General features: G+C 50.0%; 3 protein-coding genes and 1 non-coding gene across 14 annotated transcripts; 2 read left to right on the top strand and 2 right to left on the bottom strand.

Moving 5' to 3' along the window:
• Positions 1–9373: 9373 nt before the first annotated feature.
• PHOSPHO1 (phosphoethanolamine/phosphocholine phosphatase 1) lies at positions 9374–16452 on the top strand. 9 transcript variants are annotated; one of them, XM_044939080.2, is made up of 5 exons: positions 9374–9687; positions 11070–11168; positions 12927–13037; positions 13841–13962; positions 14687–16452. In XM_044939080.2, exons 3-5 carry the CDS (start codon positions 12993–12995, stop codon positions 15564–15566), a joined length of 1047 nt encoding a protein of 348 aa, XP_044795015.1. In that variant the 5' UTR covers positions 9374–9687; positions 11070–11168; positions 12927–12992; the 3' UTR covers positions 15567–16452. The 9 variants fall into 9 exon arrangements, with proteins under 9 accessions (XP_044795015.1, XP_044795013.1, XP_044795014.1 ...); XM_044939078.2 differs by lacking the exon at positions 9374–9687 and adding an exon at positions 9696–9849; XM_044939079.2 differs by lacking the exon at positions 9374–9687 and adding an exon at positions 9696–9961.
• Positions 16453–16791: 339 nt separating this feature from the next.
• On the bottom strand, positions 16792–26313 carry ABI3 (ABI family member 3). Its single transcript, XM_025280306.3, has 8 exons — positions 25883–26313; positions 21656–21823; positions 20397–20573; positions 18848–18933; positions 18556–18651; positions 18239–18372; positions 17564–17701; positions 16792–17257 (listed from the first exon to the last, which is right to left on the bottom strand). Exons 1-8 carry the CDS (start codon positions 25997–25999, stop codon positions 17094–17096), a joined length of 1080 nt encoding a protein of 359 aa, XP_025136091.1. The 5' UTR covers positions 26000–26313; the 3' UTR covers positions 16792–17093.
• A 150-nt stretch (positions 26314–26463) lies between these two features.
• GNGT2 (G protein subunit gamma transducin 2) lies at positions 26464–31117 on the top strand. 3 transcript variants are annotated; one of them, XM_006061950.4, is made up of 3 exons: positions 26464–26840; positions 28813–28918; positions 29378–31117. In XM_006061950.4, exons 2-3 carry the CDS (start codon positions 28835–28837, stop codon positions 29501–29503), a joined length of 210 nt encoding a protein of 69 aa, XP_006062012.1. In that variant the 5' UTR covers positions 26464–26840; positions 28813–28834; the 3' UTR covers positions 29504–31117. The 3 variants fall into 3 exon arrangements, with proteins under 3 accessions (XP_006062012.1, XP_006062013.1, XP_044795016.1); XM_006061951.4 differs by lacking the exon at positions 26464–26840 and adding an exon at positions 27645–27668; XM_044939081.2 differs by lacking the exon at positions 26464–26840 and adding an exon at positions 27963–28106.
• An 11501-nt stretch (positions 31118–42618) lies between these two features.
• On the bottom strand, positions 42619–42690 carry TRNAQ-UUG. The gene has a single exon. It is a non-coding gene; the product is annotated as a tRNA-Gln (tRNA).
• Between the last annotated feature and the right edge of the window lie 9251 nt (positions 42691–51941).

Raw genomic sequence — 51941 nt, 5'->3', positions numbered from 1 at the left:
GACTTTCCTGGCAGTACAACGGTTAAGATTCCACTCTTCCACTACAGGGGGCACAGGTTCGACCCCTGGTACCTCTGGCCGGGGAAGTTTCACATGCCACACAATGGGGCAAAAAAAATAAAATAAAAATTTAAAAAATGAACCTCCCTCACTCCCACCCCATTTCCCTGCTTTATTTTTCTCCATAGCACTGTGCTGCGTTGCGCTTAGTCGCTCAGTTGTGTCTGACTCTTTGCAAGCCCATGGACTGTAGCCCGCCAGGATCCGCTATCCGTGGGATTCTCCAGGCAAGGATACTGGATTGGGCTGTCATTTCCTTCTCCACTCCATAGCACTGCTGCTTATCTAACATACAGCTTCCTGTTCTCCCTCCCTCCCTCCCTCCTTTTCTTCCTTCCACTGTCTGTCTCCTTTCTACAGAATGTAAGAAACACACATACAGATACATCTCTATCTATTTAGTTCTCTATGGCCATGTAACAGATGACCCTAAATTTTTAGCAGCTTAAAACTAGTGTTTATTATCTCCCACAGTTTCTGGGAACCAGGAATCCTCACAAAATTGCAGTCACCTCAAGGCTTCCCAGGCGGCACCAGTGGTAAAGAACCTGCCTGCCAACGCCAATGCAGGAGGCCTACGAGACACAGGTTCTATCCCTGGGTTGGGAAGATCCCCTGGAGAAGGAAATGGCAACCCACTCCAGTATTCTTGCCTGGAAAATCCTGTGGACAGAGGAGCCTGGCAGGCCACAGTTCATAGAATCGAAAAGAGTTGAACACGACTGAAGTGACTTAGCACAAGGCCTGACCAAGGCGGAGGGTTTGCATCCAGACTTGTGTGATTGCTGACAGGCCTCAGGTGTGCACTGGCTGCTGGCCAGAGACTTGAGTTCCTGGCCCTGTGGGCCTCCCTATAGGACTGCCCGTGACTTGGCGCCTTGCTACCACGAGAGCAAGTGATACAAAAAGAGGAAGAGCAAGAGAGTGAGAGAGCTCCCAGGAGGGAAGCCACAGTCTTATAGCCTATATTGGAAGAGACGTCCCTTTGGTTCTGCCCAATGCCATAGGTCACTCAAGCCATCCCTGGGTGTGGCCACCAGGAAGCAAGCATCACTGAGGCCATCTTGGAAGCTGGCTACCAATCTCCAACACATCCTCAACACAGAGAAGATGCTCAAGAAGCAGTTGTAGAGTGAGAGAATGAAGGTAAGAATGATTTCAGCAGGTATCCGTTCTCATGAGGAGCTAAGAGCTGTGACCACTGCCCCATCGCTGAAGGGTCTGGACCACATTCAGCTTCCCTCAGCCCCCTACTCTGTCCCCATGATGCCCTCTTACAATTCAATTCCACCTCTTCCCAGCCACGTGACCCTGGGCAGGCTCCTAAACTCACAGGCCTATTGGGAAATGAAAAGAGAGGCGTGTTTAAGCATAGTAGCGTCTGACTCACACAGTCCTCAAGAAATGTAGCCATCAAGGGCAGCACTGTGTGCTACAAATACCAGCGGTGGGGTTGCAGGGGGAACCAAAGTATCTCCCTAAGGTCAGGAGCAGTTTAAGAACTGGGTGTGTATGTGTGTTTCTGTATGTTTACTCTTCCAGGAGAAGTGGCTGAACGGAGCTGTCCAGGGTCTCAGTGCCGAGGATGTCATGTGGTCCAGATAGCGGATTTATCTCTTGGGCCAGAAATGGTCACGTGATGGAGCCTTAGTCACCCAAAAAGCAGGACAGACTGCTGAGTACATGGGCTGCTGTCCATTTACACGAAGTGAAAGTTGCTCAGTCGTGTCCGACTCTTTGTGACCCCACAGACTACACAGTCCATGGAATGCTCCAGGCCAGAATACTGGAGGGGGTGGCTGTTCCCTTCTCCCAGGGATCTTCCCAACACGGGGATTGAACCCAGGTCTCCCGAATTGCCAAGGGATTCCTTAACACCTGAACCATGAGGGAAGCCCTTACACTAAGTAGCGTGTGTTAATACCAGACGTGTTAACCTCTTTGCAGGAAGGGGAGAGCAGGCCAGATGGTGTCAGGAAACTTTTGGGAAATTTACATTAAAAATGCACCGTGGTACATAAACACACAGAAAGTGTATGTAATAAACTCAGGCCAATCACCGATGGACCACAGATTCAAAATGCTAGCACTGGACTGTGGTCTTCTTGAAGGCAATGCAAACCTTGTGTCTCCTGATCAAAGGAATGAATGTATTAATGAACAACAAAAAAAATGTGTGAACTGCTCCAAGGTGGGAATCTTGGAATCTTTGCTGTTTAGCAGCACATCATCCTCCTTGGTATAATCACCTCAGGACAACTGGTTGGCTTCAAAAGATCTGGGTTCAAGTTTTGCCTTATCCACCCCACTGATTGTATGACCTTGGACTTGTCACCTAACCTCTTTCAGCCACATTTTCCTCATCAGGAAAATAATGTGAATTACAGAGAGTCATTTTTATTTTAAATTAAAAAAAATTATTTATATTTTGGTCACACTGTGTGGCTTGTGGGATCTTAGTTCCCCAACCAGGGATCAAACCCATGCCCCCTGCAGTGGAAACGCAAGTCATAATCACTGGACCACCAAGAAATTTCCCAGAGAGTGTTTTAAAGCTCCAAAAGCCACTGAAAATATGAGGAATTCTTATTTTGGGTGCACCTGGATTTAGGCAGTTCAGTTCAGTTCAGTTCAGTCGCTCAGTCATGTCCGACTCTGCGACCCTACGGATTTGCAGCACGCCAGGCTTCCCCGTCCATCAACAACTCCCGGAGCTTACTCAGACTCATGTCCATTAAGTCAGTGATGCCATCCAACCATCTTATCCTCTGTCGTTCCCTTCTCCTCCTGCCTTCAATCTTTCCCAGCATCAGGGTCTTTTCAAATGAGTCAGTTCTTCACATCAGGTGGCCAAAGTATTGCAGTTTCAGCTTCAGCATCAGTCCTCCAGTGAATATTCTGGACTGATTTCCTTTAGGATGGACTGGTTGGATCTCCTGGTTGGATTTAGGCAAAAGGAACCAAAAAAAAGTTCCTGTCAACCTGCCCTCAAGGCCTCTGACTCCCATCAGCACAGGCTTGCCTTGGGGACTGGGAGATTTCAGGGTGGGGCAGTCTGCTCAGAGGAAGGTGTAAAAACAGGCTGAGCTGCCAACCCTGTGCTTTGTTAGCAAATTCACAGTCAGCTGGCCAGGTTGCAACACAACTGAGGCAGCTTGCTTTGGTCTATTCCAGGCCTCAGGTCGCACAAGTAGATTAGAGGGAGACTCGGCAGCCCTTCAGGCAACAAGTATTTATTGTTCAGCTGCTGTAGATCTAGGCCTGTGCTAGTTCTGGGGATACTTGTGGGAGCAAACACACCCTGGCCCTATCCTTGTGGAGCTGACAGTCTGGTGGGAGACAGTTATTAATCACCCAGGACAAGCTCAGGGTACTGTAGAGATGTAGAATGGGAGGTCCTGACATCAAGGGACCGTGGGCATAACAAATTTTCTTTTAGAAGTGCCATATGAGCTGGGCTCTGAACTCACTGAAAGACCATGGCTGGGGTGGAAAGGGGCTCTGAACTAGGGCTCAGTGTGAGGAGGTGTGTCTGTTACTTGCTCAGTTGTGTCTGACTCTTTATGACCCCATGGACTGTGCAGTTCACCAGGCTCCTCTGTCCATGGAATTCTCCAGGCATGAATACTGGAGTGAGTTGCCATTTCCTTGTCCAGGGGATCTTCCCAACCCAGAGATTGATCCTGTGACTCCTGCATTGCAGGCAGAGTCTTTACCATCTGAGTCACCAGGGAAGCCCAGTGTGAGGAGGAGAGGGGTACAAGAACCAACCACGGACATGAGGCAGCAGACAGAGACTAAATCACTTTGTTCTCTTTAATGTGACATTTTGCAAAAACGAAGAGACGGGAGTGGCACATTTCAAGTTTCTGAAGCTGTTTCACAGGAGAGTCTGAGAAGTGAAATGAGAGGAAATACCCAGCAAGTGGGATCTGAGTCAGACAGCATGGACTTTCTGGCCCAGAGGAGGCCCTGCGGGATTACTTTGTCCCCACTACAGGGGGTCTGCCACATAGGAGAAAGAGTGTTTGCTCATTTTCTGCTCTGCCCTGTTGCCCCTGCCACCTTACTCCCCCTCCTTCCTGCTAAGTGAAAGAGGACAGCTCAGTCCGGGTGAGCCTGTTGTATGGAGAAGGGACTGGGGCTGGGGAAGGAAGTAGGGTAAATGTTACCTGAAAAGCTGATTTCGCCTCTTGGCTGGTGAGAAGCCAAAGACGTAACCAAGCCAAAGAGCAGGAGAAAGAAGGGTTAATTATTTGCAACCAGTAAGGAGAACACTAGGGACCTTTCCCAAAGCAGTGAATTTTTAAGCTAATGGTAAATGCATATTCTTGAAGGGGCTTGGGCAGTATACGCACATTCTGGAAGGGGCTTGAGCAGAGATTCAGCATAGAATTCAGCAAAGGTGGACAGAGTTCAAGCTTTAGTTGATAGAGGTCAGAAAAGATCAACACCATCATTCCTTTTGAACTAAGCATGTAGTTATCATTCTTCACCTGGGTGGGGGCCTTAGTTACTGCAGAACTCAAAGACATGGATCAGATTGTTATGTATATTCCTTAAGAAGGAATTGGATCTCTTTTATCTCTGAGCTATTACTTCTTGTTATCCTTGTTCCTTTGTTTCTGCCCTTAATCTCAATGACTGAGACCTGTTTAAGAGCATGCATTGTGACTAGGCTTAGATCGCAAAATGGTCTAAGGTCAAAAATGGCCTCTCTGATGTCAAGAAAGCCAGGTTTGATTCTCTTTCTCCAAGGACTCCCTACATATCTGCTCACAGAAAGAGAGGTGTTCTAGGGTATCTCCAGGCTGTTTAGGGAAGGCAGAAAAGAGAGGGAAGGGGACAGCCAGCAGTAGCCAAGAATAGGCATTGGGGTGGGCCAGGGAAGGAGAGTGGCCAGGATGGGGCATCTCTGGGGGATCGTAGCCCTGGATTATGAGTCTCTTCTTTTTCCTGGAGGCACCTCAGGTTCCAGTTGCCTTACCTGCTGAAGGACAAGACAGAATGGCTTGACAGTCACAAATAGAACAGATCTGCCGGTTGTTCTCTGACACTCTTTCTGACACTCCTTTTTTTCTTTATTTTTGGCCAGGCCACATAATATACGTGGCCTGCGGGATCTTGGTTCCCTGACCAGGAATGAAACCCATGCACCCTGCAGTGGAAGGACGGAGTCCTAACCACTGGACTGCCAGGGAATTCCCTCTGACACCCTTCTGGAAAGAACTATTTGCTTGTCTGGGTCTTCTCTGTAACTTATAACTCCTGGATGGCAGGGTCTCTGTCTTGTTCAATGTCATATCTCCCAGTACCGGATGCAGATATTTGTTGAATGAATGAAAGCACAAACACAGGAATCCTGTATTGTAGTGGTGATTTGGAGAGCATGAGTCAGCCAGCAGCTACTGACTTTACTGAAGATCTCAGCCTTGATCTATGTTATGACCAGATTCTTCCAAGGATGGGGGAAGAATCTATAAAAGGACAACTCAAAACCCAAGAGACTTTTAATGCAGGTCATGTAATGTTCTGATTAAGAATAGAGACCGGCAGCTGACTGCCTGGGTTCAAGTCCTGTTTCTGCCTCTTCCTAGCTCTACTGACATAGGATGAATTACATACCACTCTGTGCCTCATTTTTCTCATCTGTAAAAACTAATAGATCATAGGCTTGACGTGAGAATGAAGAAAGCTGAGGCTTTTGGAACACTTGCTTGGCACACAGTGCGCTCTATCAATGTCAGCAATTGTTCTCTAGGAAGGAAATGAGACACCTGGAAAGGAATCTATCCAGCCCTGATCCTTAAGCCCCAGCACAATGCCTTAGACACTGAGCACCTACAATGCCTGAATGGGGTCACTCCCAGTGGCTTCTTCCACTGAGCCCACTTGCATCAGTTGCCAGATCCCCAAGGGCCCTGTGCCTTTTGCAGACAGAGAAATGCTGACCTGAACATTGGGGTTGACCACGATTGGGGTTGCTACACAGTGTCCTTGGGCAAGGTGCTTTCTTAATGTGCTTCTGCTTTCTTATTTGTAAGATGGAAATGCTAAAACCCATCTGCCAGGATTGATGTGGGGATTATGTGCCTGGCACCAGTTGGTGCCTGCTGTCTGAAATGCAACTCTCCCGGCGGTGATCCGCTCCTCTCTCTGGTCTGTGGCCCTCCTGCCCACCAAGCTGACCAGAGAGTCAGAGGCCACATTCCTGGCCTTCTGACCACCCCAACTCACCACAGAAGCCTCCAGCAAGAATCACACCCTCTTTGTGAGGACGAGCTGGAAAGCTCCCTCCCTGGTTGCCTGAGTCAGAGTTCATCAGGGACTCCTGTCACTGTCACCTCAGATGACTCCTGTCCCCACAAATTCTCTGCCAGATGGACTAGCCTGAGTTCTAAGGTGAACCCCATAGTCGGGGAGGAAGTTCAGCAGCCCGAACGCTGGGCAGAGGCCTCAACCTGCTGGGAGCAGGGATAGGGTGGGGCAGCAAGTAGGAATTCCCATTCCTTCTGTCCCCTTCTTTAGACACATGACTGATCATCCAACTTGCTGACTCATTGGCACGATGAGACGAGAAAGTTTAAAGAGAAATAGATTTGTGTCCTGAAATTTTTAGTGTAGGGAGAACTAGCAATTTCCACATTTATTCCACAAAGGCACTTTGCAGGAAGCCCCCAAGAGCTTTGGTATTCCCAGCTACTCACTACAGAGAGTAGTGAGTTCTCTCTACTTTCTTGACAGAGTAAGTTCTCTGTCCATCCCTCCCCCAGCCCCAGGGGTGAATCTGGAAACAAGATTAAAAGGGCTAATTGCATTAAGAGCCTCCTGGGAGCATGTGACCCTGGACAAGTCATTTGATCTCAATTTCCTGTTGTAAAGTGGAAATAAATCTGAAAGGACACTGGTGTGAAGAGTTAAGGAAGGAACACAAATGGAGCACTAACATTGAGACAAGAACACAGCAGGGGATTTGTTTCATCCAATAACAAATATCCAAGGCCTACGGTGCCAGGGTCTATATTCTAGGGACTGCTAAGTCGCTTCAGTCGTGTCCGACTCTGTGCAACCCCATAGACAGCAGCCCACAAGGCTCCCCCGCCCCTGGGATTCTCCAGGCAAGAACACTGGAGTGGGTTGCCATTTCCTTCTCCAATGCATGAAAGTGAAAAGTGAAAGTGAACTCGCTCAGTCGTGTCTGACTCTTAGCGACCCCGTGGACTGCAGCCTACCAGGCTCCTCCGGAGGTCCACGGGATTTTCCAGGCAAGAGTACTGGAGTGGGGTGCCATTGCCTTCTCCGATATTCTAGAGACTAGGGGACATTAATAAATAAGCTGAACTTGGTCTCCTCATGTCTCCTGTAGGAGAAGTAGGGTGGCAGACACTAAATGAGAAGGGATAGTGTGGGGTGATGACTAAGGCAACTAGGTTGGAGGCCCAGCGCCACCATTCACCAGCTGGGTGGCCCTGGACCAGCTAACTCTTTGTGCCTTGACTTCCCAACAGTAAAGTAAGCCATGCGCCCACTTCATAGGGTGGTAAGGATTCCATTAATTGATACATGGAAAAATACTTACGTTACCTGAAAACTCTTGGTGGGTGTGGAGCCACTAGACACAACCAAGCCAAAGAGAGGAAGAAGGAAAGATTTATTACTTACAGCAAGCAAGGAGATCTTTCCCAAAGCAGTGTCTCTCTGATCAGCAAAACTGGAGAAGTTTTAAGCTAAGGGTACATGCGTTTTTGAAGGGGTTTGTCTGGTATATGAGTATTCATGAAGGGGCTTGAGCAGAGGAGATTCAGCAAAGAGTTGGGGCAAAGGTCAACAGAGTTCAAGCTTTACTTGACTGAAGTTGGAAGGATCAACACCATCATTCCATCCTCCGCCTGGGTTGGGGCCAGAGTTCCTGCAGAACTCAAAGATATGTATCAGATTGCTATGTATCCCTTGAGGGTGAACTTGGACTCTGTTTTATCACTGAACTATTTTTTCTTGACTGCTTTTCCTGTGTTCTTTCCTTAAGCTCGTTAATTACTGAGACCTATCAATAATAATCATTGTGGCCAGGCTAAGATCACAAAATGGCTTAGGAAAAAATAGCCTCTCAAAAAAAAAAAAAAAAAAAAAGGCCTCTCGGGTCAAGAAGGCCATGCCTGATCTCCTCTGGGGCCCTCCTACCCTGTGCGCTTGCACTTGGGCGTCTACTGTGTGCTCTGTTAGTGCATGTGGCAGGATAATAAAAGGGGCTGCAGGGTGCACAACAGGGCAAGAGATGATGTCCAGGCTGAGCTCCTTCAGCAAATGCGGTGGACCTGGTCTTGAGGGGCAGAGGGCCCCAACAGGAGAGCTAGAGAAAAAGGTGAGGTGTGAAGACAGGGCTGTGAGATGAAGTGAAGCAGCCAATCAGTTGAAGGAGCTGGGACACTGGGAGTTACTGGTAAGAGTATCAACGGTCAGGTTTGCAGCTTTAAAGCGTCTGTTTCCTTTTGTATATATGGAAGCATGGCACACATTTGTCCTGTTCATCGATGAACCCCTAACCCCTAGCACAGAGATTAGGGTACTCCCTGACAGACCCTGCTACCTTTGGTTTCCAGCCCTACCAGCTCCCAGATGACTCAGGCCCTTTGCATTTGCTCCTTCTCTTCTTCTAGGAATGGAGCCAGGGAGACTAGGGAGGACTGAAGTTAGAAGGGGTGACCACCTTCTTCCTAGCTAACACAGTCCCTTTGTGACCCCGTTTGAGTTAGCTGCGCGGGGGTTTGAACTCAATTTCTCCTGCCGTCAACATTCAAACGTTAAGTGCTGCGACCTAGTACTATACCAGGTTCATAGTGTGTTCTCAGTAAATGTCTTTCCTCTCTCAACACGATCTCTACTCCTCACCACCAGGGTGGGAGGGCATAAGGGTGGAGCGGGTGTGGCTGGGAAAGGACTCAGGAAGCGAGGAGAAAGTCGGGCTTTTTATTTACAACACTACTTGCAAAGGGGCAGAGAGTCTGGTCCCCAACTCAGTGTATACAGGATAGGAGAGCGGGAAAGTCCGCAGTCCTCTGTAACCTGTAACCGGGGCAAGGGTCCCAAGTAGCGGGGCGAAGTGACTGCGCCTGGAGGGCTGAGAGCACCCAGCCAGCCCAGCTTTGCGCACGTGGGAGAGGAACTGCTTTTCCCTGGGCGGGGTCAACCGAAGCCTGCCCTCGGGCTTAGGAGCGCAGAACAGAATGAGGGCTGGAGGTGGGAGTGCATTTTTGCAAGTCCCGGGGATCTGAGCTCTGGAGGCGGGGGTGGAGAAAGTCCATTGCCCTAGCACCTCCAGGTGTGTCGGTGGGACTTACGTAGAGCCCAGCAGCCGCTCTAATCAGGGTGCCCCCCACCCACGCTCCTCTGAAGGGATGCGCTACATCTTCACCCTCCTACCCTTCCCGGCGGCACCCAATCCCACCTTCGCTCGCGCTCCGGGAGCCTGTGGAGCAGCCGGGAGGCGTGGCCTACCGGCGGCCCGCCCCTTTGATGTGCTCTGACGCCGCTGTGATTGGACAACCGCTTGTGACGTGCGGAGACTGCGGTGGGCTCCGGTGCTGCGGCAGCCGCAGCGCCAGCCGCGGCTCCGGCTCCGGCTCCCCGGTATTTAAAGGGGACGCGGCGGCGGCCTGGGGGGATGGGGGGCAAGTGGAGGGGACGGCCCAGACGCATATCATCCACGGCCCCTCCAGACTGGAGGGACTCGTGAGAGCCGAAGCCCAGAAATCCGGGGGTGGATAAGACACCGCATCCCCTCCAATTCCCGTAAGCACCCCTTGCTCCATCCTGAGCCCAAATACCTCAGCTAGCCCGTGTCCCCCTACTCTTCACACTCCAAACTCAGCCGGGACAGACCTCTGCTGCCGCCGCTCCCCACGTGAGTCCTGGACTCGCCGAGGTAGGGGAAGGCTGGGATCCCAGCGTGGGGTGGGGGCTGCGCTGGGTCTAAGAGCGCTCCTTCACGCGCGTGTCCGTGGGGGAGTCGCTGGAGCAGAGGAATGAGTTCCTCTCCTACCCGAGGGACTAGGTGTCTGGCTATCGCTACATTCCCGACACAGACAAGGCGAAGGAATCCGTGCTTCCTTGCTCCCTGCCACCCACGAGTCCCCTGGGCTACCGAACTGTCCCCCCTCCACCACCCCCCGCCGCCCCGCACTGGAGCGAAGCACCGGCCAGCTGGGGGTGTGCCAGAGTGCCTGCTTTCCAGCCACCTCTAAAAATATCTCTCCCCAGACTCCACCGGCAGCTGCCACCTCCTTGTCCACTGAAGATCCCCTCCTAGCTTGTCTACCCAGGCAGGGAAACACAGAGGTGACTCCTGGTCCTATCTTTCTCACTGGCACCAGAGCTCCAGGACGTCAACCCAGCTGTCAGGACAACAAGCTTACAACCCAAGGGGAGTCTCCAGGGCAATAGAGGAAGTTCTGGCTGCAGTTTTCCCAAGAGGCAGCAGAGACCCTTGAATTCTAGTTCTAATCCTGATTCTGATGCTGTGTGACCCAGGATGTTAGCTTGACCTCTCTGGGCTTTTGTTTTTCTAATGCATTGCTAGTGGTGAAGGAAGGGACCAAGGAAGAAACCATGGTGAAGTTGGGAGTGCTGTCTGGGGGAGGTTGAGAATTCCAGCTTAGTGGTGGAAAGTGATTTCTAGTGATAGATACTAGGAGACCTAGTCTTGAGCAGAGGACTTGTTACTGTAGTATTTCTGGGATCCTTGCCCTTGCCACATCCTTATCCTGCAGTTTCTTGTGGAACACTGCCCTGTGGCCTCCAACCATCCATTCATGGGAATTTTCAAACTTTGTTTCCCCACCCCAAAGGTGTCCTCCCATCCTATTCCCATGGATATAATGTAACAGCACTTGCGTAAAAAGGTGCAGGGGTGCGAGGGGCCAGTGTGGAGGTGGGGGAAACACTGGTTTTAGGTACAACCAGAATATGGACTCCCTGCCAGCCCAATGAAACCCTTCTGTCCTCTGCTCTAGCCTGCTGGAAAAGCTCAGAGGTCCTGTCCCCCTTTCCTCTGAGGGACTCTATTTGGTGACCACAAGAGGATTCAATCACTCAGGAGAAAGTTTCCAGAGGTGAGTGACCTCTCTGAATGTCCCAAGAGCCAGATTTCAGCGGGGCCTGGGGTATCTCTGACTACTGTGGGGTAGGGGTGGGTGTTGCAGCATGGCCTTCTCAATTTCGACGGGAAGACCTCTAGGGACTAAAACAAGGGCAACTCACCAACAATAAACGTTTGTCTAATTTTCCTGAATACTAGTATTAGATGAAAAGAACCTAACTTTTGCTGAGAAGTTTTGAACATGATTAAAAACAAGTAGACTATTCCACCAAATTAAAAAAAAAAAGAATCAAGAGCAAAGAAATGAAATCTGGTCTCTGGGTGATTCCTGGAGACCCTTTTATCTTCATATCTGCCTGGCATGTGTCTGTCCATGTTTGCTTTTACAAGGGGTGTGGCATCCTTTGACCTTTCCTCTTTGGACTCACCTGTCCCCTGGGGGACATGTGATATCAGCCAGGATTCTGGAAGGCTGAAAGTCCATCTAGATGGGACCTGGGACAGCCCTCCCACCTCTAACCCCCCAAACATGCCCTTCCTTTACCTCACATGCCTCCCTCCTCTTCTCTCCCATATTTTTGACCTGTGTCTCCTCTCCCAATCCCTTCCCTCTTTTTGCCCACTGCCCCATTCAGCTTTGTCCACAACTAGATTCCTAGACTACAAATTCTTAGGGAAAAGGCTGAAATCCACATTGCATGTGTAGCCAGGGAGTGGGGACAGATGGGGTACCTCAAGATGGAGGGAGCCCTTCCTCTGACTGGTGCCCTGCTCCTGCGAAGTCCCCGTCTCTTTCTTGAGAAACGGTTGCTTCTCCTTGCTGTCCTGGGATGGTCTGGGGAGAGTCACCTTGACAAAGTCAGAGGGGTACCCAGTGTCACCCACTCTCACCACCAGAGGGCAGCAGCCAGCCAGCCCTTTGCTCCTTCCCCTGTCTAGTCTCCTGGCTCTCAGTAGCGGTCCAGATGTGTCCCAGCTGCATCTAGTCTCTCATTTAAACCCAGGGTGGAGGGGAGCAACTGGGACTTGTAGGTTTGAAGCAGCATTGGTGAAGCCCCCATGAAGCTAAATACTGTCCCCAAAGTCACATAGCAAAATCTGGCAGAAATTTCAACCTGACTCCTGGCGGACTGCCAGTCTCTAGAAGCACCAGGGAGTGAGACAGTCCTAGATCACCTGTGGTACCCAGGGGTCCTAGCCCTCCAGCTGCAGTGGATGCCCAGCCCTGGGCATCTGCCTCTTCCCTTTTGAGGACAGAGGGCAGGCAAGGGTGTGGCCAGGAGTGCACAAACCAGGCTTTGCCCCAAGGAAACATCGTAGCCTTGGACAAGTTATTTAATCTCTGAGTCCTCTTCATCTGCTGAATCCATGGAATTGTGATGAGCAAGGACAGAATGTGAGTGAAGCTGATTTGTAAACCATGATGTACCATACACAAGAAAGGGGCAATGAACATATAGAGAAAAAAACACTGGTCTCAGACTCTGAGATCTGGTTTTGAGATCTGTCTCTGCCATATATAGTGGGTGATGTTTGCACAAGTTGGTTACCCTTTCTAGGTCTTCAGTAATATCTGTAACCTCTCCAGCATCATGAAGGATTGTTAAGAGGATGCCTAGCAATGTCCCTGTGGTCCTTAGCTTATTTGATGGGCTGTTTTTACTGAGTGATTCCTGAGGCTCAGGAGAGGGGATAGGATCAGGTGGATGTTGGTGGTAGAAACACGACCACCTGACCGGGCACCCTCACACGGACCTTGTATGGTTGTCAGGAGCCCTGGACCGACGGCTGGAGGCCAACAATCCCTACAGGTGGTGCTCGGGGTGATGTACTGACAATGAGCGGGTGTTTTCCAGTTACTGGCCTCCGATGCCTGTCTAGGGTAAGTGGGTCCCTCCAGGGGTCTCTTAGGATGAAGCCTCAGCTCCATGTTCTCATCATGGGGTGGGAGGAGCCCTCTCCAGCCTCTTTTAAGCCTGCTGTCACCTCTATTAAGCCTCCACTAATCCCTGAAAGCTTCCATCCCAAGCGTGGGTCCCTGATGCTTTATATCCTCAACTCCAGGAATCCTGGGCCACTGAAACTCAGATGTTGGTGAGACCAGAGAGTGACTGTAGGCATGAAGTTGAAGGGACAATTCTGTTAGGGAGGCAGATAGCCAGGTTCAAATCCCAACTCAGAAGTTAGGAGCCTTGGACTTCCCTTTTACAGGATGTGCCAGGCCATGAACATCACAGGAATATTGGAAAGGGAGTTAGGAAGAAACCAGAAAGAGGAGTGGTTTTGTCTTAACTAATTGGGGTGGAAGGTTGAGAAGGAGAAAGACAGCACAGTGATACTCTGAAGCTGTGCAGTCTGCTTGCTGTCCCTCTGGGGCAGGGGCAAGCTGCAGAGGGCTTCTGCTCTCCACATGCTTGCCTTCATGCCCTCACCCTTGCCATGTTGCCCCGCATCCTCTCCCTTATCCCCCATTAACATGACCATCCCAAGGTCCTGACTTCCTGGAGCTCCCCACCCCCACTTTTCCTGTCCCTTCTGCCCTGTGCTCCCCTAGCATGACATCCTCCTCGCCCTCTTCTTCCCCACCCCTTCCTCATCCCCTCCACCCCAGCCATGCCCCACTACCTCGCCTTCTGCCTTCTCAGCCACTGCCGCTCTCTTTCCTCTTCCTTGCCCATCTCCCAGGTATGTCGTGGCCTGGTGCGGGAGGCTCCTACTTCCCCAAGTCCCACTGCTTCTCCTGCTGCCCGCTTGCTTCGGACTCTGGCAGAAACCCCATCCGCTGACAAGTTCCTCCCAGGGAATTGGCAAGTGATTAGTGATGAGCTGTCAGCACAGGGCCCTGAAACTCCCCAGAGAAGTTGTGTCCCATCCTTGGACCCCTGCCCAGTGCCGCCTGGCTAGAAGCAGCTCACAGAGCCTGCCTGGATTTTGGGTGGTCAGTCCACCTACCTGGTTCCTCCAAGAGCTAAAATCCAGTTCTCTGGCCAATGCAGAAGCCCAGGCACCTCACTCTCCAGGTCTGGCACTGATTGCCCACATGCCTTGGGTAGTGCCATCAAGTCTTCCCTGGCTTCTACTATCCATCACAGTCCTACAAGCCATCAGCTCTACATGGCTGAAAAGGGGAATGACAGATCTGCTCCAGTTGAATGAATGAATGAATGGTTTCCCTTGACTATGTTAGGGAAGAGGAGTGGAGAGTCCCTCCCACCTTCCCTGTGTCCACCACCAACAAGGGGTCATTGGAAGTCTCTAGAATGATCTAGTCCAGAAACCTTCCCAACGGAGTGACTCCTTGGAAGCTGCTCTTCCATTCTTCCACTCTCCTGAACTTTGGTTAAGCCTCCATGGCCCCAGATGAGAGTAGAAGAAAGGTGCCAAAGAAGCCCTTCAGGGTTCAGGAGGATGGTCCCCTGAGGATAAACCCCAGAGCAGTTAACACAGAAGTGCAAGAGGGTGGACAGGGAAGGCAGGGGTGGGGACGTCGGTGTTGCTTAACCAGCTTAACCAGCCTTGGGTCCTCCTCAGGTCTTCGATGTGCCAGCATCTCTGGCCGTGGCCCGCTAACCTGCCTCTCCTGGGCCGGCTCCTGCCGCGCCCCCTCTCGCTTGCTCCCTCCTCCTCCTGCTCCTCTCTCCCCTGCTCCCAGGACGGCGGGATGGCTGCGCAGGGCTCGCCTCGCTTCCTCCTGACCTTCGACTTTGATGAGACTATCGTGGACGAAAACAGCGACGACTCCATCGTGCGCACAGCGCCGGGCCAGCGGCTCCCGGAAAGCCTGCGTGCCACCTACCGCGAGGGCTTCTACAACGAGTACATGCAGAGCGTCTTCCAGTACCTGGGCGACCAGGGCGTGCGGCCGCGAGACCTGCGTGCCGTCTACGAGTCCATCCCGCTGTCGCCCGGCATGGGCGAACTGCTGCAGTTTGTGGCCAAACAGGGTTCCTGTTTTGAGGTTATTCTCATTTCAGACGCCAACACCTTTGGCGTGGAGAGCGCGCTGCGCGCCGCCGGCCACCAAGGCCTGTTCCGCCGCATCTTCAGCAACCCTTCCGGGCCCGACGCTCGGGGGCTGCTGGCGCTGCGGCCCTTCCACTCACACAGCTGCGCGCGCTGCCCCGCCAACATGTGCAAGCACAAGGTGCTCAGCGACTACCTGCGCGAGCGGGCCCACGACGGCGTACACTTCGAGCGCCTTTTCTACGTGGGCGACGGCGCCAACGACTTCTGTCCCATGGGGCTGCTGGCCGCTGGCGATGTGGCCTTCCCTCGCCGCGGCTACCCCATGCACCGCCTTATCCAGGAGGCACAGAAGGCTGAGCCCAGCTCCTTCCGCGCCAGCGTGGTACCCTGGGAAAATGCCACCGAAGTGCGCCTCCATCTGCAACAGGTGCTGAAGACGTGCTGAGGACGCGGCCTGCAGGGGGCGCCCGGCGGGAAGGGGGCCAGGGGGCTGGGGACAGGGAAAGACAAACCTAGTTTTATTATTCCCTTTCCCTTTCGTTTTGGTGGGTCCCTCTGGGAATTTCCGGAATCCGGAGCTTGTCCATTTGGGGGCTGGAGGAGAGAGTTCGGAGCTGTCCCCATCTATGCAGTTAACCCAGCTTGGCTGTCTCCCCCAGTTCCGCTGCAAGCGAATTCTGGAGTTTGGCCCCGCCAGGGTGGTGCGCAGACCCAAGCAGGCAGCAGTGTTTTCCAAAAACCTTGCCCCCTCCCAACTGGGAGGAAAGGGTTGCCTGGCAGGGTAGAGAAGGAACATCTCCCACTGTGTTTCATTAACTGTTGCCTTGGGCCTCATGACTTCCTTCCCCTAGACTTCTGTCAGGGGTACACGGGTCCTGAAATTCCTCCCCCCGTCCCTTCAGCCCCGGACTCCCCGCGGAGAGATGGTGCTCTCCACGGACGCCAGTCTCAGGCCTAGGTCTTGCTTTACCTTCTGTGACCCTACACTACACTCCTGCCTCCCCCCACGCACGCTTGTCAGCGTTCCCACAGGAAGAAATGCCAGAGGGAACAATCGCCTCCTGGTGGTGGAATGAGGTAGCACACTGTCCAGGGCTCGGGTCCGGCCAGCCAGGGACCTCAGAGAACGCGACGACGTCTCCTCCTCGCTCCCAGCCTCTTCTATGCAGCAAGAAACCAGGGACTTAACCAAAGTCGCCCCGCCGACTGGATCCTCTGAACCCCTCCCCTCCCGTATCGAACAGAAAGCCATGATGTTTTAAAGCAGGGCCACTGAAACCCAACCCCCTCCTCTTTTGGTGTTTCAGAGCTATAAAGGAGGTAAAGGGGCAGAGGTGACTGAGATCTCTCGTGCCGCAGTCTGAGGGATGAGGGTGAGATGATCTCTCAGAAAGCCCCACTTAAGTGAGGGAGCTGGACCCCACTCTTGGAGGAATGTCCAGTTTGGGGAACCAAGACTGAATTCATAAAGCAAGGAACAGGCAAAAGAGCAGGGTGCAGCCTGTCTTCACAGAAAGGCACAAGGGTCTCATGGAGAGGGCTCAAGTAGGGAGGAGATGGGAGATATTCCTGCTTAGGGCAGGCAAAGGGACTCAGTCAGCGGGAGCCTAAAAACCGGGTTACCTTTCAATCTTTCAGCACACCCCGCACCGCACCCTGCAGGGCAATCATCAAGAGGTCACCAGTTTTATTCCAAGTTGGCACTTGCAGCTGGAGACCCTGTCTTGCATGGTCCAAGGGTCTCCTGTGGATAAGATCACCAAACACCTTGGCTTCCAGTTCTTTCCTGTCTCTAGCAGGCTTCTGGGTACCTCTCCCAGGACCCCCTCCCACTGCAGTGGGGGGAAGGGACAGACAACAGTTAACAGCCCAGAGGTGTGCAAGCCTGTCCAGTCTTGAGTGAAGCTGGCTTTGGTGTGGGACTCAGGCTCACTCAAGGCAGTGCTTGAATAGCATCGCAGAGACCAGGCTGTCAGCTGATGGGCTCCACATAGTTCCCAGGGAAGAATCCAGACCCCTCGGAGCAGACACCCTCACACCATCCGTCAGAGTAGCGGCGGGTGATGCAGATAACTGTGCCCTCAGAGAAGGAGAGCTCGTTGTCCTTCTGGCGGGTGTATGGGTACAGTGTCACCACTGGAGGGAGAGAGGGGAGGGTGCCGTGAGATGTGCCTCCTGCTGCACCCTGGGATGCTGGGGCCCACACCCTGAACTCTAGAGAGCACCATGGGGACTTGGGCAGGAGATGCCTTCTACCAAGCCCTGGGCTCCTCCTCAGCTGAGCTAATACTCAATATCAGGCCAGCTGCTTTTCTGTGTGGGTGTGTGGGGAATAACAGGGTCACACCTTTGCAAATGGAAGGGAGAATGGCTCTGGGCTAGAAAAGTGGGGGGAAACCTGACCCCACAATCTGTTGCCCTTCAGTCCCAGGACTCAAGTACCTTTCTCCAAGTATGCGTCAGGGACCCAGCTGGGCTCTTCGGACCCAAAGCCTGGTGGGGGTGGAGGTGGCAGCTCCAGATCATCTACATCCAGGGGTGGAGGAGGGGGCAGGTCGAGGGGCATGGGCAGCTCTGGGGCTGGGAGAGAAGCAGAAAGGCTGCAAGTGTGACACAGGCAACCCCATCCACTCCAAGAAACTTCACTGTTGGAGAGCAGGGCCCTGGGATCTACCCATTCGATGTACTCTGCCTGCAGCCCTTGTTCATCCTGCTCCTCCCACAGTGCCTCTAGCGGGTGGTAGGTGCTCAGTAAACAGCAATGTTGAACAGTGTAGGGTGATCAGACTCTGCCACTTGGCTGGGCAAGCCTTGAGCAAGTCACTTAATTTAACTTCACAGGCTCAGTTTCTTCATCTGTTGAATGGGAGTGTGAAGATCCTAAGCAGTCAAATTTAAGCAAGAAAATGGATGAGAAGCTTTGACTTGGTAAAAAGCAGGGGCTAAATTATGTTAGCCTGCTTCTTCTGCTTTCTTCCTGTCACTCCTACCTTGGACAAAGTATTCACTGACATAGGCCCAGTTGGATCCAACTGGGGTGAGGTGGGGTGGGAAGTCTCGAGAGGTGAGAAAACAACCCCAAACGTTGAGATAGGAGGAGGAGGCAGGGCTCCTTACCCGGTGGGGGCAAAGACAGTTTCTCCAACGAAGGGGGTAGCAGGAAGAACTCAGGGGCAGCAGGTGGTGGGGGTGGGGGTGGGGGGGCTGCCTGCCCCTTGGTCATGGAGACCCCACCGACACCTTCGGCGCTGCTGAAGACCAGAGAGAAAGGGGCTTTGCTAGGTTGGGGGACAACTTCCTAACTCAGTACCCAAGCTGACCCCGCCCCTTCAATCACAAGCTCCGCCCTTATGGTCCGCAGTCTTAATCCACCTTCATGACCACCCCCAACCTAAAACCTGTGGGGGAAAAAAAATAAAACCTGTGGGGCTCACCCGGCTGAGGCCAGTGAGGAGGCAGAGGAGGCGGCGGAGAGTCTGCCGTCGGGCACCACGGGGGGCTGCACGGGTTCGGGAATCCGGGGCGCTCTCCTGGGGTGGGGAGATAGGAGGGGTGAAGTGACGTCGAGGGGGAAGCCAGCAGGCGAGCAGGGGTTCGGGGTGAGAAGAGGCAGTTGTCGGAGGAGGAAGTTTGGCGCCTGGCATGAAGGGACGGGAGGTGGGGAGTAGTTTCTGGTTGAGGGGAGGGAGAGGAGAGGGTGCAGGTTACGATTGTGGGAGACCTCACCCTAGGGTGGCGGAGGCGGGAGTAGCAGGCGCCTTGATGCTCTTACGAGACAAGGTCCCAGTCCGCGACAGCTGCGTGCTCAGATCCTGCGGGGGGGAGCAGGGGGCGGGGGCTGACACCCACAGGGGCCTGCAACAGCGCCCCTCCATCCCAGAGAGGAAACGGGGGAGGGGCAGACGAGAACTGGGAGAGTGGGGAGGAGGGAGAGCAAGTTCCGACTTCCACTTCCCAGCCTGCTCTCCCACGCCACCCCTCTCAGTCTTGCCCTTGGCAGACCGGGCCTTAAATCTGCCATAGGCTCAGGCAGACAGGATCTGAAGGCCACTTCCTCTTGCAGGGCCTCAGCAGCTGAGCCCCATTCTCACCCAAAGCCTCTGAGCGCTTAGCTTTGTGGGCCTTAACTCTGAGAAACCCCAACTCCAGCCCACAGCTGAGGAGGTAGAGGCTGAGGTAGAAACCTCCCACCTGTCATTTTCACAGGCCTGAGGAACTGGCTTTGGGGAGTTCAGGGCAGAGAGGAGCAGAATGTACAGAGAGTACAAGTGACAAGCTGTGAACTCATGTGCAAGAGAGCACTTCAGTTGGTGAAGGAGTTTCCCCAAGAATAGGTACATGAGGAATGATGTCCTCTGCTATCCTCCCCTGGAGACAAGATAAAAGGGACTTGAACTCAGGCATAAAGAATTTAGGTTGGATAAAAGGAAGAACTTACTGGTAAGAGGGCCTAGCGACTGAAGGAGGGAGTGTGATTTCTGTTTTGGAGGGAGATGTTGTGTTAAGGAAATCAAGGGGCTGTTTAGATACAGGAGAGCAGCCAATCTAATCTGGAATGTTGACGTGTGGGGACAAGAAATGGATAAAATGGGATTAAGGGTGTGTCCTCTCCCACCTCACAGAAGGAGGTGGGCTGTGAAGAAAATGCCAGTCTTCAGCATGTCCTCATTTGAGTGCCTGCATCCCCCGCCCTCCCCACCCAACAGCAACTCTGGGTGACTGTTCAGCACAGTGACCTCAAACCTCCAGACAGAGGAAGTTGCTGTTCTCATGTGGCTGGGGAACCATTCTCATGCACCCTGACATCTTCCCTCTCCGCTCTTCCCCTTCACACACACACACACCCATCCTGTACCCACAAGTTTGTATGTGTGAGCCCAGGTGGCATTGTCAGCAGGTCTTGTGATAAGGGTAAAGGTCAGTTATTAAGAGAAAGGTCGTGATGAATTTTAAAGGAAGAAGATGGGCCCCCTCTCCTATAAGGGGGCCCCATGGGGAGCAGCAGAGCCACTTAGGGCGATGGCTTCAGGGAATGAGGAAGGAAAGGGGCTGCAGGGTGGGACAAGAACATGGTCCTGGAAGAGAACTGAGGCTCTAGAGCGAAGGGAGCCATGAGGCAGAAGAGGCTGGGGGCACTTCCCTGGTGGTCCAGTGGTTAGGGCTCTGTGCTTCCGCTGCATGGGGCATGGACTGGGGAAACAAAATCCCCATGAGGTATGGCCTTAAAAAAACAGAGGCTGTGCTGTGGAGAAAGAGGAGGGGCCCCTCTCTCTACCTTGATCCCATGGCCAATGTCATCCAGGCAACTGAAGTTGAGGGGTCTCCTGTAGTAGGGCGTGAGGTGAGGCAGGCTCTCAGGGGCGATGATCTTCTGGCCGGGAGGCAGCCGCTGGACAGTGGCTAAGGTGCCGATCTCCCTTCGGGCCACTTTCTCCATATGCATGTTCACCATCTGTGTGACAGAGTTGGAGGTGACGATGCTCTTTCCCTTAAGACTTTGGGGAGGGGGAGAGGCCATGGGAGGCAGCGAGGTGCCCAGAAAGAGTGAGTTTTGTCCCTGAGGTCACACAGCATTTGGGTAAAGAGTTGCCAGGAGAGGATGGAGCCACTTTGGAGCAACTTCCAGTGGAAGAGAACAAGAGTTATTATTAGCTGAGCAGGAACCAGAGGAAAAGAGAAAACACAGCATCCTTAAGGGGTGCTGGGAAGAGACTGGGCCAGCTTGGGAGCAGAGGGAGATAACATGGAGGTGGCTGAGCATCATGGCTGAACCAGCTCTCCCTCTTGCTGCTAAGTCACATCAGTCGCGTCCGACTCTGTGCGACCCCATAGACGGCAGCCCACCAGGCTCCCCCGTCCCTGGAATTCTCCAGGCAAGAATACTGGAGTGGGTTGCCTTGGGGGACAATATAAGCAAATCAACTTCCTCTTGGAATGTTCTTTGGAGAAACCTACATCTCTGAGAGGGTGGGAACTTCAATCTGCTGGGGTGAGAGAAAAAGACACACTCACACTGAACATGTGAGTGATGCGCAGGCCAGGCTGATGCATGTGGTTTATGGGGTAATTCCTCGGCCAAGGATTCGGGAAGGAAGGAGGAGGGTGTATATGCGAGATGGGGTGGGGCACTGTGTGGTGGTGGCAGGGCTTCCAGGGCTGAGAATGACCTTGCCAAGCAAGCAGTCTGACTTCGGGATATTTATAAAGTCACCGCCTGTGTTTAGATGAAAACAGGGTCCGCTTGCCTCTTTTCTATGCTATGTAGCCACTGTGAAGGGGAGAGCCTGCTTTCTATCATGTAGGAAGGAATTCAGAAAGAGTTCTGCCATCGGGGAATTCCTGGTCCGAAGAGGGCAACAAGGCCCACCCCTGAGACACATGGAAGCTCAAAAAGCTTGGCAAGTGCCAACTTTCTGGGATAGAGGTGGGTGTTTGGATGTAGAGGAAGGCAGGAAAGAACTTTTGCTGCAGAAGATGTCCGGGTGGGGCTGAAGAGTTAGGGGCTGAGGCGAGCAGCTTTCCCCCAGCTCTTACCTGGCCCAGTGTGCTCACTCGGGCTTCCACCCGCCTCAGGGCGGCCGCCTGAAGATCCAGCATCCGCAGGGTGTGTCCAGCCAGGTTGCCCACCTGGTAGGCCACGCTGGCCAGGGCCTGGGTGGTGAAAGCCATGGTCTCCTCCAGTGCTTTTCGCTTGTCCGTGGCCTGAAATACACACAGCCCTGGCATGTTCCACTGGGTCCTTGGCTGTGGGCTGGGATGCGATAGGGTATGAAGATGGGGGCTGAGTTGGGAGAAAGCGGTTACCGTCAGATGTTTGAGGAGGTTTCTGTAAGAATGATGCGGTAAGAAGGACTCAAGGGGTATTAGGAAAGTGACTCTGCAGCCCTGGGAACTGGGTCCAAGGGGAGGTAAAGATACCCTTCTCAGATAGTCACACTGAGGATTAGCCCTACCACCCTCCTGAAGATATTTTTTTAGGGGGGATCATAAATGGTGAACAGTAGAAAGGAAAGAGGAAGTCAACACTGGCTGGAAAAGATATTATTGGACTTGAAAACCAAACAACCAACCTCAGGCCCTCATCCCAGACCTTCTAACCAGAATCCCCTGGGCATGTGGCCAATGAATCTGTACCTTTAAAAGCTTCTTAGGTAACTCCTGAGCTCCTGGCTTAGCTCTGGTCTGCAAGGCGGTGTTTGGGAACCAATAATTTGGTCCATTTTATTGATAAGAAACTGAAGCCCAGAAGGGGTAGAATAAAGCAACTTCTAACTGTAGCCTATATTGTGAAAGTGTTAGTTGCTCAGTTGTGTCTGACTCTTTGTGACCCCATGGACTGTAGCCCACCAGGCTTCTCTGTGGAATTTTCCAGGCAAGAATACTGGAGTGGGTCGCCATTCCCTTCTCCAGGGAATCTTCCTGACCCAGGAATCAAACCCAGGCCTCCCACATTGCAGGCAGATTCTTTACTGTCTGAGCCACCAGGGAAGTGTAGCCTGTATAACCGGGGCCAGTATAGGGTCCCACAAGGCTAGCTCCTGTTTTTCTCCTCACCCTCATCCCCTTCCTCTCTCCCGCTCACTCATGGTCCTCCAGCCACATTGGCTATTGGGTCTCAGTTCCTAATCAAGCTGAGATTGCTTGTACCTCAGGGCCTTTGCACTTGTTATACTTCAGGTCTTCAGAGACACTTGCCTGATCACCCCAAGATCTCCTCTAGCCCACCTCTGTATTGACTCTGTATTAGATTTACTGTTTTCTTCGTAGAACTTAGTACCATCTGAAATTTTTTATCTATGTACTTCATTATGTATCCCCCCACACACACATCCACACACACTAGAATGTAAGCCCTAAGAGGGAAGGGAGCTCATCTGTTTTATTCTGTATCCTATCCTGGAATAGTTAGTGCCAAACATACAGATGAAACTTGATGAATATGCATTTGTGAATTAATCAGTGGGTTGAATGCAAACACAAACACTTGCTGGCCATGTCCCTACTGCCTGCCAGGCACTGTGCCCGGTGCTGGCTAGGGCCACACTTCCAGGCAGTGGTGGTGGGGTGGGCAGGGAGTGTCTGAAGACTGCAGAGGGTTTACTTCTCTAGTCATTTGGTTCCCCAGGCAGCTTCCTCATCTCAGGCTGGGACACGAGGGTAGGGGCCAATCCAGGGCAAGTCTAGGGAGAGACCAGCAGACTGATCAGTAAGGCTGCACCCTGAGGTCTCCTTGTTAAGGGCCTTCAGTTGATCCTCGGGGCCCATAGTGGAGAACAGACCTAGAACCTATCTAAGCAGGGTGCTCAAAGAGACCTGGGAGCATCTAGTGTAGCCTCAATGAAACTTGAACCAAGGGGTAGGCCCAGAACCTTCTCCCCTCAGGTGCTTCTCCATGCCTTTCTGTTCCAAAGAGGCTAAGAACTGCTTATTTGCATCCAATTTACATCTCATCAACATACATAACTGAGTGCCTTGGAAAGGCAAAGAGATCAACCCAGAAAGAACAACAGGTCTAATTCTAGCTCAAGACTGTCCTTGAGTAGATGAGGAAATGAAGGCCCAGAATGGAGCAGTGACTACTCTGTATTAGCTGGCCTCTCTTGTACTCACCCCTCCCTGGACTGGCATGTGGAATTCATCACTGGATTTTTCCTGTCAGTCCAAACAGGAAACATGTCTGCTTGGGCCCAGCTCTGTGGGGACAGAGCCTGGATGCCTACCGACCCCTGGCTTTGGTCTTAACCCAAAGTCAGGTCTAGAGAAACAAAGGTCTGGGATCCATCTTCATGGCTGACTGCTTATTCATCATGCAAATTACCCTGTCTACAAACTCAATGGACCCTGACAGAGAACTCTGCAGTTGACCCTAGCTTGTCCTCCCCCATTCCCCAAGGGCTTCCTGACACCTGCTTGAGATGGAGGGGGTGGTGTGAGGAAGGAGGGGAGATCGTGGGAACCAGGTCTTATTTAAGACCAGTTTTGAGAAGTCATCCAAATCCTTCCTAGGCATTTGCTCCTCAGAAAACCCTCGGAGAAGCCAGGGAAGGTAACTGGTTCTGTGGTCTAGTAGTGTTCTGCATGAAGGAAGCTGAAATCCAAGGATTCTGACCTGGGTCAGGGTTTCTGATGCCCTGAGGGTTTTTGCAAGGGCTGCTTCACCTCAGTAGAATTAACTTTGAATATCTATATTTGTCTTTCATCCATCTGATGAAAGATGATGATGATAGTAACACCTGCCATTTATCCTGCCTTCTTAAGGGAGAAACACTGGGCTAAATGTGCTGATACATTATTACGTTTAACCCATGTGACCACTGTGATAAAAGGTATAAGAATCACAAGGGAAACTTGTCCCATGTCCAGGAGCTGGACATTGGACTCCGGTCTTTCTGACCTCAAATTCTGTGTGCACCCCATATGTGCAAATGAGAACCCATCCAGAAATGCTTTGAGATGTGCAGAAGTTATTAAAGGAATGGGAAGGAGGGCCTCCATCCTAGTCCATAGGAGGAGCTTGCCTTCCAGTGCTGGGGGAATGTAGCTAGTTCACAAGCCACATTCCAGCTCAGTTTCAGTACCCACAGTCACTCAGGATCTACAGTGGGAATAGCATTTTCAACTAGAGGTTTGGGGGGGAATGCTCTGGAGTCAAAGTTGCTTGTTCAAATCCGGGTTCTACCATTAGCTTGGAGACCCTGGGAATGTAAGTTAACTTTTCAGAAGCTCAGCCTCCTGGTTGTGAAGTGGGAGTGGTCCTCACCTCACAGACTGGGGTGAGGACTGAAGGGGGCAATGAAGGCAGTTCAGGTGCAAAGCACTTTAACTGCTGTTACCATGATCTTTCTTTAATCTGCCATTTTCTCATAAACATTTTCTCCTTTTATTTTTATTTTTTTTCAACACTCACTCCTACGGAGCTGGGAGGTCCCAGTGCAAATAAACTTGTCTTAAAATCATACCCAGCATATCAGGGAGGGAAAGGCAGAGAGGAAAGGGTTCAGCTTCAGAAGTCAAGGCTAGGCTGATGCCCAGGTCTGCCATTGCCAAGCCATGTGACCTTGGACAAGTCACCTTGCCTCCCTGAATTGCTGTCTCTTCATCTATGAAACAGGAATAATGATACTGTCTCACAAGGCCGTTATAAAGGCTGTCCTTTTCTGTTCATCCAAGCACCTACTCTACGTCCTGGGACAACCCCACAATTTAGAAAACTGTTCTAAAATGCCACTCTCCTTGCATTTTGCTGGTAGTCGGCTGCATGCAGTCATATTGTCCATCCCCCTGCCTCTGAGTCAAACTCCATCTCTTTAACCCAACATAGGGTGACATCTCTCAGCTCTCCCTCAGCTATCAGGGACAGAGTTTTCTCTCATCCATCTCAAGTTCAAGACAATGTTTGGGAAGTTCTTCTGAAGTCTCACCTAGAGCCAGCGTGAATATGGAATGATGGCACCAACAGCTGTGTGAGGACAAGTCTTTAGACCTCTGGATCTGAGTGGGACGTTCGGAAGGAGAGGAGCCTGGGGGGAGGCCTATAGCAGGACGGGGTAGCACTGCCTTCCCTGGGCATCTCTGAGGCTCTGGGAAAGAGGAGTACAGGAGGGCCCGGGAGCACACGTCAGCATGAGAATTTAAGGGTCTGGGATGAAGCCGGCCTGGAGTGGGAGGATAGCTCAGCCAACGCCCAGGCCAAGCACCTGTCAGGATGGGCTCTGGGCCCCTGGAGGGGCTGGGTGCCAGGCCTGCACCCACTCTGCTTACCTGCACGTAGTTGTCCTCGCAGTAGTCTGCCACTCGCAGCAGGGAGCTGTGGTTGCCCCTCAGGGCCTCCCGGCCCGTGGGGATCTCAAACTCCTGCAGTTGCTGTAGCTCTGCCATGGCCCCTGGCCTCTGCCCGGCTCCCCGGGGAGCCTGCCGGTTTTGCACCTCACTCTGCCCTTGATTGGTCGCTCTGCCTTCCCTCCCTCTCACTGCTTTTGGTTTCCTCTGTGTGAGACCCAAACCTGCTAGCAAGGGCAGGCATGCTATGAGGGGACAAGAGGAAGTTAGTCCCCACTCCCTGGGCCTGTGCCACTTTGTCTCCTGCCCAGAGGAAGGGAGAAAAGGGGGGGCTCCTTTGGGGGCCCAGCCCCCCAATCCCTCCTAGCAGAGGAAGCCAAGGTCGGGGCGGCTGTGATTGCTCCCTGGGCCTGGAGAGGAAGCTGCGGGGGGGCTGGGGTGGGAGACAGGAGGAAGGGGGCTGGCCTGCTCTGGGAGGTGGAGATGGATTTTCCACTCATGGAAAGGGAGGAAAGGGCAGAGGGTGGGGGCTTCCTTGGGAAGCTCGGGATGAGTCACCAAGAGACAGGGGACTGGAGGGTGGAGAGGATATGGAGACGGGTCATGCTGGGGGCCCATAGGGCGGTGGTGCCACAACAATGGAAAACAGCCGATGCAGCAGCCAGAGGAACCAGGCAGGACACTGAGAAGATACAACCAGAGGTCCCCTGAGAAGTGTTATCAAGTCTCCGAAGGGTTACCTGCAATGAAGATCTGGTGTGTGTACATGCTCTGGGCCTGGTGGAGGCAGGACAAGATGAAATTGGCCAAGTGGAGCGTAAGGGACTCAGATTAGACAACAGGAAGGACTTGGCTTTGAGAAGCACCAGGTTTAAATTCCAGATTAACACGTCAGTCGTAGGAAGCAGCAGTGGCCAGAGCATCAAGCCTGCTTCAGGAGGTATGTGCTCCATTTCCTGAATTCACAGGAGACTCAGACTGGATGATGTCCGGGGTCCTGTCCTGATCTCAAACTCTTAGAGCTCAGAGCTGTCAATGGGAATTGATTCCTGGAGTAAGGGAATTTAGGAGGGACTCTGGGCCTCCTCCCTCCCCCTATTACTGGGGAGTCTGTCATTCTAAAGTCAGGAAAAAAAAAAAAGAATCCCTCACTGACCACACTGGTCCCTTAATATCTGCTCCTTGAGAGGGTCCCTTGTCACTGGACAGGCGTCAGGCTGAGCAGAAGCTCTACTGCTGCTGCTGCTAAGTCGCTTCAGTCGTGTCTGACGCTGTGCGACACCATAGATGGCAGCCCACCAGGCTCCCCCGTCCCTGGGATTCTCCAGGCAAGAACACTGGAGTGGGTTGCCATTTCCTTCTCCAATGCATGAAAGTGAAAAGTGAAAGTGAAGTTGCTCAGTCATGCCCGACTCTAGCAACCCCATGGACTGCAGCCTACCAGGCTCCTCCGTCCATGGGATTTTCCAGGCAAAAGTACTGGAGTGGGGTGCCATTGCCTTCTCCGGAGCAGAAGCTCAGTGACTGTTAAATGACATAGCCCTTGGGTGGTCCTGGGAGGAGACCAAGAGAGAGATCAGGATGTGAGCCCTGTGCTCAGGGACTGCTGAGGGAGACACGTGTGCTGGGCTCAGAGGGAGGCATGGAGACAAAGAAGCATGGACGCAGGTGCTGGCAGTGGCCATGGCCCCTAGCTGTTGGGCATAGCATCCTGAGTACATTTTCATGGAACGAATGAATGAAATTTGAGCTTGGAGAACCTTGCAAGGTGAGATGGTGGGGCTTGAGTGAGGGACACAAAGGCTTCTCGGATAAGGGAAGTTAGGAGGTGGTGTAGGACTTGCCTCATTGGAAATAGCCTCAGAGCAGGCTCAGATGTAGGGGAGGAGGGGGCTTGGGAGAGAAGACTGGGGAAGGGGAGCAGGCAGGGCTGGAGGGTAAGAATGGGGAAATGGGCTCTAAGCCAGAGGGGTCACTATAGGAGAGGGGCTGATTGCGGGGGGCGAGACAGGTTGCCTGCAGTGGTGGTAGTCTGGAAGGCTCAAGCTGCTGGATGAGTTTAGAACCTTGAGACTATGATCAGCTTAGGCATCAGAGATTTGGGCTTCCAGACCATCTGCTTTGTCTAAAGACTTTCAGCTGATAAGGAGCTAGGAGGCTCAAACGCCTTCGTCTGGGTCTTGAAGTGCACGCTCTTGCTTGGCAGGTGAGAGGGGCTGAGGTTGCACTGGACTGGGATCTAGTCTTAGAATTATTGAGGTTAGAAACCAGGCGGGCCTTCCTGATAACCCTGTGGTAGTGATAATGATGATAAATACATTGTGTTTATTATATGCCAGGCAGTGTGTTAAAATATTTTACAGACATTATTTTCTTAATCCTCACAATAATCATGTAAGGTAGGTACCATTATTATACCATTTTGCAGATGGGGATACGAAGGTTGAAGGAGGATGCGCGCCAGCTTGGAAGCTGCCAAGTCACAATCGGAACTGGAGTCTGGAAGACTCCAGAGCCTTTCTCTTAATCACTAGGATAGTCTTTCTTCTGGCAGGACCCGAATTTTCCTGAAAACTGCTTAATGAGCTACCTGTGTTGGTGCAACAATAACTTTGCTTCCCAAATCTGTCTCACTGAAAGAAACTGCTCTTCTCTCCCTTCTCCATGCTCTGATCCCCATTTTCTCCATAGACAGATCTTATCTAAGGGCAAAGACTGTGTGTGCCTGCCCCACCCTCTCCTCCTGAGCCTAGCTCACAGTGGGCTAGGGGCAGGGGCTGCAGTGAATCCGTGGTGAGCGATGAGAATATACGGTGAGCAGGGACGAGGTTAGAAGTTGAGGTATGGAAAGTACAGAGGAGGAGCTGGGAGTGACCAGGGGATTTAAAGTCCTGGCTGTGGATGCTTTCCAGGGCCTGATCTCTCCAGGACAGGATGGCCCAAGAGCTCAGCGAGAAGGAACTCTTAAAGATGGAGGTAGAGCAGCTGAAGAAGGAAGTGAAGAACCCAAGAGCTCTGGTGAGCCTCCTCTTTCACTCCCTGCTGCCTCTTCTCTATCCCTTTCTGGTCCTCATGGAGACGGGACACAAAGGAAGGTGTGATGAACAGCAGGGTGGTGGGACCTTTCCAGGGCAGTAGAAAGAGCAAGTGGTGCCTCTGGAATGGGCTGGGAGGTGGGAGGAGGCAAAGTTTGTTCCCACAAAGGTGCACAAGAGATAACCTCAGAGCCTGGAGGGCTTGATGTGTCCAATTCAGTCCCTGGACTGGGCCTGGCCAAATATCCCTCACAAGTAAGAGTCAGGCTCTCTGGTTCTGGTCAAGGAACTCATACCCCTCTCACACCTGCCTGTGCCTCTCATCTTTCTTCTCTCCTGTCTCTATTCCCACCCTGCCCAGAAACCTGTTTTTTGGGGACTGAGCAAATCATGAATTCTGAGCAACAGAAAAGGGCTAGAACCACACTCTGCTTTCTCCCAGATTTCCAAAACAGGAAAGGAAATCAAGGATTATGTGGAGGCTGAAGCAGGAAATGACCCTCTTCTTAAAGGCATCCCTGAGGACAAGAATCCCTTCAAGGAAAAAGGCGGTTGTATGATAAGCTGATGGTGCTGGAGCCCCTCACCCTGAATGCCTGCCCCTCCTCAGCCCTCTCCCCACCAGAACCAAGTACCCTGGGATGTGCAGGGAAGCAGTGGATGTTCACTCTCTTTTAGTCACAGGATGAGTAAAGAGGCCCAGATGCACTCATCATGAATCCATTCCCCAGTTCCACTGTGAACTCTTCTCTCCCATTACCTCCATCACCTGCTGGGTCACTGCTGACCCCACCTGGAACCGCTCCCAGGAGAGCCTCCCTGGCTCAGGACGCAATTCCCTGAGAGCCCGGACAGTCCTTGGGAAACAGTTACTTCTCCTTAAAACGCCTCCTATTTCCCCCTCCACTGTCTGCCTAGGAACCAGCATTTCCATCCAGAGCTTCTGGGTTGAGGATTGGAGTTGGGGGGGCCCTTTCCCCCCACCTCATGTCTGGTCCTGTGGAACTCCTCCCAGTCATTTAGATAACCTGAGATTGGCCTGGTGACAAAAAGAGCTTGTAAAGTCATGATGTCATGATTTATTGAATATTACTGAGTGTCTGTTCCATGTTGGGCTAGGATAGAAGAGCAAGCAAAATTCAAGTGGCTCTTATTGTCATGGAATCTAGCAGAGAAGACAGGAAACAGAGTTACAATTAAATCAGTAAGTGCTACAGTGGCAAAGGGGGAGTCGAGGCTGGTGTAGGAACACATAGCAGAGGGACATTCAGGGCACTGAACAAGGTCAAAATGAACTGTTGCAGACAGTTGGGAGGGGAGGGTGAGGACAAATCCAGCAGGGGTAAAACATGGGGCTGGAGAGGAAGATGAAGTCAAGTCTAAAGGACTTTGCTGTGAGCTCAGGTAAGAACTTTCTTTTTTATTCTCATTGCAACAGAGAGCTGATGAAGGTATTTAAGCAGCAGAAGGCCAGGCTTTGATTAGCATAAGGGAGGTTGGATCCTGCTTAGAGCTGAAAGACTAATTCCTAGGCCTTGTTAGCAAGAAGATTACTGTCTAAAGAAGCCACAGACAGACATTCATGATACAATGTGTTCAGTGCAATGACAGAGAAGTCTGTGCGGAGTATGAGGGGGACATTAGGAAGACTACAGAATCCAGCTGAGTGGCTGCATTGCATCCTGGGAGAGAGTGAGATAGATGGGCCCCAGGCTGAACAGTTTCTCCCCTGTGGACAGGAATTCCATAATAGCAGAAACTCCATAAATGCAGGATGATAGAGGAGGCCGGGCCCTGCCCAGATAGGAGATAAAAGACCACATATTCCTCATTCTTGAAATTAAGGAGACCTCCCAGCCTACTCATGCATAGAAAGGCTCCTTGGAGGTCGAAAGAGAGGGGGCATCACCTCATAGTAAAAGATGCAACTACCCATAGCCCTCTTCACTAAAATCTACCTTGGCTAAAACATGTCCACACACATGGGAGGAGGCTGACATGTCCCAAATAGAGACTCAGAACAGGGCAAAGCCATATGACCCACCAAAGGAAACCTGGAAGAAATGCTTCATAAGTGACTGAAGCTCCCACAGTGGTGTGACTCTCTCTCGGAGCCCATCATGTGTCTGTCCACATGTACTGTACTCTTTTTCCCTCCTAATAAACACTAACTGTTTCACTACTTTCCATCTCTATGTGGAAATTCATTTCTACACAGCTGGTGGGCCAGGGCCTTGTCACTGGCCACTGGTTTCCGGTGGTCTAGTGGCCAGGATTTAGAGCTCTCACTGCCACTTCCTGACCTCAGTCTCTGGCTGGGAGCTGAAACCCTGCTTCAGGCCACTGTGGGCCAAGGCCACCAGAGATCCAGAGGACAGGAAAGGCCTCAAAAGGGAGGTGATGTTCGCAGCTGAGTCCTACAGGATTAAGTTGTAAATGGGTGATATAAATCTGGCTGAAGGGACAGTATTAACAGAAGAAAAGATGAAGAAGAAAAGAACAAAGGTTTGAATGCAAACACTTATCAGGTCAGAGTTGTTGGAATGTCAAGGGAAAGGCCTAGACATTTAGGATCTGCTGCTGGAGAGGTGGAGTTGCAGGTGATCAGAGGGTCTTGTTTGTGATACTAAACCACCATATCTGCTGGGAGTGAATTGGTAATGTTTGCATTTAGAAGGGTTTTGACAAGGCTTTTGACAAGATTGAGTAGGCAAAGAGTAGAATCAGAGAGAGAATTAAGGAGATGATTGTGAGCTGCGGGGAGAAGTGGGTTGGGGCAGAGGCTGTAAGTCTAGAGGGGAAGGTGGGGTGAAGGGTTCTTTGAGAAATGAAGTTTTCAGATCTTGACATCTCATTAATTGATGGGCGAGGGACAGGAAGTGGTCAAGGATACCAACGAGTTTCTAGCTTCCGGGGTGAGAGAGAAGGATTGAAACCAAGTATTTGCAAACAGACCTATCATAATACATTCATCTGATTCAGAGCTGCAAACTCCCTCAGCCCCTCCCCAGTGGGCCACAGTCCTGGGGCTTGTCCTGCTCCTACTGGTAAGCTCATGGGCCACTGTTCAGAATTCAGGGTCTCCCAGGGACTGTCCACTCCTTTCCCAATTCCACAGTAACCCTGCTTCACTGTTCTGCAACCTCAATAATAAATGCAGCCACTCCAATACACTGCCCAAGAGCAGGAAAAGAAGAGAGGCGAGAAAGAGAAAATATCTAAATACAATACATCTTCTAATTTTTTTAAATGAAGAAGTGTTAATATTCCAGTAAGAAGGGGAAAACAGATGGGGCTACAGTCACATGGGTATAGAGCATCGACTATAGCCTCCTTCTTGGTTGGAGTTCTTGGTTCGGGGGCTGACTCCAACCTTCATTCCTCAGGATTCTGAACCCTTATTGAGGATCCAGGTAGAGCAGTGGTTTCTTCTGCTAGCCTGTGTTACCCAAAAAACCCAGTCCACCTCTTGGTCAAACTAAAAGACACAACTAAGCCAAAGAGCAGGAGAAGGATTGATTACTTACAGCACAGTAAAAGAGAACACCAGGGATCTTTCCCAAAACAGAAATTGGAGAATTTTTAAACTAAGGATACATGCACATTCACGAAGTATCCACAAAAATCCAAGCCTGAGTTAACTGAAGTCACAAGGGTCAGAAAATGTCAACATCATCACCTCTTAGGTTCCAGTTGATCTGGTGGTTTGAGCGCTTCAGGCTAATTTTTACCAGTGAAACAGACCTGGAAATCTTTACAACTGATATATTATCTTTACTATGGTAACTTCTCTAGCCTGATAATAGCCATTTGTTGTTGCATTCTTCTGTTCCCTTAAAATATTTAATTCATGAGACCTGTCCAAAGGCAAGCATTGTGACAAGGTTTCTATCACAAAGTAGCTCAGGCCAAAAACGACTTCTCTTATGTCAAGACAGCCATCCCTGGTTCTCTTTCTCTGGAGACTCCCTACCTATCTTCTTATACGTTTACTCAGAGCTCAGTGCCCCAGGGGTTCTCTTGATTCCACCTATACCCTTCTGACCCCTAAGATACGCTGACAATCATAGGAGCTCAGGATCGGTGATGGGCCCAACGCCCTGACTCCCTTTTCTGTCTGTTTTCCTAGTGCCAGAGGAGGCTTCAGTGGCTGAGGGCAATCCCAGCTTTCACTTGGAAGGAATTAGTATTTTGTGCCCTGGTGGCAGTGTTCCTTCCTTCATATTAGGAAGTTCAGCAGAGAAGAATTTGGTGTTCTGAGGGTGGGTCATAGAAGAAATCTGAGCCACCCCTCTCCAGTTCCATCCCACAGATTCCTGAGCCTTTTGGCTGAAAGGAAGCCCCTGATGGATGTTGTTATCGGTTCAGGTCAGAGCACATCCAGGAGCCCTCTTCACAGCCCGTCTTTGGAACATGATAACACCAAACCGGGCCTTCACCAGAACAGTCCTCACTCTGTGAGCCCACCAGCATCCCGATGATGGACACGTGATGAGACCAGCAAAACCCTAGGGACCTTTGCTTCACTGAAATGGAGGAAGAGGGCAGTGAAAAAGCTAATCAGGGTGGGTCAGAGGTGTAAGGACTCCAAGCAGAGATGGAATCACTGAAATTCTGATGACCCTGAAGAGTAAAATGATGCCAAGCCAGGAAAAGGGGCAGGAGGGATGCCCTTGAACTCCTGATTTCCGGGTCAGCTAACATCAAGCTGAATGATTCCCAAGTTTCAAATTCTCTATCACCTTTCTTCCACACTGCACATTCACCAGGGGCTCCCAGAATAGGATTCCCAGGCATCAGAAGGAGGAGAGGGGAAGAGGGGACAGATGACTAGTTCATTCTAGACTCAGCTCCTAGGACTGCCTGCAGCTTGAAATCCTGCCTAGTGGATCAGGCAGCTTCACCTCGACCTGAACCCCACCCACTGCCCCTGCTGCCTGCAATGCTCTCTTCTGCACCTCACTCCTGCACCCCTAGGGAGTGGAGTGGGGGTGGGGTCTTATCTGCTGGGCATGTTGGGGCCTCAGGCAGAGGGTAATTACCCAATCTGGATCTCAGGTCCTCTGGGAAAGTTAGTCAAAGCCCTTGCTGCCTCCTACCACTTCCCCACCTGAACCTAAGACCTGGAAACTAGACCAGCTTTGTGGGTGTATTATTCCACCTGAGCCCTCACACAGGGCCTCCTGCTTAGGAAGGCCCTTGCTTGGTTTAACACTCTGCTGCCTCCATCTCAAAATTCTTAATCTTTGACTGCAGGTCCTACACTTTCATTCTGTATTGGACCCACAGATTACGTGTCTGGTTCTGTGTGGGGAGACAGAGGCCTCTGCCTAGTGGAGAAGGTAGGACGCTTATCCAGGAGCAAGGTTTAAAGTGGGGTTTAAAATAGCGTCGAAATGCTGGTGCTCCTGGCCCTCCTCCACCAGTTCTGAGGGTTAGAAGCTGGGGGCGGGCCGGTAGTGGAGGCGACTCTGCAGTAGCTTCTCAGCGTCCCCTTGGCCCCTCTGAATTTTCTCTATCAGACCACGGAAATGGGTGAAGTGGATGACGTCACCTGCAGCATCAGAGCTGAGGACACAAACCAGAGAGGCCAAGAGAGGACAGAAAGGCCAGAAGAGCTGCAGACTCTGCCCACTCCCTCATGCTGTCTAATCAGATGCAAATTCTTAAAGAGTCTACCTTCTACCTCCTTCACACATTCCTGTGTTTATCCCTTTGCTCCAATAGCCTTGCACAGAGCTCCCCTCACCCTGTGCCCCCCGCCCCCACCCCTTGGCTTCTGTGTTTCTCTGTGGCTGCCTTGCTTACCTCCTGTAAAACCAAGCGAAGACTTGTGGGTTTAGCACCAAGGCCCGTCGTCCCACACCACAGGGTTGGGGAGGAGGGTCCTGCTTACCCTTGAGGCCTCAGCTCTCCCCACTGCTCACCTGTCCCCAGGGCTCCGTCAGTGGAGCTTTTCTTAGTTCCTCCACCAGCTCATGCTGTGCTCGAGATACTGTCTGTATCCAGCTAATTCACATAGAGTCTGCTTTCCCATAATCTCTCCTTTATGACTGAATGAATAAGTCATTCAAAATTAGGTGGTTCATGGAATCCCCTCCAGCAGTTATGAAACAGGAGGGGAGGGGGCAGGGTACAACCTTTGAAAGAATTACATAGCCCAGGGGCACAACATAAATTAATTAGAACCAAATGGGTCCAAGATGGCAGACAAGTCAACTTGACTAGATCTTGATCCTCAGTATGCTCTCATTGTAACACAGCAGCAAGCTAAAGACACACCCAGAGGCACCATGACAGTTCCAAGGTCAACCATCAAAGACCAAAGTGGCCCAACCCCTGGAAATCCCCGCCCCTTCCCCAAAGTAACTGGAATAATTCTTCCACTCATTAGCCTATGAAACTACCCAGCTCATAGAAGCTAATCACACCACATTTCAGGGCTACCACACTCACCCTCTGCGATGGCCCACACTCTGTCTGTGGAGTGTGTTTCTCTCTGAATAAAATCCACTTCTTACCTATCACTTTGTCTCTCACTGAATTCTTGCTGCGATAAGATACAAAGAACCTGAACCTCAGTAAGTCCATTCACCAAGTGAGTGATTCTAATGAAAAAAATCACAGGTTCAAGTCCCAAGCAGGGTTTCAACTGGATTTGAGTCCTGGCCTCCTCAGTTTGCGTGTCAGACTAGGTTTTGGCTGGGTTCCAGTACTGGCACATGGGTTGAAGTCCCCATCTGAGGTGAATGGTTTCAGTTAGGACTTTGTGCTCCCACTGCAGGGGCATGCGTTCCCTCCCTGGTAGGGGAACTAAGATCCCACGTGCTATGCAGCACAACCAAAGAAGACAAGAAAATTAGGTAGTGCAGGATTTGAGAGGTGTAAAAGGCATGCTATGAACAATCCCTCCCTCTTTTTCTCCTAGACTCCTTCCTGGAGAAACCAATGTTACCCACTTATCAAGTGTGCTCTTAGAGATCTTTTATGCATATGCAAGCCAACACATATAAACCTTCTCCCCCTTTTTACACACGTGGTAGCACTTACATACTGTTCTGAGCTTTGGTCTGGATTTCTCTGTTTTTAACCTTACCTAGATGGGTTTCATTTACTTTTGTGTCCACATGTACCCCCGAGCCTATAATCTTTCATATTACTCTCGTTTATTTTATATTTTTTAAATTTTATTTATTTCGCTGTGCCAGGTCTTAGTTGTGGCATGGGATCTAGTTCCCTGACCAGGGATGGAACCCAGGCCGCATGCATTGGGAGCAGGGAGTCTTAGCCAATGGACGACCAGCAAAGTCCCTCATTTTATACTTTTAATCTTCCATTTATTAGTCAAGTTTCAAGCTCCTTGAGGGCAGATATCAAGTCTTTGACTTTTTTGTTTTCCAGCACCTAGAACATAGTAGGTGCTCAACGAACGGGAGTGGACTAACTGGCTCTACTTTACAGGCTTACTATGGGCCAGGCATTGTGTGTTGAATACACACTATGTCATGTACAAATGAATAAACAAGATAATGGACAGCCCTTGGCATCTAGCATAAGGAATAGGCCGGCCTAGGCACAGACCTGCCTTCCCTGGAGGTCCTGAAGCTCTGCTGGTCCCTCTGCTGGTCACTCCAGGCAAGGACATCCTGTAGGCAATACGTTCCAGACAATGCGATCCTTACTGGCCCTTCACAGGAATAAAACCAGGGGGAAGGGCTCCTTAGACTGTTGGAGAGGCGGAGAGAGAAGTTCTCCCCTCAGATATTGGGACTAGAAAGGGAAGGAAATGTGGGGCAGGGGGTGGGGCTGTCCCAGCAAAGCTGAGCTAGTAGGGGAAAGAAGAGGGGATGGTGGTGGGTTCAGAACCATTAGTGAGTAGTTGTGATATCAACTTAGTAGATTGTGATCAGCTTAAAAAAAAAAATAAATAAAAACCATAGAAAATATCAGAGTGTACTTTTACATGGAATAAAGGTAAATATTGTTTCTCAAACTTCTATTTCAGCTTCGTGTATGTGTGAACTGGTTGGCAATATAAAACACCTTACTGAGGATCTTGGTAGAAACAAAAAATGGTGAAAGTCACCAAAGAAATGATGAGATGGGTCCTGGTGAGTAAGTCCTGAGCAGGCGCAAAGATTCACAGCAGAATCAAACCTTAGGGTGGAAGGCAGGGCACCTCTATTTCAGTGCAGCATCATCCTACACCCCTGAGACAAAGACCTTGAGCTCCCTGACTCCAGCTTCCAGGCACCAAAAGCTCAAAAGTTCTCGAGCCTGTTCCATTGATGGACAGCTCAGATTGTTAGAAAGTTCTTCCCATTTGCCCCTTTAACTTCCACCCATGAGTGCTCATTCTCTCTGCCTCTGTTACAACCAAGACTAGGAATAACTAGGCAAATAAACTGACAACCAACAAGTGTCCTATAAATTTTATTTTCCTTCCCATATGAGCATTTATTCTTTTCTCAAGAGTCTGAGTTTTTATTATTCTGATTATCTTTCTAGCAGTTATCGTTACTGAATCTATCATGGATGGGACACAGAGAAAAGGACTTTTTGCTTACAATTTTACTAACTCTCACAGCACTGCTAGGTAAAAGGCACTGTTATTATCCTTTTACGGATGAGGCACAGATTATTGTTTCCAGCTTTATTAAGATATAATTGAAATATAACAATGTATAAGTTTTAGGTGTACAACAGTAATGATTTTATATATTATATACTGCCAGATGATTATCACAATAATTTTAGTTAACACATTTATTACCTCACATAGTTACAATTTCAGAGCATTTCAACTTCTTACCCAAATGCAGTCACCCAATTAGCGGCAGGATGAAATTTATCAGTGCTTTTGTGTGATCCCTAGAATCGAACCTGATCCTCTGAATATGGTTCAGATGGCTCAGAACAGAGAAAGGAGGTTTATCCTGACTCCCTCTCTGTGGACAAACTTTGATCTCAGGTTCCTCATCTATGACCAGGGAAGAAACATGTCTCCAGGCAGGGACTTTTTGACTTTTTTGTTAATTGTCTTGTTTTTTATTTTATTGAAGTATAGTTGATTTACAATGTTAATTTCTGCTGTATAGCAAAGTGATTTAGTTACACACATATATACTAATACATTCTTTTTCATATTCTTCTCCACTATGGTTTATCACAGGATACATTTTTTTAAATGATTTTATTTATCTTTGGCTGTGCTTGGTCTTCATTGCTGCCCAGGCTTTTCTCTAGGTGCTGCAAGTGGGAGCTACTCTGTAGTTGCACTGTGTGGGCTTCTCGCTGTGGTGGCTTCTCTTGTTGAGATGGCGTGTGGTTTCGATAGTTGCTGTTCTGGAGCTCTAGGGTTAAAGGCTCAACAGCTGTGCCACACGGGCTTAGTTGCTCCACTCAGGCATGTGGGATCTTCCCAGACCAGGGATCAAACCCATATCTCCTGCATTGGCAGGAGGATTCTTCACCACTGAGCCACCAGGGAAGCCCCCATCAAAGGATATTGAATATAGGTCCCTGTGCTACACAGTAGGACCTTGTTGTTTATCACTTTTTGGCTTTTTAAATTGAGCAATATAACACAGGTTCAGAATAGTGCATACAACATCATGTGCATTTTAACAAAAATCTGTAGAACAATTTATGTAACTTCCACCCAAGGACAAAAAATACAATAGTATCAGTACCAACAAAGGTTCATCTAGTCAATGATATGGTTTTTCCAGTGGTCATGTATGGATGTGAGAGTTGGACTGTGAAGAAAGCTGAGCGCCAAAGAATTGATGCTTTTGAACTGTGGTGTTGGAGAAGACTCTTGAGAGTCCCTTGGACTGCGAGGAGATCCAACCAGCCCATTCTGAAGGAGATCAGCCCTGGGATTTCTTTGGAAGGAATGATGCTAAAGCTGAATCTCCAATACTTTGGCCACCTCATGCGAAGAGTTGACTCATTGGAAAAACTCTGATGCTGGGAGGGATTGGGGGCAGGAGGAGAAGGGGACGACAGAGGATGAGATGGCTGGATGGCATCACTGACTCGATGGACGTGAGTCTGAGTGAACTCCGGGAGTTGGTGATGGACAGGGAGGCCTGGCGTGCTGCGATTCATGGGGTCGAAAAGAGTCAGACACGACTGAGCGACTGAACTGAACTGATCAGTACCCCTGGAAGACTGCTGGTGCCCCCTTCAAACCACAGCCCTCTCTCTTCCCCACAATATTCCATACCCTCACTTACATGTGAATTACTTCATTGCTTTGCTGGATAATTTTACTATTTGTTTGCAGCTCTAGACAATAAAAAAGTTTTTCCTGTTTAGAAATTTTACACAAATGGAATAATTTATTATTTATCCTTTCCTACCTATCTTCTTTTGTTCAACATGTTTTGAAAAAATTATTCATCCATTTTGTTGCATGGAGTTGTCCATTTGTTTTGTTGGTGTGTGATATCCCATTGTGTGGCCTTACTGCAAATTATTCATCCATTCTACTGTAGGTGGACATCTGAGTCCCAATTTTGGCTATTATGTTGACAAAAACACTCTTACACATGTCTCTAAGTGCACAGAAGCAAACATTTTTGTGGCTATATGTTGTTGTTATTCAGTCACTAAGTGGTGTATGACTCTTTGTTACCCCCATGGACTGCAGCACGCTAGACTTCCATGTCCTTCACTATCTCCTGGAGTTTGCTCAAACTCATGTCCACTGAGTTGATGATGCCATCCAACCATCTTATCCTCTGTTGTCCTGACCCCTTCTCCTCCTGCCCTCAATTTTTCCTGGCATCAGGGTCTTTTCCAATAATTTGGCTCTTTGCATCAGGTGGCCAAAGTATTGGAGCTTCAGTTTCAGCATCAATCTTTCCAATGAACCCCTGAAGGGTTGATCTCCTTTAGGATTGACTGGTTTGATCCCTCTGCTATTCAAGGGACACTCAAGAGTCTTCTCCAGCACCACAATTTGAAAGCATCAATTCTTCCATGTTCAGCCTTCTTTATAATCCAACTCTCACATCCATACATGACTACAGGAAAAACCATAGTTTTGACTATACAGACCTTTGGAGGCAAAGTGATGTCTATATTTTAATATGCTGTCTTGGAGTAAATACACTGTCTAGGGCTTCCCTGGTGGCACATATGGTAAAGAATCCACCTGCAATTTTGGAGACCTGGGTTCGATGCATGGGTTGGGAAGATCTCCTGGAGAAGGGAATAGCTCCCCATTCTAGTATTCTTGCCTGGAGAATTCCATGAACAGAAGACCCTGCAAGGCTAGAGTCCATGGGGTCACAAAGAGTTGGACACGACTGAGAGACCTTCACTTCTTTCAGGAGTAGAATTGGGCTTCCCAGGCGGCACTAATGATAAAGAACTTGCCTGCCAATGCAGGAGACGTTAAGAGACTCAGGTTTGATTCCTGGGTTGGGAAGATCCCCTGGAGTAACACATGCCAGCATCCTTACCTGAAGAATCTCACAGACTGAGGAGCCCCCTGAGGTGGCTACAGTCCATAGGGTCACAAAGAATCAGACACGACTGACGCGACATAACACACACACACACAAGAGTAAAATTGCCAGATTATAGGGTGTGATACCTTCAACTTCTCACCAACTTACACTCCTCTGAGAATTCACAGTATTCCATAATCTTGGTAACATTCAGCATGTTCTGTATGCTTAGTCGCTCAGTCATGTCCTACTTCAGGCAAGAATACTGGAGTGGGTTGCCATAGCCCTCCTCCAGGGCATCTTCCCAACCCAGTGATTGAACTCTGGTCTCCCGCATTGCAGGCAGCAGATTCTTTGCCATCTGAGCCACCAGGGAAACCCAACATTCAGCATTGTCAATCTGATAAGTCTGTAATAGTATCTCACTGGGCTTTTAATTTGCATTTTCTTGATTGATGCGTTGCATCTTCTCCTGAGTATCGGTTAATTTGGATTTCCCTTTTTTTTTTTTTTTTAATGAAGTACCAGTTCAAGTCTTTTGTAATTTTCCATTAGGTTTCTTTTTTTTCTCATTGAATTTTAGGAGTTTTTAATATACTTTAGATACAAATTGTCAGTTATGCATTACAAATATATTTTCCTTTTCTATGGCTTAATTTTTCACTTCCTTATTGGGATCTTTTGATAACATAGAATATCATATTAATATGGTGATATATATCAAGCTTTTAGAATATTTTGTGTCTTAAGACTTTCTCTACCCTGAGGTCATGAAGATATTCCCCTACGTTGTATTCCAAAACTTTATTGCTTTTTTTTTTCACATTAAAGTCTGTAATTCATCTAGAATGTATTGCTGTGTTATTGTAAACTGGGAGGACTTTGATTTCATATTTTTCTATATGGACACTCAATGATCCCAGAATAATTTACTGAAAAAAAGGCCCTTTTCCCACTGCTCTGTTGTACTATATTTATCATAAATCACCAAGTATGTGTGCATCTGTATCTGGGCTCTCTATTCTGTTCTACTCGTCTGTCTTTCTCTGCTCTAGTACCACACTGTCTTAATTCCTACAGCTTAAGAGTTGATAATAAACTTTGATAGTGCAGGTCCTCCCACATCTCATGCCTAGGCATTTTTGAAGCTGGGATCGCCCATAGACACAAATCCATTCAAATGTTTAAGCAGTGTGTGGGGTGGGTTGGGGAGGAAGGGTGCTCAGGATGAGAGAAGGGAAGAGCAGAGCGAGTATTCTGTTTCCATGGCATTCTCCCAAGGCGCGGGACCACATAATCACAGTGCCAGTCACTCTGTAGGGAGATCACAGGTGCGTCAGCGGGCTCCCTCGTCACTTATTCCCGAGAGACAGACAGCTCTTAAAACCCAGATACCAACCCAGAAGACAACACGCCATTCCCTTCTCTTCGCGGCTATCCCAGAGGTACAACCTTTCCTGCAAATCACGTGCGCGTGCTCAGCACCCAAATACCCACCCTGGTCAAATTCGCCAAAAGAGATTCGCTCAGCCTTGTGGGTGAATCCCACGGAAATCCCTATCGTCTGCTTGGGAGAGAAAGCCCATCGATACGACGAGAAAGCGCTAGCAGATAGCCCGACGGGCCGAAACGGACTGAAGAACGGATTCCTTGACTTAGGGATTTTTTTTTTTTTTTTCCGACTGAAAGACACAAACAACCTCGAAGTCCACTCCCCCTGTGGCGGACAATCCAGACAGACACATTTCAGTATCTGACCGACTTCCGGGCGGAGCGATCCCCAAACACACGCCGGTTAGTCCCTCACCTCGGCTCGCTCGGGCCATTTAGTTCCCAGCTATCAGAGCGGACTGTTTGGCACGTTAGCCAATGGGAAGAAGGATTCCAGGCAGCTTGCGCGGGCAGGGGGCATCTCCCAGACCCGAAGCCTGCTGCTGTTCCCCGCCGGAAGCAGGATGCTGGAAACCCTCCCGGCGCCTTTGGCAGCCCCTGCGAGGTAAAGTCCCGCTCCGAGTCCCACAGACACGCTTACTTTTCCGCCCGGGCTCTTGCGCATGCGTGCGGCAAACTTCAGGCCGACCCTGAAATGGAGGCATCTTGAGAAAGACCGAGGGAGCCTAAACCGCGGTCCGATAGGTCACTGGGGAGAAGCCACAGCACGAGACAGCCACTACCGCCGGAGGCCTCCAAAATAGGAATTATAGAACCAAAAGGTTTGGAGAGGTCCCACCGAGATTTGAACTCGGATCGCTGGATTCAAAGTCCAGAGTGCTAACCATTACACCATGGGACCTGCTGGCTGCTTTAGGCGGCAGGCAGTCTTCTCAAGCCACATAGCGGGCGCGTGAAGCTGCCTTTGGAAAGCAGTAGTAGATGCCCAGTGTCCGCCGGCGCTGAACTGTGGGCTCTGGGCCCCGAGCCGCAGGAGCCGGCCGAAGCGGAGCGGCGAGGACTTCTGCATCCCTGGCGTCCCATACATTCCCGGTCCCGGGGTGTCATTTCTTGTCGCCTCTCTCTCTGCTCTCCCCCATGGGTCCTCACCGAGTTTGGGGAAGCACGGAGTGCGGCAGGCTGGCGGGATCGGTCTTAGCAATGCTGGACTGGAGAGGGCCGGCTCTGACCTCCAGCTCAGGAGCAGGAGCGGCCCTCCCATCCTGGGCTTCTTATTGTTTATTTATTTACACAAAGGGTGCTCTGGATAGGTTATCTTGGCGGAGCCCGGAGGGAAGCCTACTGGCACGTGGGGCGAATGCGGTTCAAGGCCCTGGTGTCCCGAGCGCGAATCGCTGCCAGGAAGTGCGCCCCACCTGATTCCTTGGCGTTCCACGTGGCTAGAGCGCCAAGAAATTAGCACAGAACCTCTCACTTCCATTTCACTCTCCTGCTACTTGGTGGATGGTTCCGTCTAACAAAATTAGAAGCAGATCAGTGAAAGACAGTTGATTTTGGACTTTCTCATAAGTTTTAGTTAAGGTGTAAATGGATAATGTCTCTTAAGGTCGATCTGGCGACAGATAATTTTATAGGCCATTTGCTCAGCAGTTTCACTTTTGGAACCTTATCCTTAGAGACTACTAGGATGAGTGCCAGTTGGTCAAGAATGTTCTCAGCTGTGTGGTTTATAATAGTAAAGAATAAAAATAAATGTCCATCGTGTGAAAATTGATTTAAATAAATATTGACAATATCTATACAATACATACTGTGCAAGAATTTAGGGGGAAAATTATTGTATTGGCATGAAAAGATACACTGTCCTAAACAAAACAAAACAAAAATCTACTTACCAATTAGTGTGTATAATAAAATCTCTCTTACAAACAGAAAAGCTGGATGCATAAAGATACAATGAATATTTGCCCTGGGCCATATGATTTCTTGAGGGCTTCAACACTGTATGGGACTGGGTTATTGCAGAGCTGTGCGACATTCTCACTCTCCAGGCTCCTGGCTGCCAGAGTAAAAGTGTGTGTCCTTACCTGTCCCGCGAGTGTATGTTCCTCGGTTCTTTGTCTTGTCACAGCAAAGATTTGGAGTGACAGACATTAACGTGTCACCGCTCTCAGGTCTTGGATAGACCGTGTTATAGCTCTCAGGTCTCAAATGGACCATGTTATAGCTCTTAAACAAATCAGTGTTACGGCTCAGTGTTACAGCTCTATTTTATTTAGAAGATAGTAGGAAAATCCATCTTCAAGGCGTGAGGGCACGTCAATCCAAAGACACGAGGAAAAGAGCGCCGCAGTGAGGGGGGGGGGGGGGGGGCGGGGCTAGCTTTGGCTCCTCTTTTTATGTTTATCTCTCCCTGAGCCTGTCCTATGTAAAATGGGCCAGCCAGGCGTGTTGTTTGTCTTACCTGCGGTTCTCATTCTGATCCTCAGACCTTCTTTTGTTCTATTTTCGCGGGCTTTTCCCTTCTTTGTCTTTTAGCCACCGCCATTTTGGACTCCTTTTCCCTCTTCTACCTACCTAACATTCCCCCTTCAAGAGATGGGAGGCCCAATTCTTTGGGAATAGGGGCGTCGAGGTCTTTCTGGCTACTTCCTGCTGAACTGGGACTGTGAGGGGTATTGGGCCTCCCCCTCTTGCTAGTCCCAAGCCTCAGAGTCCTTATAGCGGTGTCCAAAGGTGTGTGATATTTTCCGTGGTCAGCTGTAGTTTTGTATCTTTGTTGAACTGGCACTGCATGTTGTAGCTGGCTGACCTGGGCAGAGACAAAACAGGTTAGACAATTGACAGTACATGGAATAATCATAAGCATCATCAATATAGCATAACAAGGACTAGTAGGGGCATTAGTCAATTTTAAATTCACATCGCCAGGATGGCTCAAGTCCCTCCTTGTTCAGGGATCAGAAGATCTATCTCCTGTCTGTTTTGGAGTACAGTTTCTGTCAAGCTGTGTTGGCTCTTTAGAGTTATCCTGAGAAATCTTATCCCCAGAAACCAGATTTTGGGGTTGTTCATTAGAATGGCACTCATTTGTAGTCCTGAATAGGTATCTGAGCTCTCCCAGGGGCTCACAGGTGTATTGAGTGTCCTCTTCTGTTTTCTTCCATGGCTTGACTCATGAGTAGTGAATCCAGGAGTCACGTCCTGGTACCTTGACTGCTGTGAGGGTAGAAAGTATTACAGGGTAGGGGCCCTTCCATGTGGGCTGGAGTTTTGGGAACCCATCTTTTCAAACTTTAATTAGGACTTGAGTCCCTGGAGCATATAGTGGTGACTCTTTAGAGTCTTTTGGGTTCTGGTTCATACCCCACAAACGTATATCCTGTTGGAATTGCCCAGTGGCCATGGTATAAGACTGAAGGGTCTGAACCTCTGGATCTAGGAAGAGGTCATTGACATAAACAAAAGGTCATATAGCATCTCATAAGGACTAAGACCAACCTGTTCCTTAGGGGCAATGCAGGTGTGGAGGAGAGCTATTGGTAAAGCCTCCTTCCATCCCAGGGAGGTCTCCTGGGTTATCTTTTTTATCGCTGATTTTAAGAATTGGCTCTTTCTACTTTTCCTGAAGATTGAGGCCTCCAGGCACAATGGAGATAATAAGTAATGCCCAATGCTTTCGAGACCCCTTGGGAGACCTTAGAAGTAAATGATATCCCATTGTCACTTTGTAATGACCTGGGCAGACCAAATCTTGGAATGATTTCATGGAGCAGTTTTTTTTACCACCTCCTTAGCCTTCTCAGTCCGAGTGGGAAAGCCTTCAATCCATCCTGTGAATGTATCTATCATGACTAATAGGTATTTATACCCTTGATAAACTGGCCTCTGGGTGAAGTCCATCTGCCAGTCCTCTCCTGGGTAGGCCCCATGTCGTTGGACGGGCTGGGCCAGCTGGGGTCTTCGAGCTCCTTGGGGGTTGTTTAATTGACAAGTGGGACAAGAGGAGACCACCTGTCTTATAGTTGTTTGGAAGCCTGTTCCTCTGAAGAAACTTTCTAGTAATCTTTGGAGGGCCTTTTCTCCTAAATGAGTAGTGGCATGTAAGGGGTTAACCAACTTCCATTGGAGGTTTCCAGGCAGAAAAAGGAGTCCCTCCTTTTGGAACCACCCCATATGATCTTCTTGAGAGCCCTCGCTCTTAGCTTTAAGAGTCTCACCTTCAGTATATGAAGGAGTTTCTGGCAAATTAGTCTGTGGAACTAAGATGGCAATCTCTATTAGGTAATGGTTCTGTAATGCTGCTCTCCTAGCTGCCTGATCAGCTGCTTGGTTCCCTCATGCCACTTCTGTGCTCCCTTTTTGGTGTCCTTTACAGTGGGAGACTGAAACCTCAGTGGGCAGATGGACTGCCTCCAAGAGTCAAAGAATCTGATCACCATATTTGATTGGGGGCCCTCGGGTGGTCAAGGGGCCCCTTTCTTTCCAAACAGCCACATGTGCATGTAGCACCAGAAAGGCATACTTGGAGTCAGTGTAAGTGAAGTCACTCAGTTGTGTCCGACTCTTTGTGACCCTATGGACTGTAGCCTACCAGGCTCCTCTGTCCATGGGATTTTCCAGGCAATGGTACTGGAGTGGATTGCCATTTCCTTCTCCAGGGGATCTTCCCAACCCAGGGCTCGAACCCAGGTCTCCCGCATTGTAGACAGACGCTTTACCGTCTGAGCCACCTAATGTAAATGGCTGTTTTTTTTTTTTCCTTTTTCCCAGCTCTAAAGCTTGAATCAGGGCTATGAGCTCAGCTAATTGGGCTGAAGTACCTGGTGGCAGAGGCTTAGCCTCTATGGTCTCAAAATTGGAGACTACTGCATACCCAGCTCTTCTTTTTCCATCCAAGACAAAGCTGCTTCCATCAGTGTACCGGATTTCCTCAGGGTTGGTCAGAGGATCTTCCGACAATCCCTCTCAGGGTTTTGTCCAGTGGTCCAAGGTTTTTAGACAAGACTGAAAGGGGAGAGAGCCCTTGGGAGTAGGCAGGAGGGTGGCTGGGTTAAGAACCTCACAAGGGGATATAGTGAGGCCTGGGTTTTTCATCAGCATTACTTGATATCTGAGGATTTTTTGATCAGACATCCATAAATTGACTCTCCCATTTAGGAGTTGTTTTACTTGATGGCTGGTAAAAATAGTTAGTTTGCCCCCAAAGGAGAGTTTTAAAGCATCTTCTATCATGATTGCAATAGCTGTAAGATTTCGAAGGCAGCGGGGCCAGCCTCGGGTAGTTGGATCGAGCTTCTTGGATAAGTGAGCTACAGGCTGGGGCTCAGATCTCAACCTTTGAGTTAACACTCCCAAGGCTATTCCCTCTCTTTCATGGACATAAAGTTGGAATGCTTTTTCTGGGTCTGGCAACCTCAAGGCAGGTGCCTGAGTTAAGGCCTGTTTTAGTGTAGCCTCTGCCTTCTTTTTGAGGAGTTCCCCCCATCAGTGGGATTGAATCATCTCGTCCCTTTAAGCTTTCATATAAGGGCTGGGCAATTAGACCATAGTTGGGTATCCAGATTCTACAATATCCAGTTAGCCCCAGGAAAGCTCGCAATTGTTTTCGAGTCGTGGGGGAGGGCAACTGGAGGATTCCTTGTACCCAATCAGAGGACAGCCTTCTGGATCCGTGTGTAATCTGAACTCCCAGTTAAGTGAACTTTGTCTCGACCATCTGTGCCTTAGCACAGGAGACTTTATATCCCCTTTCTGCCAAGAAGTTTAGAACCTGAATTGCATGTTGTTGGGCACTTTTTTCATCTGGAGAGCAGATGAGTAGGTCATCTACGTATTGTAATATTTTCCCATTAGGTCCCAGGTCCAGATCTAGGAGGTCCTGGCTAAGGGCCTGTCCAAACAGGTGGGGGCTATCTCTGAACCCCTGAGGTAATACTGTCCAAGTCATCTGTTGGTGTTTTTCTCCTGGGGCCTCCCACTCAAAGGCAAAAAGGTATTGGGATTCTTTAGCCAGTAGTATGCAAAAAAATGTATCTTTGAGAGCCAAGACTGTAAACCACTTGGCACTGGGTGGGATTTCTCCCAAGATTACATAGGGATTGGGTACTGTGGGATGGAGCTTCATTTATGATCCGGAGATCTTGAACCATTCGCCAGGTTCCGTCTTTTTTTTTTTTACTGATTGGGGTGTTACATGGCGAATTGGTGGGGACCAATAGCCCACAAGCAAGGGATTTATTTATTAAAGGCTGTAGTCCCTCCCGCGCTTTTCTTTTGAAAGGATATTGTTTCCGGTTAGGAAACCGAGTGGGATCTCGGAGGACAATGATGACCGGTTCAGCTTGGTGGGCTCGTCCAGGAATCCCCTGGTCCCACACCTGGGGGTTAATTTTGTCTTCCCATAGGTTTTGGTCCCTCTCTATTGAAGGTGTAATGGGTTCTTCAGTAGTAACCAGGATCTGTAGAGCTCTAGGAACTGAAAAACTTCCCATCACAAGGTTGGTCCCCAGTTTAGTGAGTATATGTCTTCCCAATAAGGGGGTAGGACACTCAGGGACCACCAGAAACTGGTGGGAAAATATTTGTCCATCCCAGCAACAAAGAAGTGCTTGGGTGAATTTTTTAGTAGTTGCTTTTCCTGTAGCACCCAAAATGGTACAGGTTTGGGAGGAGAAGGCTCCGGAGTAGGAGATCAAGACAGAGTAGGTAGCCCCTGTGTCAACCAAGAAATTCTCGGACCTACCTGCCACATCCAGTTGCACCCTTGGCTCCAGCCCCGTGATGGTTATCTGTGACAGGCGGGCTGGCTGGAGTGGCCGCTTCAGTCCTCTTGAACCATCGTGAGGGCAGGCTTGGTGCTTGACCTTGAGGCTCTTGGGTCCCGAGGGCAGAGTGCCGCCCAATGTCCCAGTTGATGGCATTTGTGGCAAGCCGTTCTAGGAGACTTGTCATGGTTTGGACACTCTTTGGCCCAATGCCCCGCCTGTCTACAGATCAGGCATCTGTCTCGTGCCTTGTCCTTCAAGGACTCAGGGTTTGCCACAGGGCTTCTCTGGAGGGCGGCCAGCATCTGCGCATGCCTTGTCTCTCTTTTTCTCCCTCTCCTGGGCCTTGGCCTCCTTCTCCTGTTCTCTGTTATAAAAGGTATTGGTGGCTGTCTGGACCATCTCATCTAAAGAGGCAGCAGGGTCCTGCTGTTGTAGCTGCTGTAACTTAATTCTGATATCTGATGCACATTGGGACAGGAATTTGTCCTTTAAAATCACCGTCCCTCGTAAGAGTCTAAGTCCAGATTGGTAAACTTTTGGAGTGCCTCTTTTAGCCTTTCCAGAAAGGCAATGGGGTTCTCACTGGGCTCCTGAGTTATTGCTGAGACCCGGGCATAGCTAATTACTTTTTGTTGGGCTTCTTTAAGTCCTGCCTTCACACAGATTAGAAAATGATCCCTTTCCCAGGAGTATTCAGGATCATTATAATTCCAGTTAGGATCGGAGGAGGGGACTGCAGTTTCCCCTACTGGGTATCTATCACTGGACATGTGAAGCCCTGTTGTATCTATATATTTGCCTGGGTCATCTGTATAGCTTCCCAGGTCTTGTTTGATCTGCCTTAGTTCTAAGAGGGAGAAGGGCATATGGACCCAGGTTGGTCCAAATTCTCCTCCAGTTTCAACTAAGGGACATACTCGAGCTGGCTTTTGTACAGGGAGTGCTCCCGAATATGGGGGCACGTTTGGATACAAGGAAGGAGCACCAGGCAGCTCGGGAGCTGTGGGAGGTGAGCCTTCATGAGGGGGTTCCTTTTCTTGGTTGCCTGTGCCTAACACCATTTGCCTAGTGGGCTCACTTTTAGGGCGTACAACAATCCCATACTTAAGACAGAGTTCCTTCATATCTCTTAGTCGGAAGAAAATTTGGACATAGGGATCTCTGTCCATTTTCCTTGTCTTTTGCAGAATAATTCTAATTGCAGGATGGTATTGTAATTTAATGTCCCATCCTCAGGCCAATGTTCCTCATTCCCCAGTGGATATTGTGGCCACGCAGTGGCACAAAAGAATTTCAAGCGACTTCTCCTTAGAGCTAGAGGGTCGAACAGCTTCCAGTTATCAAGGATGCATCTCAAGGACGGCTGCCAGGAAGTGGATTGGTTATTTCCCATCTGAAAAACAGTCATGACAGGGAGAAAAGAAAAAGACCTCTTTCGATTTTCATGGGTGGACTTCCTTAGGGGTGAGTCTTTCTGAAGCTTATCCTACCCAGAACTGTTGCAACCTGAGAGCCAGGCGTCCCCAGGTCAGGGTGCAGATCCCCAGGCAGGCTGAGGCATGACAGCCTCCTAGAGATTTAATCCCCGGGCAGGTCGAGGCATGACGGCCTCCCAAGAATTGGGTCCCTGGGCAGGTCGAGGTGTGATGACCTCCTGGGACCCCTGGGACTAGAGGATCCCCAAGCAGGTTGAGGCGTGACAACCTTTCGAGGACCAGATCCCTAGGCAGGTGAAGGCGTGATGACCTCCTGGGACCCCTGGACTGGAGTTGGGTATCCCCAAGATCTCCAGTGTGACCAGTATTGGGTAGGATTAGGGGGTTGGATATTATAGAGTATTTCCCTCCCAAGGCCAGCTATTTTCTGGTTGTCTCTCCAGAAGATTGTAGAGGCAACTTTGTGGGTCTGGATGGGGCTCAGGAAAAGAGGATGAAAGAGGAGGGAAGGGGGCAGAGCACAATCTTTGAAAGAATGACATAGCACAAGGGTATAATGTAAACCAATTAAAATCAGTTGGGACCAAGATGACAAGTCAAATTCAAGTAAACCTTAATCCCCAATCTATAAACCAACAGACACACCCAGAGGTGGCAGGACAGCTCCAAGTCACTATCAAAAGATGGAGGAGTGGGTGGTTCCCCAATGGCTGGGATGATCCTCTCACTCATTAGCATATGAATTTACCCCCATGCTCGCAAAACCTAGGCAGGCCGCATTCCATGGCCAGTACCCTGTAGAGTGGGCACTTCTCTCTGAATCTTAACAAGTCTACCTCTTAATTATCGCTTTAACTCTCAATGAATTTTTGCAATGAGACCTCAGAGCCTGAGCTTTATTAGGTACCTGAAGCCATTCTGGGTTTTGGTTGGGCTCAAGTCCCGGGAGAGGGCTGAAGGACAGGAGGAAAAAGCAGTAGGAAAAACGTGCCAAGGAATCCCCTTCATATCCTGCTAGAAAATTTGCTAAATATCTGACCGGTGCTCACAGGTTCATTGGTCTGATCCTTGGCACAGAGAAGAGAAAGGACAGAAGAACCCCCACCGGCTTGTGTAACAGCTACTGGGGCTTAGCAGATAGTGCCTTTGGGACATGCTGAGGAGTAGCCTCTCCAGAGTCCCTCAGTTGTGCCCCCTGCCACCCACCTGTTCATGGGAGGTTCGAGGAAACAAGAAACAAGAGATTGTAAAGGAATTTAGATTTCGTTAGGCATGTCCATCCAGCCATAGGAGCGAGGACCTCTTACCTTAACCGAAGGTCTTCTGGAATCTGAGACTGGGCCGTCTGAGCTTTCTGCTGAGTTTGTTTTTCGCTGTCCCAGTTTCCAGCACGATGGGCCTTCCCCTGCGCTGGGTTTTCTTCGCTTTCCGGTTCTACAGCGGGAACTTTCGCTGAGATGGGCTCCTGCTGTGCTTGGCCTCTTCCGCGCAGAGGTTGTTTCAGCCAGGTTAAATCCGAGTCACGGCACCATAGATGTCACGCGAGTGTATGTTCCTTGGTTCTTTGTCTCATCACAACAAAGATTTGGAGTGACAGACATTAAAGCCCCCTCGGCGTGTCACCGCTCTCAGGTCTTGGATAGACCGTGTTATAGCTCTTAGACAAATCAGTGTTACAGCTCAGTGTTACAGCTCTATTTTATTTAGAAGATAGCAGGAAAATCCATCTTCGAGGTGAGAGGGCACATCGATCCAAAGACACGAGGAGAAGAGCGTCCCAGTGTTCCGGGTGGGAGAGGGAGAGAGAGAGAGCGCGCGCGCGAGCGAGCTAGCTTTGGCTCCTCTTTTTTTTTTTTTTTTTTTAATGCATATAGACTATATAACTTTATTATGAAGCTATTTTCAAAGTTCATCTTAAGAATTGAATTTGTTAGGTCCAGAAGACT

The sequence above is a fragment of the Bubalus bubalis genome, chromosome 3 (assembly GCF_019923935.1).
Source record: "Bubalus bubalis isolate 160015118507 breed Murrah chromosome 3, NDDB_SH_1, whole genome shotgun sequence".
NCBI lineage: Eukaryota > Metazoa > Chordata > Mammalia > Artiodactyla > Bovidae > Bubalus > Bubalus bubalis.
Note: the sequence above shows the minus strand (reverse complement) of the source record. Positions and strands in the feature narration are given on the sequence as shown.

What these genes read in the sequence shown, in the direction of transcription:
- PHOSPHO1 (XM_044939080.2), top strand. Translation starts at nt 12,993, where the DNA reads ATGAGCGGGTGTTTTCCAGTTACTGGCCTCCGATGCCTGTCTAGG. An exon ending in GCCTCCGATGCCTGTCTAGG is followed by an intron (nt 13,038 to 13,840) that starts GTAAGTGGGTCC and finishes CCCATCTCCCAG; the next exon opens with GTATGTCGTGGCCTGGTGCG. An exon ending in AAGTTCCTCCCAGGGAATTG is followed by an intron (nt 13,963 to 14,686) that starts GCAAGTGATTAG and finishes GGTCCTCCTCAG; the next exon opens with GTCTTCGATGTGCCAGCATC.
- ABI3 (XM_025280306.3), bottom strand. Translation starts at nt 25,999, where the DNA reads ATGGCAGAGCTACAGCAACTGCAGGAGTTTGAGATCCCCACGGGCCGG. An exon ending in GCGAGGACAACTACGTGCAG is followed by an intron (nt 21,824 to 25,882) that starts GTAAGCAGAGTG and finishes TGTGTATTTCAG; the next exon opens with GCCACGGACAAGCGAAAAGC. An exon ending in GAGTGAGCACACTGGGCCAG is followed by an intron (nt 20,574 to 21,655) that starts GTAAGAGCTGGG and finishes TCTGTCACACAG; the next exon opens with ATGGTGAACATGCATATGGA.
- GNGT2 (XM_006061950.4), top strand. Translation starts at nt 28,835, where the DNA reads ATGGCCCAAGAGCTCAGCGAGAAGGAACTCTTAAAGATGGAGGTAGAG. An exon ending in TGAAGAACCCAAGAGCTCTG is followed by an intron (nt 28,919 to 29,377) that starts GTGAGCCTCCTC and finishes GCTTTCTCCCAG; the next exon opens with ATTTCCAAAACAGGAAAGGA.